The following is a 72089-nucleotide window of genomic DNA, read 5'->3' as shown; positions in this document are numbered from 1 at the left end:
CTGCAGTGAGTGTGCGAGCGCGATAGCAACATAATTACGCGCGAGCGATAAGGATGGGTAACTTGGGGTCATTGGACAAAATTCTACGTGCTCACGGACCAGACTATAGCTACTAACCCCTGTACTACGAAAAACTACTGTCGTTAGCAATATAGCAATATTTACGGGTTGACCGAGTTGGGTACAGGGTCAGTTTTGTGAATGGAATATCATCGCTGAAGACAGTTGCAGTCCAATGCTGGATATAAAGATTTCCTTAGGCCGAGTTGCACCACCATCTTACTTTAACTTTGACAAACGTCAAAAATCTGTCAAACTCCGTACAAAAAGCAAAGATTATTGTTATTATTACAGATGAAATATGGTGGTTTGGTGGTAAAACTCAGCCTTAAAGATCGCAGAAGAAAAATGATCAGTATGATCACATGAGTTTAATGTTAACGTTTGTGTTCTTCTTTACTAAACTTAAAATACAGTGTGAGTCACGTTAAAGTGTACATATGAAAATAGGTAAAACTAGACCTATTTTTATCGACAAAAAAGATTTTTTTTTAATTTTTTATAGAATTTTTTTCTTCCAGTTACTTATTGTAAAGAAATCGTAATAACTTTTAAACTAACAGGTATATCCTGATAAAATAAAAACAGTAATAATGCTAAATAACAGGTGATACTAAAATACATAAAATACTCAGAAAATGCCAACAAATAATAAAAAAAATATACTTTTTGAAAAAAATCTGCTTTTAAATTCGTGTTTTTTGGTTATTTGATAAATTTCTCCAAAAAATGCCCCTATAACAGATGGTTTTTATTACTTTGTATTATTTTCTATCGTATTACCTTTGCAAAACCAAAAATCGCATGTCTCTATCCCTATCACAACGTTTGCAATGATCGTTTGAACTATCCAGAGTCAAATAAATAATGATATCTTAGAGCGTGATACTCGAAACGTGGTGAAACCGCGACCTTGCTCGTATGGAGACGGTTTAATTTGTAGAAAAGAGACACAGTAGGGTCTTTAATAGATCATTCAATCATCAATTTAAAAGTGACCCTCTCTTTGACTGTTTGAAAATCACAAGATAAAGTCGTAAAAAGCTCTAATATTACTCAAATTTTAAAGAAATCAGAAAGAAAGGAAGAAACATTTTAACGATAAACATCACTAGGTAAGTAAGATAAGGACAAAGAAGGTATACGGAACCCTAAAGACAGAAATAGCACATAAATATTACAAGGAAATAAAAAGTGAACTGAGCATTGCCACCCTGTCGCCACAGTGTAGCGATGCCCATCGCAATGGGACTCCACTCAGCATATGCCTTGGCCTCGGTGTAGAAGGCAACGACGCTGGTTTTCAGTGTGACCCATGCCGAGTAATATAGGTAGGTACTCATACCTACTCAATGCCTTCACACTGTGTCCATCACTTCGTAAACCAATTGGCAGCTGGTGTTTGTTCTGGCGACCTATATTTAGCGATAAATAAGCTCGCACAGCTCAGCTCCGTTTATTACATTGGCTAATCTTAATTAGTTCCAATCCTAAACTAATTACGAGAAAGCCAATGTTTGAAGCAAACACCGCGGGAATGGAACCCACAACATGCGGTGTCTTAGTCGCAATCTGATGCATTATTATTGCTAAGACAATATCAGAGTAAATACAAATGAGTAAGTCATCTTCATAGAAACGCACCGAGCGCGTTTTGTATGTGAGCGCGCCAATACGTAAGGGAGAGTCCGCCAATTTGGACCAGTTTTTTTCAATCCCATTTTACACATAGTTTTCTTTTGTTTTTGCTAATGTCCATGGTATATAATAAAAGATACATTATTCAACTTACTATTTCATAAGTATTAATTAACATGATTGTTGTATATTTAGCACAAATCAACAAAGTACGAGTTCAGAGCTTCGGTCCAATTTAGCCAACCGGTTCGATAATTTGTACCACAGGGTTACTAAATTGGATTTCAATAAATTTCAAGCCTATAAAAAAACTATGGCAAAATATTATACGATACATTCTTAACAGATTAGGAAACGAAAAGGAACAATAGTTAATAACATAGACAATCGATATTGTTTTACACGTTATCACGATTTTAAGTACAAGTTTTGTAAATCCAATTATCGTAACGCACACTTGTACCTAATCTACTTTGCCTGTCTTTTGCTTTCATTTATTGTTAGTCAAACATAACTACCCTATTATAACTTCAAAATATGGTTTACTAAAAAAAATTTCAAAATCCTTTGGTAAAGTTCCATACAACTTGATGTGGTACAATTTAGCCGACTAGGTGATAGTGCTTTTAAAAAATCGGTAAAAAATATAGCTTATAAATACCGAAAATTTTTTCAAATAACTGTAATCCACACTAATTTATGCTTCTAAATAATATATTAGAAACAGCCTGTGATTAAATTTAACAAAATTACAAACTAAACATGTATTGTCAAAAGTTACTTGAAAACAATGAAAAAATACTTTTCAAAATAAAACACACATGTTTGTTGTCACGGCAAAAACCACATGGTCGATATTAATTGAATTTAGTTGTGTATCGCTTAGTGTTGCAATTACAGACATTCAATAAATACTTTACGAAATATGAGGGTGGTACAATTTACCCGGCGGTACAATATACCGAACTCTCCCCTATGCGGCGCGCACGCACATACTGACAAAATTCGGCGCAACTCCCCGCTAATCCACGCTAAATATGGCCGGAGGTACCTTTTAATTGTTTATAAAAAAATGTGTTTTTCTTTATGTTTATTTATTGGGCTTTCAAATGACACTAATATTGGTGGAGCACCATGATTGTGTCACGAGAAAATCATTAAAGTTATTGTCTCGAAATATGCGATTTCATTGACGCCGAGTGTAGATGTTTAACAAAACAATGCACATTATTGTATAGATTATTGGATTCATATCTACATAATATCTACATGAGTATTAAATGTTAGAGCTTTAACTGGGTCTAGAACCTTATAAGAGAAATTAAATTACTCTAATTAACGCAAACTTAACTCTAAACAAACAAAAAAAAATAGAACCTGTCTAAATAAGTAAGTACCTACATACTCGTAAGTATGTTCTCGAAGTAATTTTGTCGGCGATTGATGGATGCTGAGAACGTGCAGTGATTAAGCAATAACAAAAAACTATACCAAAGAGGCACGAAAAGAGGTTTTCTTGTTTTTAAATTTGTAAGAAGATCAGTACTTTGTCTATTTTAGAAAAAAAAACCATTCAAACAGCTTGCGCATAATAATATTAGGTATGTAAACACTTCAACGATAAAGTATAAAATATGCAGAAAATCTCATAACCCGCGCCTGAATCTGTGCCATTATCAGGCACGAACAATCGTTTTCATAATGACAGCATTTAATACGTCTAAAGGGAAAGAACATTCAAACTTCAGCGTCTTCAGATTTTGCATATTCTTGAGCCAAGGGAGCAATAAGGTATAACACCATTAAAAACTTCATAATGAGTCCCATGCGAGCGGGAAGGCCTTATAGTTCCCGTAGGAACATCGATATCCCGAATTTACGAGGCCTAAGCTAACCGGTGAAAAGAGGAATTGCCATATTTTTATGGGGAACGTAAAATATTTCATTTAGACTAAGGTCGCATTAAGGTACTTTTGATGTTTGTTTACTGTAGAGGATACCGAGAAGAGTCGATTTCTCTGCGCTTATGACAGTTAGGTACGCCCGTATTCACAAACATTACTATGAGGTCTCACAGTGCGCGTGGACGCACAGGGTGACACACGAACCAATCACAGAGCTCTATTTAACACTGGCGTTCGAATTGCTGCTTCACTAAAGCAAGCGTACAACAACAAACTGTGGAGTGTCGAAAGAGCAACAAATGTTTGTTTACTGTACGTAAAGGATACCGAGGAGAACCGATTTCTCTGCGGCTGTGACAGTTAGTACGCCCGTATTCACAAACATTACTATGAGGTCTCACAGTGCGCGTTAATGCACAGGGTGACACACGAACCAATCACAGAGCTCTATTTAACACTGGCGTTCGAATTGCTGCTTCATTAAAGCAAGCATACAACAACAAACTGTGGGGTGTCGAAAGAGCAACAAATTCGCGAAATTGCTAGCTCGATAAATAGCCTAAGGTTTAGAGAAAGCCTTTGTAACTCTCCTCCTACGTGTCTATATTTGACACAGTTGTGAATATTCATTGAGTATTTTAATTTGGGTAGGATTTGCCTGTTGCTGGGTCACAAATGGCTGGGTGTCCTTTTAAGTATTATTAAGCCAGAATTATGAGAGCCCTACCTTAAAATTACTAATGATACTCTCTAGTATTTAGGGAAATATTTTTTCAAAGTTGAAAAATAAGAATTTTTTCCTTATTAGCACCTACTAAGACTATTAGACCTTTACTACATTTATAGATAGCGTAAAAAGTCTACAGTCAGCAAGATTTTTCAATGTATCAACATGCCTTTACGCCACATATTTTATCCCAGATGTTAATCTTGTAACAAAATAGGTATTTACTACTTTAGAAAATTTAGAATCTCTATCTACTCAGGCTGAGTCATAAATGTATGTACCTACTTTCATTAAGATGTTTTTAGTAAAAGCAAAAAATACATTCTTGCCACAAAAACGCAAATTCTCAGAGCCGCGATACGCATCACAAAGTTTACCAAGGTATTTACTTATTTAGCCAGTGTTTCTTACAAACCAAAGTAGTTTTTGCCATTACCTCCTTTTTATTTTTGCGCGAAAGTTTTCTATATTACACGATCTTGGGTAAAAATGAATATTATTATTACAATGAACAATATAAATAGCGAAAATTCGAGCTAAATATTTTTGGTTATGTAAAAGTTCTTGGTAAGACAATTAGATAGAATTAGTTTTGAAACTTTCGCGTCATAGTAGGTTCTACTAAGTATGACGTGAAAGTTTCAAATTGCTATTGTTTTAACTAGCGGCCGCCCGCGATTTCGTACGCGTGGATCCCGTTTTACCCCCTTAGGAGTGGAGTTTTGTAAAATCCTTTCTTAGCGGATGCCTACGTCATAACATCTACTTACCTGCATGCCAAAGGACAATGTTCGTTCTCCATACATTGTTCGCCGTTAGATCAACAGTGCCGAAATAATACTTTCTAGGTTCTAAATGACACAAATCTTTATGTAAGAACAATTATTCCTGGCGGACCAATTCTATAAACTTATTGATAGCAATATTGTTATCATAACCTCTTACTTACTAGTATTGTATTATATTATTTTATGCACATCGATTTGGGAGATGTTCTGTATTGTAGTTGTCGCAGCCAAATTGTATTATAATATTGGACGGGTTTTGGAAATAGCTCGGCGTTCCACTTTTATGATTTACTTACTTACATTTTGCACGTAAATAAATAACATGAATCCTATGTTTACTTTCCACTCTTGACATTTAACACGTGACTTACCAAACTAACTATCTCCATGGTTACCGTCTTAGTCTATGCATGACTAGGGATTGAACAACTTTTAATTGAATATTATTAACAATTCTCGATAATTATTATCGATTGAAAAATATTCGGTATTTGAATCGAAAGATATATTCAATTTTATCAATATCAAAATATTCAATTTTAATAATAAAATAAATATTATTTACTACCACCTATGAAATGTTCTAAAAATTGCCTGGAGCGCTCCCCCAATCCTGGGTTTTCCCTTTCCAAGCTGAGAGGATATCATTTTGGTTCTATCGATACATTATAAAGGTACTTAATATTTGAAATGTATTACCAATTATTGTTATAAGCATTTTGAGCGAATAAAACTTTCAATTCTATTAGAACTTTAGACATTTCTCTCACTTTAAGCGGCATTGGATTTTTCATCGAATTTTGAAACTGTAACAGATATATTAAAGATGATCCCATATTGTTGTCATTGTCTATATCAGTGTTATGATCACAATTCTTTTTATTTTATTCATGACCTTCGACCAGTTGGACACATTAGATAGCTTCTTGTAGTATCGTGCAATATATTTTTAACTTTTAATTAAAATCTAGTCATACTGTAGCAATTTGGACGATTTATTTTATTTACAAGATCGGTATCTTATTGTCTATGATGACCGCAGTCAACATCACTATTACATGGATTCCTAACAATGAAGTACGGCATTGCCTTGTGCCGATTTTACATAGATTTTATCGACACAAATTATGGAACTTCATAGGATATGGAGCAGGCCACGCCCTAAAATGTCCGGATGTCGTCATAGTATTATGGAATACATATAAAATACTTTTATTATTTCATTTTTTAATCCTCAAGTGTCCGTTACAATCTAATTAATATTTAAGTATTCAAAAAGTAAGAGATTAATTTTGATACTTTACTGCTGTGCCCAGGAATCTGAGGCGGTTTCTGACAATGTCCTTTCAGCCCGATCCGTCCAGTGGTTTGGGCTGTGCGTTGATAGATCACTTTGTCAGTCAGTCAGTCACCTTTGAGTTTTATATTTAGAGTAGCGGCCGCCTGCGATTTCGTACGCGTGGATCCCGTTTTACCCCCTTAGGAGTGGAGTTTTGTAAAATCCTTTCTTAGCGGATGCCTACGTCATAACATCTACTTACCTGCATGCCAAATTTCAGCCCGATCCGTCCAGTGGTTTGGGCTGTGCGTTGATAGATCACTATGTCAGTCAGTCAGTCAGTCAGTTTCTCCTTTTATATAATTATTTAGATTTATTTCTACTAACACAAAGAGGTGTATTGTCCAGTAACCAAGTTAGAGTCCTAACTTTTTATGCCATCTGCATCCATTCATTATGTTCAGTTAACTTATGAAGGTTACTGGTACTACTATCAAAACAAAAGATAAGTACTTCCAAGGGGACTAGAAGGTTAGGTGGAGACACACAGTGCAAAATCCATTTGTGTATTTGTCCCGTGTGGTTAAGACATTGCAGGCTGGAATCAATTTGATATGGAATTCTGTACTTCAGAGGGTACGTTAAGCCGTTAATCCAATTGAGCCTTTGGCAAATCATGAAGGGTCAAACTTACAAATCAAATCAAAATATTTATAAGTACGAATATGTAGATATGCCCTTTTCAGGGCACTTATAAATATTAAATAAAACTTTATTTTTCCTAATTTTTGATAACTTTTCTGACTATCTTTTTATCATTGACGTACTCTAGATTACGGTACAATCATGGGTCCGTGAAATCAATATTAATAAGTCAATTGTTATGCATCAAAAATTCGAGTAAAACCGACGGCGTCTGCTAGTGAAAGATAAAATAAAGGCTGAAGTTGGAGGCATTTAGCAGAAGTTTTCGGCAAACGACCTCTTTTATCCACCTGGACATCTTTATAGAAAAAAATCCATCTCGAATCTAGAGCTATTAGGACGGGGCTTGATAGAAAGCGGTGCTATATTGGGCGGGGCTGAAAATCGGCGTTGTATGGGGATCTTCAGGCAGGCCTGGCTCACTGACTGACTGAAGATTTTCAGTTAAAACTGTAGAGTGTGTCGGTCGCTCGTAGCTGGTATTTTTATGTGGACAAATATGAAACAATAATACGATTGTACCTTTGGCAGTTGACCCATTGCATAACTGGCTGAGTATGATTTTTTATTAGTGAGTCGTTTGTATAGACAGGCCTGGCTCACTCCGCGCGGTAAGTACATCCGATAATTACCTACAGCGAAGCGCCCCGCCGGCGGGTATTATAACAGTCGAGTGTCACGCGCGCGCCCGTCAGGACGCTGGCGTGCGTTGTAGTACCTAATTCTATGATCGAAGTATTATTTAAAAATGGACATAAGAGAGAAATAAATATTATTGTGCGGCGTTCGGGTGTTTAAATTCGAAAAGAAATCTACCGGATTTATCTTTTTTTTCGCTTCCCAAAGATGCTGTAAGGTATGTTGGCCATGAAGGTAATCAATAATTCTTAGGATAGTATAGGAACCTAACCTACCATGACTACTGCTCAGAATGCGTTCGTTCGTTTCAGCCAAAAATGACGTCCACTGCTGGACAAAAGGCCTCTCCCAAGGTTTTCCATAATCAATGCGTACTTACCTACATACGTACCTCATTACAAATAAGTAGATTAATTATTTTTTTACTAGACACTACTAGACAGCAACCCTAACAGCGTAAGAAGAGTTCAGAGGCACGCGATAGAAAGAGACAAAACTTGTAGGTGAATAAAATTGTAGGTACTTAGTGCTGTGCGAGCTGAATTCCACTGTATCGCGTCGTAGCAAGACTCGCATTTATTTAAATCGTCTTGCGGAGTAATCCTTCTGTACCTGTACTATTACTTATTCTGTGCTTCAGGTCTACAGTTTTTCGGGATAGCGTGCATTTGGACTAACGATATTCTGAATAGGTAATGTTCTTTCAGGGTAGAGTGAATAGCAAGGACTATGACTATAATAGTTGCACAATAATCTAATTGAGATTCTCTTATGCCATAAATCTTTGGCGGTATTTTCAATCTGTGGCACGATTCCGATATTGCTAAATAAATAAAAAACCTTTTCTTCCAATCGCATTTTTAAGAACCTTACTGTTACTGAACAATCACCCGCTCTCAGTGAAGCCGCGGCGCGAATCTGGCGCGTTTAGCGAGGCGTTGTCGTGGGTCGCTCCGTCCCGAGAGAGCGCTGGAGTTGCCACTTCCGCGCACGCAGATTGGCCGCTCTTTGAGAACAGATAACAGTGTTCTTTGCCTGAAATCTGAAACAAATGTAACTCAGGCCAGAATCTAAGCCACATGTAAAAATACATTATAGTGTAGAATAATTACGTCCGCCCCGCTGTCAGTAAAGTCGCTTGGCGAGGCGTTGTCGTGGGTCTCTCTCAAGAGAACGCTATGGAATTACCACTTGTGCGCACGCAGGACTGCCGCTCTTTGAGAACAAATAGTGCGCTTAGGCCAGATAATTAAACCACGTGTAAACATACATCTCGTAGAACAATCATATTCCGCTCTCAGTGAAGCCGCGGCGCGAATCTGGCGCGTTTAGCGAGGCGTTGTCGTGGGTCGCTCCCAAGAGAGCGCTGGAATTGCCACTTCCACGCACGCAGGACGGCCGGCGGGCCACGACGCGGTACAAGGAAACGGTTTTTGAGGACAGATAGGAGTGTACTTTGGCGTGAAATCTAGACCTATTGACTTGAATATGAATACTGCAAGATAAAATTCATTTATAATTCATACCTAGACATATTTAGGGAACACAAAGAGCACAGAAAGATCTACGTATGTTTGTATGTTCCATTTAAGTGTTGTGGATCGCCGTGACTTCGCCTAAAAAAAGTTTTGAAAGGATTTTTTTCGTGTGACAATTTTACCAATTAAATAGGCAGTAATAGGCACTCTCTTTGTTCATATTGATTTATTTGGGCTAAGAACATTGTTGTGGGTGAATTTCAACAAGTGCATATTTTTGCCTAATTTTGGTGGAAATTGTTATTTGTGTATTTTTATTCTTTAATTATAGATCAAATTTATTGGAAACTTATACTGTTTCTAACATGATTAAGACATTAAATTTTGTCCAGTAGTTTTTTAGATTTTCCTTACACCAAAATTAAGAGAACACCAAAATTTATATTAAAGCACCAAAATTAGAAAATATGCTGTCAGTCGGTCATATCTTAGTGCCAAGCTCAAGAAATGGTTTTAAATTTACCAGCACCGACTCAAAAAATATTAATCATGGTATATTGTCCTAATAAATAAATAACGACGTACTTATTTTCTACTTTTAAGTGATTGTTGGCGTCGGTTTTAATTTTTTTGTTAAAATTATTTTTTTTCATGCTTTTTAGTTGATTAGTCCTTGTTATTGTCACTGAAGAGGGACAGTACCTATGTTTAATGTGATTAAGACTATAATTTTCCATTTTGTAATGGAAAATTATAGTCTTAATCACAATCCAAGTGTAAATAATCTTCCTAGCAAAATACAGGCTCCCTACTTTAAATATCGGCAACTAAAAAGTATCAATGTATCATGTGTCAATGTATGTATCAACAAATGAGTATTGAGTATCATCTAACTCCTAACTTATGTTGTTTGACCTTTCATCATCAGCTCATCTTAAATACCTGAAATAATACAACTGTATGTACATACCTACCTAAAATATTTAAAGAATTATCCTCCAACTCCTAAGCGTTAAGGAGTTTTACCTTCCATCATCACCTCATCAACATTAGATGATGACTACTTGAATAACTTTAGAAAACGTATTGCATTCCTACAAAATTTGAGGTTTACTCTCGATTTCCCTAGGATCCCATCATCAGATCCTGACTTGGTGACAATGGGACCACCACATAAGTGTACCCTATAGAACAAAAAAAGAATTTTGAAAATCGGTTCACAATTGACGGAGTTAAGTCGGTTAAAAATGCTTTGGTGCACCACCAAAAACACCAAAATTGACTCACCAAAATTAGATTCTCGTTGAAAAAGCTAAATTATATGAAATCTGTTTTAAATATAACAATAACATTTTAACACATGGTATGAAAACAGTTCCTTTACATTATACGAGGAATTCAACTAAAAAGAATAGCTTAGAAATCTTATACAAAAAGACACCAAAATTGCAGAATTGTTGTCCGTTTAAAAAAAAACAACACATTTACGTTTTTGGCGGGAAGACGCAGAGGTCTTGCACCCGTCTGCCGTCACTGCTCGCGGGGGCGGTACTAAACCTAACGAATGATGGGAGTGTTTAAATCCTGTTTGATCTTTAAAGAAACTGACGAGCTATTTCATTATTGACACCAAAATCATAAATTTTTCGCGGACAAAACTTAAGGACGTGACTTAATCACAGTTATTTGGGAAACTTGCTTAATTTGGTAATCTTAGATAATAGATAGATTGTATAATCCAAAAATATACTTTTTCCCTGAGTTCTGTTTTGATCTTCAGCTAAAAAAATACATATTGTAAGAAATTAAGGACGTGGACACTGCACCAAAATTAGAAACGCTTAGTTCAATTATTTTTTGTCGAATTTGTAAAAGAAAATACTCATTAATAATGTTGTCCTCAAAATGGAACCTCTGTATATTTTCGTGTAAAAAAAATCAAAGTTCTATGTCATAAAAAACATATGATTTTCAGCTACGCCGCTCAAAAAATGTGTTTGGGAAATTGACCCTTGTACAAGACATAGTTACTGTAGTATCAACAGACGCATCTTCTTTTTTGCTAGCCCTTTTTCCCGTTATTTGGGGTCGGCGCTCCTTGTCACAGATGAGACACTTCTTGTTCTGAGGCGCCAGGGCAGTCTGTCCTGGGTTGTCGAAATATTAAATATTTGTCTGGGCGCGATATACTTAAAAGCGCTGAGTAAAGTTACAATACAATGTCACTTATCAAACTGTAGTGGTATTAATTTAGTGTTTATTTATTATGATAGTAACTCTGACCCGCTAGTTTAATGGCCCCACACATAAGTTCTAAGTCCGCTGAAAAAGGCGGGCAGGTTTTATTTAGTGTGAAAACATATATTAGCCCGGACTGCCGCCGGCCGGCCGTAATGACCGGCACAGACATGGGATGTTCTGCGCCTGTCCGGATAACGGTCTTTGTAAGTCAGTTTGTTCGTTCGCAAAAAAGTTTTGCCGTTATTTATAATATGTAGAGGCGACAGCACGTCAAGATAAATGCTATGGTATCTTCGTTCGTTCGTTCATTTCAGCCGAATGACGTCCACTGCTGGACAAAGGCCTCCTCCAAGGTTTTCCACAATGAACGGTCCTGCGCTGCCCGCATCCAGGCTTTTCCCGCGACCTTCACCAGATCGTCGGTCCACCTAGTAGAAGGCCTGCCCACGCTACGTCTTCCAGCCCGTGGTCGCCACTCGAGAACTTTTCTGCCCCAACGGCCATCATCTCTACGAGCTATGTCTATGGTATCTTACGTAGTGGTAATAGACGTTAATTTGCACCAAAAATGTATCAAATAGTGCGTGACACCTAGAGTAGCAGCTCGCAGAATTGCTAAAATCAAGTGGCAGTGGGCGGGGCACATAGCACGTAGAGACGATGGCCGTTGGTCGACCTAAAGTGTCCAAAAAAATTGATGAACTACTTTAGGTGTCAAATCAAAGCAAATCAAATCAAATAATCATTTATTGTGTTAGTTATAGGTAATATCCCGAACTATTTGACGCTACTGTACCTTTATGATAATTATGTTAAACCGGTTTACCTACACGGTGCTATCTAGCCCCAAAGTAAGGCAACGACATCAATGGTAATACTTATGCTACTTAATTTAACTAATAGCAGGCCTGGCTCACTCCGCGCGGTACATCCGATAATTACCTACAGCGAAGCGCCCCGCCGGCGGGTATTATATCAGTCGAGTGTCACGCGCGCGCCCGTCAGGACGCTGGCGTGCGTTGTAGTACCTAATTCTATGATCGAAGTATTATTTAAAAATTGACATAAAGAGAAAGAAATATTATTGTGCGGCGTTCGGGTGTTTAAATTCGAAAAGAAATCTACCGGATTTATTTATTTTTCGCTTCCCAAAGAATGATGCTGAAAGATATGTTGACCATGTAGGTAATCAATAATTCTTAGGATAGTATAGGAACCTAACCTACCATGACTATTGCTCAGAATGCGTTCGTTCGTTTCAGCCAAAATAAATGACGTCCACTGCTGGACAAAGGCCTCTCCCAAGGTTTTCCATAATGAATGCGTACTTACCTACATACGTACCTCATTACAAATAAGGAGATTAATTATTTTTTTACTAGACACTACTAGACAGCAACCCTAACAGCGTAAGAAGAGTTCAGAGGCACGCGATAGAAAGAGACAAAACTTGTAGGTGAATAAAATTGTAGGTACGTAGTGCTGTGCGAGCTGAATTCCACTGTATCGCGTCGTAGCAAGACTCGCATTTATTTAAATCGTCTTGCGGAGTAATCCTTCTGTACCTGTACTATTACTTATTCTGTGCTAATAGTTATAATTCAGCCAGGAAAAATGCTGTACTATTCGGAGAGTTCCCCACCAGTGCGCTAAAACCATCGTTAAGTATTTTTTCTACCACAGAACCAACTATAGCAACTAGTTTTGGAACAAATAATCAATTTCATACCAAAATAATACAAGAATAAGACCCACAATAAACAGGTAACAATATTCTTATTTTGTTAAATAGGGAAAATTAATCGCTACAATCGGTAATTCAGTTATTTTCCCCTTTAAAACAATTTAACTGATAAATACTACATTATTTTACTCGGTAATAGGCAACCACAAACTACTTAATCGGCTATCAGTAGTTCAACTACGCAAACCATTTAGCAAAATATTTTACTAAAACATTTAACAAAATAGCAAATATTTCAAAGCCAATTGAATACTGGTCTGGTGACTAAATTAAATGCGTCAGTAATAAATTACTATCGGTGGTCGATTGACCGCAAATTTTTGGACTGAATTCAGCGAAATATAGTGTAAAGTGAATTTGAAATATGCCTCATTACCTCGTGGCCAAACTAAAATGCCAAACTAGAGGAAAGAGAGAGAAAACTTAATTCCTCGTAGCCAAACCGTAGTCATAGTTTAAAAATAACACATTACTGTACGTGTAATAGTCAAATCACGGAGAATTAAGAGACCAACAGTTTAATTTCTTTTTATAAAAATAATAGTCAAATCACGGAGAAATAAAAGACCTCCAGATTAAGCCACATCCTAAATATAGCTTTCTGCATAACCCAGAGGTTGACGGAGAATGCTTTTAGCATTAAGTCTTCCTTTTTTATAATTTTTATTGTGCAATAAAGTTTTTTAATAATAGTAACGTGACACTACAACCACCTTGGAACACTGGATATCTTCCTTTGGAGTTGATTATAAGTGGATTTTCATTGATTTTCAACTCACAAGATGACATGCACTCGGTCGAGCGGCCGGTGGTGCGAAGCTACCATCCGCGGAATTATGCCTGAACACCTTTAAGGCCGAAGCCAGCCGAATCCGGCAAGGATATCCTCACTGTGGAGCCCCGAGAGTCATTAGCATGATCTGAAAATTTGAAGATCTTGAAATATTTTTGACCATGTTGTTTTCTTTTATTGTGTCAAAGCACATACGAGTATTAAAAGCACCTTAATGAAAAAGGGCTACTATAAAGTCGATGATTATTTAAAAGATAAAAATGTTTGGGATGCGTAACTGCCTAGCTCGCATAAATATTTATAACTATGTATTTTGAAAACCTGTAAAACTTTGAAAAAGAGGCTGACAATAGTGTCTGAGTTTCTTGCGCTGCTTCTTCTCAGCACTGGCCCATTTATTGTCCTGAAGCAGTGGTAGGGTTAATACTGGGAAGTGTAAAAGTGCTTTTTTAAAGCCTACTTACAGAAATAAATGAGTTTTACTGAGTTTTACTGAGTTTAACTGTATTGAATCAACTTACCTATAGATACAAGGAAATTAACATAACAACATTAACTGTTACCACGTGATTCTCATTTGGCATAACTATGACAGATGGCGCTATTAATGCTACGAGACAATGCGGCAAAGGTGCCATTAACGGTAATAGCGGACAGACTGGCTTTATGGCCACTATGATGCTTTTTCTGTGGCCGAAAATAGTACCTGGCTATATGAGAGGTTTATTAGGTAGGGAACTACCGCCAGTTCTTATTGCGCCCCGAAAGAGGCCGTAAATGAACTTATTGTTGTTAGAGAGTTGTAAAAAAGGTGACTGACTGGCTGACTGACATAGTGATCTATCAACAAACAAAATCAAAATTAAAATCAAAATGAACAGCCCAAACCATTGGACGGAGCGATTTAAGATTTTTTAAAGATAATTATAGATGCAAAGAGAGAAAAGGACCAACAATTTAATTAAATCGGTGCTAAATGTTCAAAATATAAGTAAGAGAGTAAGTTTAAATATTCCTAAGTAATATAGACCAAGAAATGGTCCATATAACGTAAATACACACTGAACTCCGTACAGGCAGTTTCGCTACGTTCCTTATCCTAATAACACTTAACTTCTTAATCCACTCCGAAGAAATAGAAAATATATATGGAAACAAACATAACAATTTTGTAGATCGCACGCCGGTTTAACACGTCTTGCTAACAAGTTTCAAACTTGAATAAAATTTAACGACTGCCTTTGGGGTTACGGAACATACAGAAGTGGAGAATGGCGAACAATATTTAGAAAAAGTCTTAGGTAAGCACTTTGTTGTTTTACCAACCCAATGTTTGGATATTAAAAGAAGTGCCTACGCACGGGACTATTCCCACCTCTCGTTCCCACCGCCGCGCTGCAACTCCTGTGTAGCCAGAATCTACAGCTTACATACCTATTGAGTGATACCATAATAAGTATGTTTCATCATCTTTAACTCATAGGTATGTTATAATCATTTATCAAACCCAAAAACTTTACACACTTACTTATCAATCGGCATCTTAAATTTCTAATTTATCAACAATTCCATTTCAATACGCTTTTGATTGCATTACTTAATATAACCAATTATTCCTCAACTAAACTGTTTGTTGAAGTTAAAAGACGTGTGTATAAAAGCAACTTTGATATAATTAACATTTATTGCACCACTTAAGGCAGTGTAGATATCCAATATCACCTTAAATAAAGTTTTCGTGACTAAGTTGCGGTAATTAATTCGAATGATGTCTTTATTTTCAAGTTCGTAAAATTGAGCACCACTTCCATTTCAGCTTGAAATGTCTCTTTTATTATTTTGCTCATAGCCTTTTAATGATTATATCTGCTATTAAAATCGAATATCTATACTTATAATAAATCTGTAGAGAGGTCAATTCTGTACATGAAATATATTTTCAAAATAACGTATCAGGGGGTGATTAGTGATCGATACTGATGCCAAAAATGCAATCAGTAAAATTTTTGTCTGTCTGTCTGTCTGTCTGTCTGTCTGTCTGTCTGTCTGTCTGTCTGTCTGTCTGTCTGTATGTTCCTTATAGAAACAAAAACTACTTGACGGATTTTAACGAAACTTAGTACAATTATTATTCGTACTCCTGGGCAGGTTATAGGATACTTAGGAATTCCCACGGGCACGGGAATTAGCGGGAAAATCCTTTTGTATGAAAAATCTAAACTGCTTAAGTTAGACGCTTGAAATTTGGCATGCAGGTACCTTAGTAAACTTAAAGCTTAGTTACAACAGAATATTGCGAAATTCCCACGGGAACGGGAGTTAGCGGGAAAAAACATTTGTATGAAAAATCTAAACCGCTTAAGTTAGACGCTTGAAATTTGGCATGCAGGTACCTACCTTAGTAAACTCAAAGCTTAGTTACAACAGGATATTGCAAAATTCCCACGGGAACGGGAGTTAGCGGGAAAAAACATTTTTATGAAAAAATCTAAACCGCGTAAGATAGATGAAGGGGGTAAAACTGGATCCACGCGTACGAAGTCGCGGGCGGCCGCTAGTCTAGCATAAACAACGACTTTGAACAACAAATTTGGAAGACACAAACTGTAAAAGACATTTTCATTTCTACAGTTTACCAATTTAAAACAATATTCACAATGAACAGCGTATTTTAAATCTGTTTTATATGAGACGCTTCCACGCTGGATTGCTCGTTTGATTAGTTTATTATTTGCCAGGCGCTAAAGCCGTATTTTCGGAGGAAACTTTGCTATGATTACGATATGGCTTCGGCAATATTGTAGAATTCGGGCAGACTTTCATTATTGCACGATCATCGGTCGGTTGCGGTTAAAAGCCTGTAGTAGAACCTAAAGCTGTAGTAGAGCTGTAAACAGGACCAGATTAACTTATTAGCCACTGCCTAGGTCCCACATTGATTAGAGGTCCCACATTGGTTAAGGGTCCCACATTAGTTAGGGGTCTCACATTGGTTAGAGGCGTGAAAATAGGGCCTTTCGATCGAGGGGGGCCCGTCTACACTAAAAAGTTGTAAGGTCATTTGAGATGACAACGAGAGACTCCTTAATTCGTATTCTTTTTTTCTAAAATAGGGCCCCGACTTAGTTGATCCGACTTTCAGTAAAGAGGGTTAACAGTGTTAGGTGCTTTTAATCGATTAGACCCATATTTGGCCCATTAAACTGTCATTATTAGTATGAACAAAGGGCCATAATCACTACGATATTACTCCGACCCTAACTTAATAGCCGGGTATTATTGCTTTAGATATCTTTATACCTACTTATTACAAATACCAATGTTTTAAATTCGCTTTTCAACCTCAAAAAAGACGGAAATAACACACGCTCTATAATTGATAGTTAAACAAACATTTGTTATTTTTAACTGTTCGATTAGTAACCAAATGGCTAAAATTTAAACTCTAACAATCTCTGAAGCGGAATATAAAATATCAAACTATGAAGTTTGAAACACATTAGCTTTCAGTTTAGTTCAAAACTTTTAGGGCAAGCAACTTCGTGATAATATATCGATCACAAATTCAGCGATAGTAAGTGAATTTCAGGGAAATAACTTTCAAAATATTTAACGCTATTATGAAAGACGTTTATCATTATTTATGAGCGATATTTTATTTGTAATTTCATAATATGATAAACTCTCGAAAGTATCATGAATTCTCATTGAGTATGCTGGTTCTTAGCCGAATTAAAAAAGGAGGGATTTCTTCCACCACAGTAGTATTAAAGAACCTAAAAGCCTATAATTTTGCCTGCAATGATTTTGATAATTTGTAGCATATACGTATACCATTTTGGTATAATAAGTACACCATAAAAATCCACAGATTTTAAAATTAACTTCTGAATTCACTATATCAGTTTCACAGCAACCTCACGCCCTAAATCAAAGACTACCAAACCCATAAATTAGTAGCACTTACGTACAGTATACGTTAGCCCATTGTTGGAGTTCGGAACTTTCAAGTTTTATGGAAAATTTAGCAGCGGGGATATAATATAGGTTGCAATATTTGGTATTCGGTACAGAGTTTAAAATAAACTAGCGGCCGCCTGCGACTTCGTACGCGTGCACCCCATTATACCCCCTTAAGGGTTAAATTTTGCAAAATCCCGTCTTAGTGAACACCTACGTTCTAAATGGAACCCCATGCAAAATTTGAGCCTCCTAGAACTTGTAGTTTATGAGATTTCGTGATGAGTGAGTGAGTCAGTCAGTCAGTCAGTCACCTTTCGCTTTTTATAGATATAGATAAGTCAGTAATGAAAGCGAAATAAGAAATAAAGTCAATCTGTCCGACAATCTTTTCAGAAAAATATTGATTTCCTATCTTAAATAAAAATATGGCCTGCTATACAGATTACTACCAAATACAATCTTTCCCTTTTACCATGTACCTACTATAGGCCACAGAAGTTCCAGTTACTCATTTCCGGTTTTTCTCTCGCTCTCATCAAATCTCTCGCTTTTTTGCGATAGAACGAGACGACATGACCGGAAATAAGCAGCTGGAACTGTGCCTGATAGTAACGTATACTGATGAACTCTATTTAATAGCAAAGTGAAACTTTAACGTTTTTTCTATCTTATAATGAACTAGCGGCCACCCGCGACATGGTACGCGTGGATCCGGTTTTAAAATAAATGAAATAAAATAAAAAGTATTTAATTCAGATTACAGATATTCATAAATATTAGTAAAAACTTAGGCTAATGTTAGTATCTTATTTCTAAACCAGACCTCGTCCTGCTGAGCATGTCATTGTGGCCGATCAGTGGACAATCCCCACTATCGGCTGTCTCCTTCAGTACGCTGTGGCAGCTGCCGCGCACTCTGTTTACCTCCTTAGGGGTAGAGTTTCGTAAAATCCTTTCTTAGCGGATGCCTACGTCATAACATCAACCTACATGCCAAATTTCAGCCCGATCCGTCCAGTGGTTTGGGCTGTACGTTGATATATCACTATGTCAGTCACTTTTGAGTTATACAATTTAGATTATTATCAATGTTTTATCAAAATAATTTCCAAGATTGTCAAAGCCAGCACCGAAAATAATTTATCGATATGACATGGGCTTTTTGCCCGGGCACCCGAAACTCTGCCCGTTGACTCAATGGACGGATCGGCACGTTCATTACTCACCGGGATTTGAATGCAGGCCTTTGTGTTTGATGCCACAAAGATTACCTCGACATTTACATGTTGGCCCTTTTGTAGAGCTACATTAGGGATATCCTGAAATTCGTTGAATGAAAAATCCTTTTTGTCAACAGCTGAAGGATTAAGAACGGTACGGGCTAGGGATACAATTTAGCTTCGCAAGGAATCAATGGGCTTCCTCGATGATGAGTAAGGGAAACGACATCACAAAAAGTTAACAATCAAAATACGAATATCACCAAAACTTCTTGACTTTTACACACTACCTTTTGCCTGTAGCTTCACCCGATTAAAATTCAGTTTGTCACAGAAATGCCGAAAGACTTAACTTTGATTTTTGGCCATTTAACTCAATATTGTTATAAATTATAGCCTGGTATATTGATACAGAAAATAATTTTGGTTCAAAATTCATACAGTGGTTTTTCAGTTATTTACTTTGAGCACTATAATAGTTGCTACTTTCCTAAGTAATAGCAAGTTCCAAGAAATAAAAATGAGTTCACTATTGAATCTCCAGGCGCATCTGCTTCCATCAAGCAGAAAACATTCCAGCATTTGCATTAAGCGCTTTCCAATGTGTTTTAAAATGCGCCAAGGAATGGAATATTTCCACTCCGAAGAAGCATCTGTCTTCGCTGCCTTTTTCTTTATGATTGACTACCCTCTGCCCACGGTTTTGTCTGCGTGAAAAGTTTATAATGGCTGGAAATTAAACTTTCTTGAGTCTGGTTACCGGTGGTGGTTGTTCTCTTAGGCTGAATTGCACCAACTTATTTTAACGGTATAACCATTGTTTTTGGATGAAGTTTAACAGATTTTTGACGTTTGTTATAGTCAAAGTAGGTAAAATGGTGCAACCCAGCCATGTTAGTTAAAACAACCTGAAATACGAATAATTAAAAAATAGCAATTTTTATGAGTGACACACTCTTTAAACTTTTTAAGCTGAAGGTAGAATCAATCTCTATATCAGAGGAAAGAAGAAGATCCTACCATTAGAAACTATAGTAAGTAGCTGATACACAGCTTCAGTATGGTAAGAACACAGGCACTACTTATCCTTATAATTTACTAGGCTTCAGAAAAAGGAATTGTGAGACTTGACAGATTCAAGAAATATGTCTTTTTTGTATGGAGCCTGACAGACTTTTGACGTTTGTTAAAGTTAAAGTAAGATGGCGCAACTCAGCCTTAGTGACCTTAGTCTGTATGCCAAAGGCCTTAGTGACATCCTGTATGTAATAAAAATGATTCGCACCATTTCCACCACAAAAATGTCCCAGCATCAAAACTTCATATGAATCTGAACAAATAATATTTCTGCAGGCCATTTTCGGCCGAAACGCTTGGCAGCCGATAGGTTTTCGGGCGACATTCGTGTGAGCGATTGATCAAAGAGTATGTGCGTGAACAAACGCGGCGTGGCGCGCTTCAGTGGACCGTGTTGATGGACGACGATATTTCGTTCGGTGTACAGACGACATCAAGCTTAACTGTGGGGTCTTGTGCAGTTGTAATAGGGTTGAGTTTGCAAACAAAAATGTATTGTTTGATTGTGTCATCTTTACAATGTACGGTCTTGGTATAAGCTTGCCCGTATGCTATAGACACTTACTCAAGGGCACTGTTTCAGATGATAATTAAAAAATCAAAATCAAAAATATTTATTCAGTTTAGACCACAAGTGGCACGTCTTATGAACGTCAATAGAAAATAATAAAAAAAGAAAAGGTAGTCCTTATGGGACAATTTACATGTCTCCTTATCTTTTGGGCCCTACCAGCGCTTCGAGACAAACATATGGCAAGTGCTGAGAAGAAACGCCGGAACAAACTCAGTCACCACTTATTGCCAGGAATTATCTAACGGTAAGAATAGTCAAATGTTACGCCTTCATTATTTTTATTGTGCTGGAACTGTTTTGTTGCTTTTTGCAAAGGATTCATCATCATCATCATCTCTACTGCAATCCATAGCTGGACATCTTTACCTTGTAAGGCATCCAACTTCTGGCAACGATCTTTCGCAAGTCATATCTAGATTTACATTATGATGTGCTAAATACTTTAAAATTATAATAACTCGTTTCTCCCCTACTAATATAACGTTATGAGCTACTTAGAAGCACACCTGAAATGTGGTTTCGTTTAATTAATAAGTAGCTACTCTTAGAATTATTAAAACGTAGCGCGACCACAGCATCTCAATAGGGATGAACTAACATAAACTTTTTAACATAATAAAGACAAAGGAAACGCTTTTTTACAAGCTTTCATTTATGAGACAGGCGGCAAATGAGCAAACGGACCACCCTTGGACGAATGATCACCTGATGGTTTTGTTATGGGACAGGAGGCAAACGATGGTAACTAGTGATTACCGTTGCCCCAGTGACATAACTACTTACATAGACCGTTTTAATCAAATGGTGATTTTAATACCTATGGTTAGTTTACATAGCAAAACCATGAGTTCAATTTTAATGCTCATAAAGCTTAATTTAGTTAATAATGTTGCGCTCACCCAATGCAATGGTTTTCACTGGAAACCGAACTGATTCGCTGGCATGGTAAGAGTTTCCCACTAGTTTCAAGCCACTAAAGTAACAAGTTGTAAGTTGTACGTTATCATGTACAGTCGCGGAATGAAAAGGTTCGTCAGTTTTCAAATTGATTCCCTCAACGAATCGCGAGCACATATTACCTTTTGAGACTATTTTACAGAATAATCTCGAGTTAGAGAAAATAATCTTTAACTGTTCGTCAGTAAAGTTCAAAATTATTCAGATCAAAGTTGTTTGACAATTTAACTTGTCAAGAAGATTATTATGACTGAAAAACTAAAACCTTCTTGTTGGTTCAACCTGCCATTATCTATTAAATAAAAAAAACTACACTTTGTAACATTTCATTGATGGGATAGAAAAATAAACAAGCAAAACCTTATTCGTTAACAAACGTCATATTTATTTAAATGTTAGCAGCACTGTTTCTTGCACGGTTATGTTGGCAGGTTTGACTCTTACAGTACCTAGTGCAAGCGAAAACCGACACTAAGGTGACGAACCTTTTCATTCCGCGACTGTACATACGACAGTACATCAGATTATACATTAGTTGCAAATCCGCCCCTATTACTTCCTACTTCCTACTTACTTTGAGTTTGGATATCTGGATGTAAAGTTTCAACAAAATTCGTTCGGTAGTTTTTGCGTGAAAGAGTAACAAACATCTATCTTTCACGCAAAAACTACCGAACGAATTTTGTTGAAACTTTACAGTATTAATGTTTATAATGCAGACTAACATATAGGCTATAATTTATGACGATATGTGATAAATAAATTTCAATAAATAAATAAGACGTGTCTAAAAAGCGTCATTGGTTAAAATCTACAGCGCTGGACAAACTACTGTTTTTGATGTTCGGAAATATTCATGCGGGGGAAGCCGTGAAACGCCATCTATCAACATGATATCAAACAACAGATTTTACGAACTAAGGGGTAAAACGGGGTCCACGCGTACGAAGTCGCGGGCGGCCGCTAGTAGTAAATAAAAGGCTACCTTCATAACTTACAAACTTACATCAGGCACCATTTTCTACGATCCTGGCTTTTCCCAATAAGTACCCACGTCAGCGACAGGCAACACATTTTTGTTGCTAAACCCTACATGATATGACACAATGTTTTTTTGTCCAAATATCTTCTGAAGTATATTAAGTTCCTAAGCGCCTTTTTCCTGTGATGCGGATTTCGACACGCATACGGATCTGGTCCGCATGCGGGTTGCTCGCATTTGATTATTTCAATGATTTTCTTATTTAACATGGGCTACACACAACCAACAGCGCGATTATTACGCACGCCACAGATTAGAGAGACTTGCCGGGCTAGGACCTGCTGGGCTAAGAAACGCGCCGTGATAAACTTTATCGACGTCTAAACGTATGGGCAAAATTGATAAAATGCAATGATAATCGCTTATCGCAGCGCGGTTTCTAGGCCTACAAATCCGCATCACAGCAAATAATGCCTAAACCTATTCTAGGCAAAAATAAAGATTTATTAATTAAAAATGAGGTAGACCGGCCCTGGTACTTAGTGGTAGTGTGAGAGTGCTCCAACCAAACCTTCAACTGCGTTTCCGGTTGGGGGTTTACCCTGTAACGGTATAAACAAAAAAGTTTTAGTATCTTATTTTCATCTAAATAATGATCAAAATGTGCACTTCAAAAACAACCACAACCACTAAGTAAACTTATCAGTTCTGTCTCTCTTTCTCATTTCAAGAGTGAGTGAAAAAGACAGCTTAATAGAGTCAAAAAGTTATGAAATCTTACAGAGTAGGGTTCCTAGAGTCGCATCGACGGTTCCTTTGTTAATTGCAATGCCACATGTTGTATCCGCGCTTCCGTAGTCAGCCACCTTTTGGCGCGACATCTTAATTAACAATTTAATAATTTGCCACACTCGTACGCCCACCATGTGGGAAATTCAGTCGTATGGAAATATTAACAACCTCATATTAATTAATTTGACATTTGATTATGAATAAATTTCTTAGGAAGCTACATAGGTACTTACTTAATTTACAGATATTAATATGAATTCTATTTTCATAAGTACTTAATTGCAACCAGTGGTCTAAATTGAATAAAATATTTTTGATTTGAATTTTTATTTGCCTTTTTCATATCATTTTAAAAAAATTAATAAAAAACATCTACTTTGTATGTAGAGAATAAGAATAAGAAAAACTTTATTTGACACAAAAGAAAACAAAAAAACAGAACAAAGGGACTTAAAACTATACACGCATATTTTGTGCCAAAAAGGCGCCCGCTCAGCATTAATCGAGCCACGCGTGCCCCGACGCTGGTTTTCAGCGGGTGCCCCTCCAACCAACATTTTAAATACAAAAAAAGAAAACATTATACAAGACATTGACAAGAGGACGCCACTATCTCACCGCACCAATTTTGCCATGTTGAGAAAATACACTCGTATATAGGTTTTTTTTATGTTTTTTTGTGCGGAAGGTTGATTTCAGAAGTAAAGTATTTTGTAACAATTAATTCGCAATGGCGTTTTATGCTATAAAAACATTTGAAAAATATTTGTAGCAGGTGAACAAAAAAGTAATATTTATGCGATAACTTAATTGTGCCATACCAAATTAAAGCATATAAAATATTTACTAGTACTGTTCCTACTCCTACTTACACGAACGGCATTATCATACATAAAGTACTACTAATAAATACACAGGTATCTCTGATTGTACCCTAGCAAAGTAGCAACACACTTAATTACACACAATTCCGGTCACGCACCACCGAAATGCTAACTGATAATTCGATTGGTACCGAACCGATCCGCGGGCCGTGCGAGTGTCAGCGGAACCCGTTCCTGGTTAAATTGAAGGTACTACTAAGGTCGATTCACACTGTGATTCACGGATATGATCCACGTGAATTCACGTCATGATGTGACTTCACGGTCCGTGAAGCCACAGTTCTGGCAACGTGTTCATTCAGTTCAGTATCAATGACACCGGGCCCCCTATTAGCCTATTAGGCTAGTTGCCTAAAAAAATTTTTTTAGTCCGTAATGTTTAATATCAAAAAATATTGGACACGTATATTTTTATTTGTCAATCTAACAAATAATTACATAGTTATGGTGCGTTGAAGTTGCGCACGACGTCACAACGTGCGGCATTTTTAAGCAAGCGTTGACGTCACGGGCCTCTTCTTATGAACTTTGGGGCGCTTTATCTCTTTAAATTTTCATTAGTTTGAAAAAGTGAAAAATACGTGTAGAGTATTTTTTGATAAGTTAACTGACGGACTAAATAAAACTCTTGCTTTTTGACCCAGGCAACATCCCCATTATAAATACAGAATACAGGAGCCGTAGGCATCTACCTAGGGAAGTTCTATAATTAAAATTTTACAATGATGTTTTAGATTAAAAGGGTCTCCTCGATTTAAAGGGGATTAAAAGGATCTAATTTAGACGGGGCCCCCAAAACAATTTGATAAGACCCATCTAAGCCACGCTACGCCCTGGTAACAGTACTTTACGCCCGTATTCACAAATATTACTATGAGGTCTCACAGAGCGCGTGGTCGCACAGGGTCACACACGAACCAATCACAGAGCTCTATTCAACGCTGTGCGTTCGATTTGCTGCTTCACTTAGCAAGCATTATCTGTAAATACGGGCGATAGTGTTATGTCAGTGAATCAACTCACACATTTCAGAGTTCACGGAGCTTCAGTGAACATCCGTGATTTCCAGAAACTGAAACTGAGAGCACTGTGTGTCGTCACTGACACTGCAGCAACTATTTACTAACAAAAGCCATTATTCCATCTCTGAATTTTTTAATGAAAATATTATGTAATGATCTGTCTTTGTTTATACAATAGTAATAATAATGTAATTGTATAATTTTATAATATTAAATTTTGTAATTTTAATGTTTATTTAATTTTATTTTAGTTTGACAAATAATTCTCTATTTTAATGTCATTTTTAAGTTTTTGCAACGCCTTCACTGGGCGTCCCATGTTCAATATTATGTTCTTGTCAACCCTTACCCATGTGACATGCAATAAATAATTTGAATTTGAATTTGAAACTGGATAAGTTCATAGAAAATGTGAAAGAATATTTTACGCTGTGCCGGAACTGTGACTTCACTGACATGTGTGAATAGTCCTTTAAATTGAGGATAGTATTAGAATCGGCTTTGATGACGCGCCGTACGTGACGTCATTCACGGAACCCCTTGGCCCTTGTGTAGTGTTGCCGGTGTTTAGCCGTTAGCCGAAACTTAGAAGATTTTGTATGGTTTTCCTCATATTACGTAAATTTAGATATTCACTATAATGAAAATTCATACTTTCGTTAGAACGTGACAAGGCTGAAGTAGTTGAAGTAACAGAATATGTAATGTAATATCTTCTAAAATGTAATAATTATAAATGCGAAAATAACTCTGTCTGTTGCGCTTTCATGTCTAAACCACTAAACAGATTCTAGTTTTTGATATAAAGATAGATACTTTGAGTCCCGGGAAAGGACATATAAGGATAGTCACTTTTTTGTAACAAACATTTCACGTGGGTGAAGCCCCAGGCAAAAGCTAGTACAAAATGCTAATACAAAATGAGTCTACCAAACACTACCCCAGTCTAATAGCCATTTAGTTAGAACTAAGAACTTTTTTTAAGTCAATACACGAGTAGGTACAACAACAAGTACAAGTGAACTTATCTACACTAATATTATAAAGAGGAAAACTTTGTTTGTTTGTTTGGTTGTAATTAATAGGCTCAAAAACTACTGGATCGTTTTTAAAAATTCTTTCACCATTCGAAAGCTACATTATCCACGAGTAACATAGGCTAAATTTTATTTTGGAAAAAAATAGAGTTCCGTTAAATATGTAGATAATGTAGTCCACGCGCGCGAAGCCGCGGGCGGAAAGCTAGTAAAATATAACTTGGTACATAAAATCAGGAACAACTAAGAAGTCGGGAGAGCTAACAACTCGCGAACTTACATAATATTATTTTAAAACTTGTAGCGCTCCGTTTCTGATATAATCACAGCTTGACCGGACTTGAGTTGAATTAGTTGAACAGTCGATAAATTAGCTTACTATTACTTTATTATTATTATTATTATTTGTTTTTGGGCCTTTATTTGCGCCAACTCGACCAGGTTTGATCTATTGTGGCAGCCCTTGTCTTTAGAGTTCACTGCTTAGTCCCGTTGAGTCTATAAATTTCCAGATTCTTTGGAGCGTGATATCTGCTATCTCATCCGGGTGCATGATGTGTCGCCCGAGATGGATACTTCTTTTGCTCATAAGCGGGAAGCATGAGCAAAGAACATGCATGGCCGTTTCTTCTTCTGTGTGGCAGAATCTGCACAGTTTCCTCGGTTATGTTCATGTTCGATTTATGTTTGTTTAGTTTGCAGTGGCCGGTCTGTATTCTAGTCACTGCACAGGCTTTGTATCTTTTGAACTTTAGCAGTTCCTTAGTTACTTTGTTGCTATATCCCTGAATGAGTGCTTTTGAGTGTTTTTGTCCCGATGTAGACTTCCACCACTCAATAGCCTCTTGTTTGCAGAGGGCGGTTAGTAGCGTGGTGGCTCGTTGTTTTTACTATTACTTTATTAATACACTAGCGGCCGCCATTTAAATATATTTTTTTCAAATATTTATAAAAATACAACCGTATGGTGGTCGATGCCGTATTTCTTACAAAATACTTATTATCAATTTGATAACAAAACATGAGTTTTTAAAATAAGTTTTAAAAACATTTGTAAACACAAACAAATAACGTTTTTTATACGGAACCGTCGCATTTATCTCTGAACGTTATTTCCGCACTGTCATGCTAATCTGTTCGTAAGTCTGTACCTTTTAAACAGGCATTTGTTTGTGGTAGAGCAAAGGATAAATTAGGAGTTTAGTGAAACGTCTACGTTAAATGTATAACAGTTTTGTAGAGATAATTCTGTCCATACCAAAATGGGACTATTTAACAGTACCCGCTACAATTTTCGTAGAAATAGTAAAAATTCATGAATCAATCATCAATGAAATAGGTACTTCATACCATAGAAAAATCTTATTAATAATGTTTTCTTTAGTGCAAAATACATACCTAAATATGGCGTATGTCGCTATGTAATAAATAAAGATCACTGGTGATTTTAAAACCGAGATTAGTTTTAAACATTTCCAAGTGCATTTTAGAGGTAAGTAAATAAATACAATTGTTGAGATGCAACTAGTCAATAGTAAACGTCGTGTTCAAGACCAAAATGTTAATTTAGAACCAAAGTTTTAGTTTAGAAGATGTATCATTGGAATTATAAAACCAAGTCTTTTCAACAAATGCCTAATTTCATAAGCCACTAAAACCTCGGCAATACTGAACGTTATTATGTTGATTCCAGTACAAATGTTGCGCCAGATTTTTTATCCGGATCCGTATAATCTCCGGATTCTCTGGCTATGACGGCCATTTGTCACTGTCGCCGGATATTATGTAGGGATCCATTCACACAGATTGGACGAGGCAGTTGTAAACTTGTTGGAAATGTTAAGTGCAGTGTAACTTTACACTCTATATCGCCACTGGTTTAGTGGTTATAGTGGTAGAGTCTCTCAATACGAAGCCCTGAAGATTGCCCAATGGGACCCAAAAATATGAATTGTTTATTTGGGACGTGTTTGGGCCTTAAGGCTTACATGCTTATAAAGAACTAGCGGCCGCCCGCGACTTCGTACGCGTGGATCTTGTTTTACTCCCTTAGGGGTTGAATTTTGCAAAATCCCGTCATAATGAGCACCTAATAAATTTGATACCTACTATACCTACCTTGACCTAGCACAAGTAATTTCTGAGATTTCGTTATGAGTGAGTCAGTCAATCAGTGTCCTTTCGCTTTTATAGATATAGGTTTTAATTTTAATACTTGACTGTACCGTTGTTTATTGGGCCTAAATAGGTTTACATACGATAACGGACTAAAAAATGTACTTCCGTTTTTAACGTGATGGTTGTTTAAGGCTAGACACAGACTGTAAACGGTCCATATACAATTGCTATTGGTGGTCTCAATAAATAAGCGTAGAACTTCCATCCACAAGGTGGACAGATATCCTCATAAATGTAGGAATGCGCTGGATGCAGGCCGCCACCAACCGACCCAATCTGGAAATAATTTGGGGTGGCCTATTTTCAGCAGTAGACGTCCTGTGGCTGAAATGATGATAAAGAGACAATATGACACCTTGAACTAACTATAGAATTACAATACCACATTGTAGGTCTACAATATACATGTATTTCTCGATATCATCTATCGTGATTAACGGCGCTAAGATCCATTGCAATTAATAATGGTATGCTGATTGCTATTGAAACAGATATTACGGCGACGCGTGCAATACAATTGTTAGTGGTTAGAGATTAACATGCAATACAATTATACAGGGTGGAATTTTGTAAGGCCACCTGGAGGGAAAGTAGTCTTAATATTGTAGATAGAAAATTTTTCTCAAAGAAAACATTCCTTTATTTATGAAAAGAAATAGAACTGCATTCAAAGATTTCCAAAAATTTGCTTGCCACACCCGGGAACCGAACCAACTAAAATCTGTTAAAAATTACACCCTGTATTTTTAGTGCATCGATCATTTTTTTTTTTTTTTTTTTTTTTTTTTTTCTGCAACGAGGATTAAGTATAAGGATTAAGTATTAGGGTTAAGTATAAGGATGAAATCTCTCTAACAAACTTGATAAATCAAATATAAGGAAAACCATGAAATCTTAAATTATTTTAATTATGTACAGAAAATTGTATGGTATGGTAGAGAATTTTTGAAAAATTTTCGAAAATCTATGAATGCAGTTCTCTTTCTTTTAAAAAATAAAGGAATGTTCTCTTTCAGTAAAATTTTCTATCTACAGTAATAAGGGTACTTTCCCTCCAGGTGGCATTACAAAATTCCACCCTGTATATACGGAGTTGTGATTCCAAGCCCTGTATTAATTATTTTTCTATAATAATTTATGTATTATGTATATTGTTAACTCGATTTGTATGTTGTGTGCACTTGTTATTGGAGCTGCAACAAGTTATACTGTATAACCTGCTTTAAACGCTTTGTATGTTATGGTTGTATCCCTGTTTTGTGCACCAAATAAAATAAATAAATAAAAATATAAATATTCACTATAATAAGCGCTTATTAACGCTTATTATTAATGAACTAGATCTTTTTCCCTATCTTTTTCCGCATGAAATTCAATTCGTCACAGGTCTTTTTGTGACAGTGTGTCAAAATATAACTATTTACTACATTTATAAATATTAAATAGGTATAGCTCTACCTACTACTTTTATAAATATTTGTATACCTAAACCTACATGTCGGCCGTTTGGTATAGTGGTTAGAAAACCGACCCCTATGCCGAAAGGTCGCGGGTTCAATTCCCGCTCAATACGTGTACAAATATTTGTGTGCATGAATATATTTGCTTGTATTAGTGTTTTCTATGTATAATATGTATGTATTTACAAAAAAAGTATTAAGTATAGGCTTACGTTCTATTTATCCGTTGTCCAATACCCATAGTACAAGCTTTGCTTAGTTTGGGACTAGAGCCGCTTGTTTTTTTATAATTGTCTACCCCGAGGCTTAAACCGAAGCGTTCACCGCATTGCACCTGGATGCACTAAGTGTAGCGCTCCTGTATTTGACGATCAAATGTTCTGAAATGGCGCGATTTATATCGAGATACAAAGTACCGCTTTGTTGTGTTTCTTGAAGAGGTAGAGATTCATGTTTGCTGATTTTACTGAGTGAGTACCTGGTTATTTTAATGATTTTGACCCAGACCGTGGGCAGGCCTCCCTCTAGGTGGACCGACGATCTGGTGAAGTTCGCGGGATGTGCCTGGATGCGAGCGGCGCAGGACCGGTCTTTGTGGAAATCCTTGGGGGAGGCCTTTGTCCAGCAGTGGACGTCTTTCGGCTGAAACTAACGAACGAACGAACGACCCAGACTATAAAAATATTTTTTTCAAGAAAACACGTCTCGAAACTTATAATGTGACTCGGGATAAGCGCCCAGTAAAACATTAATTATGTCAAAACATAGAATACACACACAGTCATCATTATGTAGTAAGTATAGATATCTACCTAGTAACTATAATAATGTCACAAGGCTTGTTTTATTCTGATTAAACAATGTTATAAAAGTTTCACTAAAATCTTTTTCAGTAGCTTTTGCGTGAAAGAGTAACAAACATTCATCCACCCATCCCTAGTAGGAAGGATAGTACTAGTAGGATTCACCATCATCATCATCATCATCATCATCATCATCATCATCATCATCATCATTTCAGCCACAGGACGTCCACTGCTCAACATAGGCCTCCCCCAATGATTTCCATAATGACCGGTTGGTAGCAGCCTGCATCCAGCCCCTTCTTGCTACCTTTATGAGGTCGTCGGTCCACCTTGTGAGTGGACGTCCTACACTGCGCTTTCCAGTACGTGGCCTCCACTCCCGAGCCTTGCTGCACCAATTGGCCGTCAGTTCTGTGTACTATGTTCTCTGCTCTAGTAAGATTAATTTTCTTTATGTTTTGTACCATGTGCTCAACGTGCTAAAATATGCAAAAAGTAATTGCGCTTTAGCATTTATTTCTCTCGTCACTCGCTTCAGTCTCCCCGTTGTTCTCTAACAAGAGTGTGCACTGTGCATAAAAGAAATTTTACAATTTTAAAAGCAGCTTGAAGCGGATTTACCTAATTGTATGCGGTTGTATCCAGCCCAGTAACGCGCTGCAAAAATATAATTTCATTGTAATTTAAACCTTGTGTTGTTGCATTGAAATAAATTACGTAGTGTCACTGTTGGCTTGAATAGTCTGGAAAAATTCGTAATAATACTGCTTTTCATAAACTTTCAGAATTTTAGATATAGTCATTTGACTCATGTATTATAAAATTTTTAACTAGTAAAAATTCCTTAGAAGAAAATATTAAAAGTGACTTTAGATGAAGTAGGTAATTGCTTGTTTCTGAAATATATTGTGGTAACGACGGACAACTACGGAACCCTACACTGCGCGTGGCACGACACGTAGGTAGCAAAATTTTTACCTTATTTGTAACAGTCGTATTAAAAATGTTTTTAAAGCCAAACAGTTATATGAAATAAATATCACATATTTTAGTTAATGTTGACATGAGTCAGCTAACCTATTCTTGCAACATAATGAATCGAGCAATATTTTAATTTCAATTCCAAAAAGTACATTCATCGGTCACATCATCACATGTGTGGTCATATCACTATTTTCCTGTCACAATCACTCCATATAAGCCGTCGATAGCGAAATTGCTGGTTAGTCAGTGTATCAGTGCGGACGACCATGATGTTCCGACTTCTATTCGTGAACCTTCTGCTAGCGACCGTCGTGTACGGTAACCTGTGTAAATTGTTCGGTGACCATTCTGAAGATAAACATGTAACCATTGCTGGAAGAGCTCTACACCGATGTATGTATATGTGGGTATACCAAAGTGGGTATACCAATAAAAACTATCCAACGGATATAAATGTAAAGGTGTCGCGACCGTTGACTCAGTAATAAACCAGCTTGAGTTCGTATCGGTTGTTTTACTTGCTGCTCGTAAACATATCACTGGCGACGATCTACCCACGACGCGTTTCTAAAATGGCGTACATCGGAAATATTTCTGTGTTTGATTATAAAAGTCAAGATTGGCAGATTTTCTACAGCCGATTGGTTCAATTTATAGAATTGAACGATATCAACGAAACGAAACAGAGAGCGGTTTTACTCACTCATTTGTCCGATGAATCGTACCGATTGACAAAAAACTTATTTCACCCGCAAAAGTTGGAAGAGACATCGTTTAAGGACTTGGTCAAGAAACTAAACGATCATTTTACTCCAAAGAGATCAACATTTGCGGACAGAGCGAAGTTTTACGAAGCCACCAGGTCAGAGATGGAAAGCGCTGAAGAATGGGGCGCGCGACTCAGGGGACTTGCTGTGCATTGTGAATTCGGTACAGAGTTGGACGTGGTACTGAGAGATAGATTCGTACTCGGTTTGAATGCGGGCCCCGAACGAGACAGGCTGTTTGAACAGGACTCCAGCACCCTGACGTTTGCCAAGGCTCTGGAGATTGCTCAGCAGGCAGCGTGTGCGCGGGCGGCGCGGGCCGCCAGCGGTGGCCTCCACGGCGTCGTGAAGCAGGAACCGGTGTATCGAGTCAGTGAAAATCACAGATCAACCAAGGCGACTCAGCAGGAGACGTCTCATGAAAAATCTGATCATGTGTATTGCTCAGTGTGTGGTTTAAAAAATCATGTGTCATCAAAGTGCCGTTTTAAAGGTTATCGGTGTAATAATTGTGGCCAAAAAGGGCATTTAAGGAAGGTTTGCCGTGCTGAAAAGAGTGAGAAGTTAAGGTTAAATAACATAGAAAGCGATTGTAAGGAATGTGAAGTCTTTAACCTTAGGTATGTAAATTATGAACCTATAAAACTTGATATACTCGTAAATAATTTAAAATTATGCATGGAACTTGATTCAGGATCTGGTACTAGTGTTATCTCTGAAAAATTATATTTGAAATATTTTCCGCAGGTTAAATTGCATAAAAGTGACCTAACAATGTGTTTGTACAACAGCCACAAAATCACGCCCCTTGGATACTTTATAGCTCAAGTGTCGTTTAAAAATAAAATCAATGATCTAAAATTTTATATTGTGAAAAATGGCGGACCACCGCTATTGGGCCGTGATTTCATGGCGTTGTTCAATATAGGTTTCACTACTTGTAATCATTATACATATAAAAATGACGGCGGCGCTGAGAACGACGTACAGCAATTATTAAACCAGTTCCCAGGTCTTTGGAAAGATGCATTAGGGTGTTTTAATAAATTCAAGGTAGAATTACATGTAAAGGAAAATTCTGTTCCAAAATTTTTCAAACCGCGTTCTATACCTTTCGCCCTAAAAGACAAAGTAGATGAGGAACTAACTAGGCTTGTCAAATTAGGTGTATTAGTGCCTGTTCGTTTTTCAGAATATGCCACACCAATAGTACCGGTCCTAAAGGAAAACGGCAAGGTGAAAATAGCTGGTGATTATTCTTGTACTTTAAATAAAGATTTAAAAATTGATAAATACCCCTTACCACGTATTGAAGAAGTTTTTGCCAAAATTGGGGGTGGACAACATTACTCAAAAATCGATTTAAGTAATGCTTACAATCAATTTTTATTAAGCGATTCGTCTCAAGAGCTAACAACTATTAATACACCGAAAGGCCTTTTTAAATATACTCGGTTAGTGTACGGTCTCGCTAATGCACCAGCTATTTTTCAGCGCGCAATGGAAACCTTGCTGTCCGGCATAGATGGAGTTTCGTGTTGGTTAGACGATGTCTGTTGTACCGGGCCAGATAGGAAAACCCACATGTCACGTCTAAAAGAAGTATTAGAACGACTGCATGAAGCCGGGTTAAGACTGCAAAAAGAAAAGTGCGCGTTTTTTCAAGACAGTGTCACATACTTGGGTTACGTTATAGATAAAAGCGGCCTTAAAACATGCCCGAGTAAAGTCGAAGCCATAATAAAATCTCCAGCGCCCACTAATGTTTTAGGCATAAAACGATTTCTCGGCGTGGTAAACTATTATCGCAACTTTATTCCGAATGCGTCATCAGTGTTAGAACCGTTGCATGAGTTACTCCGTAGCGGTGTGGCGTGGGAGTGGGGGCCGCGCCAGGCGGCGGCGTTCGAGCGCGTGAAGCGAGAGCTGGGCTCCGCGCGCGTGCTGGCGCACTTCGAGCCGCGCGCGCCGCTCACGCTGGCCGTGGACGCGGGCCCGGCCGGGCTCGGCGCCGTGCTGGCGCACCAGCTGCCGGACGGCACGGAGAGGCCCATCGCATTCGCGTCTAGGTCGTTGGGGGCTAGCGAAAAAAACTATAGCCAAATCCAAAAAGAAGCTACGGCCATAATATTTGGTGTGAAACATTTTCACCAGTATTTGTATGGTAGGCAGGATCCATTCATATTAAAAACGGACCACAGACCGTTGCTTTCAATTTTTGGTAATAAAAACGGAATATCTGTTACGTCTGCTTCTCGGTTGCAGCGTTACGCACTCATACTTTCTGCTTATAACTATACAGTGAAATATATATCTAGCGAAAACAATTTAATTGCTGATTATTTCTCTCGCGCACCGTTACCTATTCCAAATAATGTTGAACAGGAAGAGGAAGGCGTGAACGGTTATTGTTATTTGAAATTTTTAGATGCAAACGTAAAACCGGTTTCTTTTGTAGATATTAGGGAAGCCATACATAACGACAAAATTGTTCAAACGGTATTTAGGTATATGAGGCACGGTTGGCCTAGGAAAATTACATGTAAAAATATATTGCCATATTTTCAATGTAAATCAGATTTAGAAGAGATCGATGGCTGTCTTTTTCGAGGGCACAGAGTTGTAATACCTACAGTATTTCGAAAACGTATGTTAGAGGAACTGCACTCGGCTCATTTCGGAGTCGTTAAAACTAAAAGCACAGCGCGAAGTAGAATGTGGTGGCCCGGCATCGACGGCGACATCGAGCAGTGGGTGGGCGCATGCGCGCGCTGCGCCGCCGTGCGCAGCGACCCGCCGCGCGCGCCGCCCGCGGCCTGGCCGCGCGCCGCCGGGCCCTGGCGCCGGTTACACATCGATTACATGTCCGTAGGGCGAAACGTATACCTAATCGTAATAGACGCATTTAGTAAATGGCTAGAATGTATCCACATGAATAATTGTGGCACGTCTTCCAGCGCGCTAATTCGTAATTTGAAATATTTGTTTTCCCGTTACGGAATACCACATTTAATAGTATCAGATAACGATCCCAAAATATGTTCAACTGAATTTCAGGCGTTTTGTAGTAATAATGGCATAAAATATTTGACATCTCCTATCTATCACCCTTGTAGCAATGGCCAAGCGGAAAATTCCGTAAAAACTTGCAAAAAAATGTTAAAATGCATTTTAGATAATAATAATTTAACTCAATTAGCGGTACAAGAAAAATTATGGGGGTTTCTTTTTGATTATCGCAATACTGTGCATTGCTCAACCGGTTTCACGCCTGCAAAGCTTATGATGGGCAGGGACTTAAAATCAAGATTAGACCTAATTTTTTCTGAAAATAATTATGAAAGATCAGAGTTACAAAACAATGATTTGCCAAATAATAGATGTTTTAATATTGGTGACACCGTCTGGGCAAAGTGGTATGTTGCACGTAAATCAAAATGGTCCCCAGGAACTATTACTAAAGTGTTGGGTAACAGAATGTTTGAGATTAAGTTTAAGCAATATAATGTCACACATAAACGCCATCTTGACCAAATAATGAAATTTAAGGGAAATAATATTGTAGAACCGGACAATAACTATGAGGAACAAAATGATTATCATTTTGACCAACAGTCATCGCCTTCAACTCACGACGAGATGACGTCGTCGGGGCCGGCGGCGGACGAGCCTCCCGCGGTCGCGAGCCCGGGCGGCCCGGCCGCCGCCTCCGCGCCCGGCGGCGCCCCGGTCGCGCCTGCTGCGCCCGCACAAACGTTTGCTACCGTCGTGGGGGAAGGTGGTGAATGTGAGGATGATGATGAATTTGTCGAAGCACAAGATATTGATACGTTCAATGATGCTGATTGTAATGAGTTAGAGCGGCCTATCCCTTCTGCTAGTTCAAATAGTAGTAACTCCGTACCGCAGACGCATAATGCTCCAAACAGTGATGAAAATATAGAAGTTGATAGGCCTCTCGAACAGCGGTCGAGAAGACCACGAAAAATTGTAGATTATAAGAAGTACTTTTAGATTAATATTGTGTAAATTAGATACAGTACTAATTGTTATTTTATTTGTCACCAGGGTCTCTAATTAATGTTGGAGGGATGATGTATATGTGGGTATACCAAAGTGGGTATACCAATAAAAACTATCCAACGGATATAAATGTAAAGGTGTCGCGACCGTTGACTCAGTAATAAACCAGCTTGAGTTCGTATCGGTTGTTTTACTTGCTGCTCGTAAACATATCATTATGCCATCCTTCTGGGGATCGCAAACAGCAACAACAGTACAAATATTACATCCAGCCGTACGTTTATTACTCACAACAATACCCGTACTACCCACAGCAGTACCCGTACTACCAGCAGTCGTACCCAAATTACCAGCAGACGTACCCAAAATACCAGCAGTCGTACCCAAATTACCAGCAGGCGTACCCAAATTACCAGCAGGCGTACCCAAACTACCAGCAGGCGTACCCAAATTACCATCATTACCCGAACGAACAGCAGTTGAATGAGTATTACCGGAAGCTGTTGCAGCAAAATCAGATTCATCAGCAGCAGTCTTCGAATGGACAGCAAAACCAAATCTCCACCACCACGGAAATCCCAACCACCTCGGAGATCAATCATTAGAATAATCATCGTGTCTCAAAATCTACATAATATTCTCCATGGTGATTCAGCATCATCACGTGGCCACTGAAACTCCTGTGAAGTTTAATCACCCACCAAACTCAATTATAACAAAATTGAAGGCATCCTCATGAGAATAAGTGAGATGAAAACAATGTAAAATGGTATCAGAGGAAAATACAAACCAATCTTAATGAAGCGGAGAATTTATAGGCCTTACAACTTTCTCTACCAGCTAACATCTTTCTACCAGGATAAAAGTTGAAGAAGTCCTAAGCTGGGCTGTCTTAGAGTGGGTCAGGTGATCATAATACCAGGATTGAAGAAACCACTGGTGGTGGCCAGCCATCGAGCAATGTCATTCTTCATTTTTGATAATAATAATTAATATTTTGTTCATTTTTTAGAGGCTATTTTTGTAATGTAGTTTTTTTGTCTTATTTCATTAAAATATTTTAGTTATTTTTAATAAATATTCAGCATAAAATTACTCTCTTATTTTACCTTAAATCTTAAATCAAATAAAACAACACACTACACAGGTAGTAGGTACACATTATCGGTAATTAGTTTCACTATGGTTTGCCTAGGAACGCATACATAATATTGAACATTATATGTATTATTTTTATACTTAGGTAATTTATAAATGCGAAAGTGTAGTTGTTATCTTTATATGTCTGTTTTCATTATTAACCTTGTGACATTATTATTGCTGAACCGCTTTAGATGGGTAAAGAGATAGTTTTAGTCTTCGGAAAGGATATTTTATGTTAAAGCTTTTATCCCAGAAGTCATACTTTAGAGCAGTCTTTCCCAAAGTGGGCGATAACGCCCCCTTGTGGGCGCTGCAGGCTTAAAGGGGGGTGGTAAGAGACCCAGACAAAAAGTCGGGACGTTGTGTAGAGGCTTGGGAGGCGTCATCTACTAGGAGGACTCTTAGACATCGACTGAGCTCGACTCTTGACTACAAAAATGGGGGGCGCTAAAAAATAATTTATTCTCAAAGTGGGCAGTAGACTAAATAAGTTTGGGAGCCACTGTTTAGAGGGTAAAGCACACAATCTTTTGTAGTATCTTTGTACATGCTAACTCTTTTTCAGTCCTAAGAAAAGATATACCAAGATCCTTGATTAACGTTCACTTAAAAATGCATAAGGGTCCACCAGCAAAATCACCTCCTAGTCCAAAAAAAGCATAACACCATTCATACCTACCACTTTTGTCTGCACAAAATCCGAGCTCGGAGCGTTCGTTAAAAAATATAAAATTAATGTTAAAAAAAACTCCCTTTGTTATGGGTTTGCATAGTGATGTTACTTATTAAGGCATTGCTGAAATATCTATGGTATAACCTATACCACTTTCTGATTTAAAGTCACTGATAGCTTGATTGGAATTTATCTGTCGGACGAATTGCAACTCTTGGTATCCCAGCTCTCAGATACATCTGTGTTACTAAATAAAAAGTTACTTTCTAGGCAACTAGTACACTCGTAGAACAAACTTTTCCAACTATCAATTTTTCATGTAACTCACGAGAACGTAGGACACGGCGAAAATCATATCCTCGAAGAAAACATCGGTCCAAGGCCATGGAGATCCTCGAGCTAGATGCCATAGACTTGCTATCACTAGGCGGTGTGATGTGAATACAAACTTACATGTTAAAAGGAATGATGTGTTCCACTTGGCACCGGATAGCCCTTTTACGAAATCCATGATAAAAAACTATTCTGGGTTTTGTCTCAAAATTAAATTAGGTTTCTCTACATTTATCTAAGTCGGTTCTGTGGTTTAGGCGTAAACATCCAATCTTTCTTCATAAACTTTTATAATAATTTAGGAAAGGATAGTATGTTTCAACAAACTTACCCTAATAACTTCGAAAACCGCCTAATTAATAGATACAAGCCTGGCGAACTGTTAATATAATATATACTGGCGATCACAATAGATCGCCACCGGTCGTGGTGATACTAGCGTGACAATAAAATCTGTGCTAGGCCTCCATTTAACTAGATAGCGCCTCAAGAAGTATCAAGGAGATTGTTTAAAATAAACAAGTGAAAACCTAAAGCTCATAGCGGATCAAACCGTTCACTTTCTCCCGATTCCAGTCATAAGTTTGATGGATTCACACACCATACATCCCGCTTGCGATGAATCACTACCGCCCATAAATATGGCATGTGGCAATTCATCAAGGAATCTATCCCTTATATTATATGCATCGGTTTTGCCCCACAACATTTTCTGATTGAAGAATATACGTAGTAAAACCGACTCCAAAAAATATCACTAAAAAGTAGAAACTTGGCAGGTTGGCAAGTCGGTGAAAAGTTTGTATTTACTTGTAATAATTTATCAGTCCCAATATTGACATTATCACAAACTTAAAAATAAAAATAATTTTGAACAGACTGGTTGGTATTATTATTATTATTTATACTTATGTGTATCACGATGAGTCTTCTAATGCCATCGGTTTTTTAATGATATTCACGGGCCTGAACCAAGTGAATACCAATTCAATATAACTTAAATATAAAAATGTATTATATTTCACCACCAGCTCTCTAACACTGTCTTACCAGATTACAATCCAGCCATATCATGCACATAAAAACCATTCTTATTCCATAGCTTTTAAGGTGGTATGTTGCTCATCCTTTGAATCCACATTAGCAGGACTAAGTCTAATCCTGAGTTAACCCGCACTTCGTTAAGTGGCCGAGATAACGGCGTGTTTGCGAGTTGGGGTCGTGTGGACCGCGCGCTAATAACACAGGCCTCCATATAGCATAGTAAGAGAGATAGCAGAACATCTTCATAGTTCTTTATTATTTTGGACACAAAGAAGCAACTTGTGTCAGCGTTATACTTATTATACATAGTAACACCCAGATCCGTCACAGAAATTAAAATTCATCATTTCATTTTCTGCCCAGCCAGGAATCGAACCCGGGTCCTCTCGGCATAGTAGTCCGTTACGAACCACTACACCAAACGACCGACAACCGGTGACTTTTTTTTTATCCACAACGAGGAACCTCTTGAAGACTATAACATAATGATAGAACATACAAGTCTGAAGCACATCTAATGACGTTTGAAGTAAAAAAAACACCCTCCCGTGGTATTCCATACCTCAGGCACTTTCTCAGTTAAGTGCTAGACTTTAAGTACCTACTATACACGAACTTGTAAATATTTTTGTAAACCATCTAATCATTGGCACCATCAGGTAGTTTTCTTTCTTACATGCGTGCAATGTGCATGTGTCCAAAGTCGTAACGTAGTTTAAATATTTCCTATACTATGTAATATCTGGTTGCGGTCCCTTAGACTAACTAAGACAGTCTTGGGCTGTCGTGTCTCGATAATAACTCGAGCATTGACGGGTTAACCGAAGCCACCGCCTTGAGATGACTTTCGTATTGTTTAGGCTGGTGTTCCCTGAGATGTATGATATACTGGTATATCAAATCTATTGCCAGTTCAGGATTAACAAAAATCTAAGGCTGAGTGGCACCACCTAACTTTAACGGTAACTAAGACCGACCGAACAGATAACCGGTGCGTTTTGTATGGAGTTTGACAGATTTTTTACATTTGTCAAAGTTAGAGTAAGATGGTGCAACTCAGCCTAAATCATTAGCTATTTTTCTGATTAAAAGTTTTCATCTAAATCGGATCAGTGGTTATTGATTCCCTATACATAACTTTTACTCCTCTTTTTACCCCGTAAAGGATGATTTCTGGGATAAAGGCTTTAACATAAAATATCCTTTCCCAAGACTCAAACTATCTCTTTACCCATCTAAAGCAGTTCAGCAGTTTAAGACAGACAGATAAAGATAACAACTACACTTTCGCATTTATAATATTAAGTATAAAAATAAATATAAATAAATAAATATAAATAAATAAACCTTTATTGTCACCATAACAAAAAAATACAACTTTAACACAGCTTAACAATTAAAAATAAGGTGACAAGGGCATCCGGCTCAGCGTAAGCTGTACGGCACTAGGTCCATGCAGCGCTGGTTTTCAGCCGGTGCCAGTTTCCTGCACAGTAATACAGCGTACATAGGTAGGTGCAGTGATATAAAAAAGAGGAACAAGATTAAAATAAAAAACCACACATTTTTCATCACCAGTCACTTAGCCTCTCCCACACCGTCACACCGTCAAACAAAATCAAAAACAAAGGAAGAATAATAAATACAATGTTCAATATCATGTATGCCTTAATTCTCTAAGGCCTTCTTAGGAAAACCATAGTGAGACTAATTACCGACAATGTGTGTACCTACTACCTGTGTAGTGTGTTGTTTTATTTGGTTAAAGGTAAAATAAGAGAGTAATTGTATGCTAAATATTTATTAAAAATAACTAAAATATGTTAGTGAAATAAGATTAAAAAAAACTACATTACAAAAATAGCCTCTAAAAAATGAACAAAATATTATTATTATCAAAAATGAAGAATGACATTGCTCGATGGCTGGCCACCACCAATGGTTTCTTCGATCCTGGTATTACGAGTATGTCACCTGACCCACTCTAAAACAGCCCAGCTTAGAACTTCTTAAACTTTTATCCTGGTAGATAAAAATGTTAACCGGTAGAGCAAGTTGTAAGGTTTATAAATTCTCCGCTCCAGTATGATTGGTTTAAGTATTTTCCTCTGATACCATTTTACATAGTTTTCATCTCACCTATTCTCATGAAGATGCCTTCAATTTTCTTGTAATTGAGTGTGGTGGGCGATCAATAGTCTTCACAGGAGTTTCAGTGGCCAACGTGATGATGCCGAATCACCATGGAGAATGTTATGTAGATGTTGAAACACGATGATTATTCTAATGATAGTGCTTGATCTCCGAGGCGCCTTTATACCCATTACTGTTTTGGTTTTGCTGTCCATACGAAGACTGCTGCTGATGAATCTGATTTTGCTGCAACAGCTGCTGGTAATACTCATTCAGCTGCTGTTCGTTCGGGTACTGCTGGTAATTTGGGTACGCCTGCTGGTAATTTGGGTACGCCTGCTGGTAGTACGGGTACTGCTGTGGGTAGTACGGGTATTGTTGTGGGTAATTAACGTACGGCTGGGTGTAATATTGGTTCTGTTGTTGCTGTTTGCGATTCTCAGAAGGATGGCATAATCGGTGTAGAGCTCTTCCAACAAAGGTTATATGGTCATCTTCAGAATGGTCACCGAACAAATTACACAGGTTACCGTACACGACGGTCGCTAGCAGAAGGTTCACGAATAGAAGTCGGAACATCATGGTCGTTCGCACTGATACACTGACTAACCAGCAATTTCGCCAACGACGACTTATATGGAGTGATTGTTACAGGAAAATAGTGATGTGACCGACTAATGTGATCGAATTGTAATTAAAATATTACTCGATTCATTATGTTGCAAGAATAGGTAGCTGACTCAGGTCAACATTTACTAAAATATAACGTGGTGTTTATTTATAATATTAGTAGGATTGAGTAACTTACCACCAATGTGTCTTGTTCTGTAGGAGAGGCTAAGAATAATGTTTGATCTGATTTCAATATTTTTCTAAATTAATTTATATTTTCAATTTTATCAATCGATTGATAATAGCAATATTATCAAATTGTGGGTTTACCCATCACTATTTTATGTGGCAACTTTTTATCTGAGGGGTTATCATCAGTTTTTTTATAAATATTAAAATATTTCACGTCGTAAAATTATCTGCACCAGTCACTTCGCTGATACACGTGTAAATCTGAAAGCTTAAAATTAAATAATAAATAAATATTTATTTTAATTACATTGGGATCATATTGGTTTAGGTTATAAGACCTCTGGACAAAATACGTTATTTTGTTTTTTATTTAATGCATTTCAGTGGATGGTTTTAAAACAATTCATAACAATTCATTCATATAGCTGTATATTTGTCATAGTCAAAGGTCGATATGCAGTCTCTTCGCGGAATGACTGGTCTATCCTAGGTTTGACCAAGGCCTTCAGGCAAACCCCGAAGTAAATTCTTATTTCGGCCTTTGACTAAGTCAAACCTAGAAGTGCCTAAACGGTTCAGTCAAACGTCGAAACTAAAATAATCTGTTTCGGGCTTTGCCTAGTCAATCCTAGAAACGACTGACAGACTCGGTCAGAAGCAGCCATGTGTGAGTTGGACTCGCTCACAAAGGGTTCCGTGCGACTCTTTTGTTGTATGGGAGCCCCCTTAAATATTTATTTTATTATAATTTTATGATTTATTTTTAAAATGCAACTAAAATTATGTGAATATTTCAAGGGTTCACCTGTTTACGTTTTAATTAATATCAAGTAAAAAACTGCAACAGGTCAGGTTTGCTGTATGGGAGCCCCCCTTAAATATTTAAGTATTTTATTGAAATATTTATTTTTTAAGTGAATGATTCATGAGATACGAGCCTGGTGACAGACAACATTTAGCGAAGTCATAATAATAGGGTCTAAATTTTTTATCCTTTAAGGTAACAGAACTCTAAAAATTAGTAATTAATCAAGATCGATCTAGAAACACTGACAACCAACCTCAGTACTGTATAAGTTTAGTTACTTGTACCTTCACCTAAAGAGATAGCTGCGCGTGCGCGTGAAAACCGACCGTCGTAACGCCTATGCAAGATCAGAATTAAGTATAGTTTAGTTTAAAGTCTTAATTGAGGTTTGACTAGTCAAACCCCGATTTCATTAAATTGAGTTTCGACCTTTGCCTGACCAAATTAGTTACTCCTAGGTTTGACTAACATTATTTAGTCAAAGGCCGAAATGTTTGGGCTTTGACTAAGACTTCTAGTCAGACCTGAGGATTGACTAGTCAAACCTAGGAGTGCCGGAACATCGAGGTTTGACTATAACATATTAATTTTAAAACAAAGTTTTTAGATAATCGCCCTAGAGCAAGTTTTTCTATATTTTACGGTCTGTGTTGAATTTTGAACTCGTTTATTTTCGATTTTGAACAAATTTTAGTAGATAAAAAAAACTGAATTTCTAGGATGTTGGGTAAATATACATTATTTTTTGTAACAATATCTCAACTTATTACATTCAAGTTATATTTGAAAGAAAGAAAGAAAGAAAAAACATTTATTTGGTACTAAGAAATAAAAACAATAAGTACCTACCTACAAATGATGTGCAAGCGTGATGTAAAAACGATAAGCATGATGGGATGACATATGTATTTAGGTTATTTAAACAAAATAGGTTTTTCCAAGATACTTACTCGTATCTAAAAAGCCGTTACATATTACGTAAAAAATATGACATAAATAAATAATAGCTTTATTTTTAAGAAGTAGTCCAGACATAACATTTTCAGCGGCTTCTGCACTAACAGGGCGATAACTTGTAACCCTGGACAATCCCAGAGTTGTATAGTCGACACCAAATCTAAATATATAAAAGGAGAAACTGACTGACTGACTGACATATCAACGCACAGCCTAAACGGCTAAACGTAGCTTAGGTACCGTAGAGGTGCACTAAGAAAGGAATTCCCGAAATTCCCACGGGAACGGGCCCCTAAGGGTGTAAAACGGGATCCACGCGTACGAAGTCGCGGGCGGCCGCTAGTCAATAATATAGCAATAGACAGATTTATGTTCATTTTCATATCAACATCTTTTTATTTCTATTATTATTAATTTGTGTTAGATTACATTTAATTAGTTGTTTATTGTGTGTACAATTTGGTGCCAAATAAAAAAATGTTCTTTCTCTCTTTCATACATACCTACATACACTTACCATCAGGTGATCGGTCTGCTCGTTTGCCTCCTCAAACATAAAAAAAAGTTAAGTTTATCTTTTGATAACTTACATCCAGGCAAACTAATTTTTGGCTTGACTGTACATATTATCAGAAGTTGGCTACATAATAAATAACATTCCTCACTTTGAATCAGTGATTGGAAACAAAATGCGTCGGCCGGTAGTCTTCGTTTTTTTACTCGCGGCAGTCGCGGTGAGCACAGTTCGCGCTTGTTTGTGTACAGGTCATAAAGAATCTGACCATTTGACGTATACAGGAAGGTTTTTACATCGATTATTCTGCCAGTCTGAGTATCAAAACCTTCCAGCACAGCGAAACCAACAGATTGTATTCCCACCTCCGCAAAACTTTCCTGAACAGCCTGTATATATACACGTACCACATCCAGGTTTGTATAACGGGCCGTATCCACAATCATTTCCACCACAACATCCCTACTTTGTTCCTATGTTCCCACCACAGCAGCCTCTACCACCACCATTTATGCCTCAATATATTCCGAGGCCACCGCCCATCCCGCCATATGGGCATCATAAGCAGCCTATACCAGTAAATCCTCAGTCTCGACCACCTTTCTACCGCCCAAGTTACACAACATCTACACAAGCGCCAAGTAATCTAGAAGACGATATATACTGCGATAGAGCGGCCATCTTCGAAGACTTGGCCAGCTTCTGCTGCAACCGGACCTCAGCATACACGCTTCTTGAAGGTAGTGACATGAAGTACATCGTCCGGATACCTCTGCCACGGTACAAGGATCCCTCTATAAAGGTGGAGACGCGTTACCGAGTGGTGATGATCACCGCGTCGACTAAAACTGGTTTTACGCACCGGGAGTTATTGGTCGCGCCGACTTTTGTCAAAAGTAGCGATTACAAATGGCGGCTGTCAAACGAGTCACTGTTCATAGAGTTTCAAATCAAGGATAATGGTGCGTCCCTGTACAGTGTAGCTGTAGTAATGTAGTGCGTTTATTGTGTTTCTTGTAATGTACATTATTATGTGCCCCGTTCACCATCTCTGAGTAACATGCAAGTAGGCTACTCGTTGCTCTGAGTTGCACCACCTAAACGGTAACTGACGATAATCGGTGCTTTTTGTATGGAGTTTGACAGATTTTTGACGTTTGTCAAAGTTAAAGTAAGATGATGCAACTCATGCAACCCAGCCTAAAAGTGGCACTGTCAAGACTTAAAATACTTCTTACTTTTACTTGCCAAATAGTGTTAAGGAAATAACTACTCAGAACTTTACTCGGAGATCGTGAAAGAGGCTCTAAGAACTATATGTCTACCTATGTACTTATTAAAGTGCCTTGATAAATAAATCAATACATTACATTGTTTTATCATTTTACCCGATTGTAATCAACGTAAACTTTCCCTATAATAGCTATACATTTGACTAAACATGATTATCACGTAATAATGTTTTAGGATATAATTGCATTAACTCTGATGCAGCCAGATAAATTACATTAATCCCAAAGTAAAATCAACCAAAGTTTTTTTTCGAATTTTAATATTTTTTCGCAAACAATAAACACTTTGTCTGAACACGAGTAAATTGCAGTGTCCAGAAGAAATAACAAGAAGCGGTCTACATTTAAGGAAATAGTCCTGGAGCTATACTTTTTTTTATTATATTTTTTAAAATTTGAATACCTAATTGCGCTGTAGGTAGTTGCATTTGAGTAGTAGAATCAATCCTTTTAGTTTGATCGTCTACCAATAGGTCACTTTGTATATTCCCCGTAAAGGATTTCAATTTAAGTTCCAGTTTAACTGTATAATCTATTAACCTACATTTCTTTTTTCGTCTTTATGCCAAATATTGGGAAAGGCATTGAAAACTAAATAATTAGTAAAAATAACAAAAAGCTTTAAAAAAGTAACTTGCAAGATTGTAAAGTAAATAAAAGCTTGTAAAAAAAAGCTCTATGTGCTAAAGTGGCGCCGCTCTGGTGACAAATAAATAACTGGGTATTTTTGTTGCCTGTCTCCTGTACTAAAGTTAGTAATAATATCTGCAGGGGGCCGAATAGTCAGCATTGTTCAGCGCACAATGGGACAGGCCCGGCAGGCCCGGCAGGCCCGCTAGGTTGCCTTGAGAACAATCTGAATCTATAAAGAAAAGAATCGCTTCGTTGTCTTTAGGGTGACTACGATTCGGCGGAAACTGAGTCTGTCCTATTCCCGCTTTTGCACTTGTGCTATTTTAGGGAGTAAAATCTTCATAATTATTAAACCTCTATTAACATTCTAACTGACCTATAAATAGGTACGCTGCGTCAGATAGAGCTTTTTTAAAGGACGCGAAAGTTTGGATTTCTGTATGTTTGTTACTCTTTCACGCAAAAACTACTGAACGGATTTTAATGAAACTTTACAGTATTATTGTTTATAACCCAGAATAACATTTAGGCTATTAATTATGACGATATGTGACAACAAACATCTTGACATCCATACTTTCGCATTTATAATATTAGTAGGATGTAAATTAATATGATATAAATTATCGTGTACATCATGTTACTCGTGTTAAATGCCTAAATTTTAAGGTAATCGTTACATTCGAGTAAGCGCTCTACAACTAACGTCACTGATATACCAATATATGTGGTCACCCTATTTGCGTATAGTAGATCTATAAATAATATTGTAAAGAAGTTGTGTTATTTTCCTAAAATGTTCTGGTTCTTCCAAATCTCTTTTTTTCCTGAGCTAGGTATTTGTTAGGCCTACATACTTCCCGAGATTTTTCCGATAATATCATACCTATATTATATTATGGACATTATTGTGTTTTACACTATACATAGGAGGAAAACAAACAACTATAATTAAAATGAAAGCAATGATTTATCGAACTTTGTAATTATAATAGTTTTAGAACAATACAGAGTACACTAAAATACCGTGCTAAAACTGAACTCTTCGGGACGAAGCACACTTAGCCAACCCGGATCCGGATCCCGGTAGCTAAAAAGAACTTTTATGCCTTGAGTCACATTTCAACCTCGACGTGGGGTCTAACGTTTAAAATCCTCCGAGTAATACAGTGTGAGTCACGTTAAAGTGTACATATGAAAATAGATGAAACTAGAACTATTTTTATCGACAAAAAAGAGGACAAAAATTTTTTGACATTTTTTTTTAATTTTTTATCGAATTTTTTTTCATCCAATTACTTATTGTAAAGAAAACGTAATAACTTTTAAACTAAGCGGTATATCCTGATAAAATAAAAACAGTAATAATGCTAAATAACAGGCAATACTAAAAAAAAACATAAAATACACAAAAAAGGCCAACAAATAATAAAAAATGATACTTTTTGAAAAAAATCTGCTTAAAAATTCGTGTTTTTTTGGTTATTTGATATTTTTTTCCAAAAAATGTCCCTATAACCGGTGGTTTTTATTACTTTGTATTATTCTCTATCGTATTACCTTCGTAAAACCAAAAATCGCATGTCTCTATCCCTATCACAACGTTTGCAATGATTGTTTGAACTAAGCCTCTCCGGGCGCGCCATTCAACGCTTCGTTAAGAACGAAACTGAAAATGGCTCTAGATTTGTAATTTTGATAAAGACAAGTTAGATTTCAAATAAAAACAAAAGATTTCGTAGTAAAATAAGCATTTTAGTTAAAATTAAAATTGTCTCTACCTGTAGCGGAGAATAATGTTGTGGCAGGCCTTTGTTCAAACGATCATAGCAAATGTTGTGATAGGGATAGAGACATGCAATTTTTGGTTTTACAAAGATAATATGACAGAAAATAATACAAAGTAATAAAAACTACCTGTTATAAGGGCATTTTTTTGAGAAATTTATCAAATAACCAAAAAAATACGAATTTTTAAGGAGATTTTTTTCAAAAAGTCTCATTTTTTATTATTTGTTGGCATTTTCTGGGTCTTTTATGTATTTTTTCAGTATTGCCTGTTATTTAGCATTATTACTGTTTTTATTTTATCAGGATATACAGCTTAGTTTAAAAGTTATTACGTTTTCTTTACAATAAGTAATTGGAAGAAAAAAAATTCTATAAAAAATTAAAAAAAAATCTCAAAAAATTTTTGACCTCTTTTTTGTCGATAAAAATAGGTCTAGTTTTATCTATTTTCATATGTACACTTTAACGTGACTCACACTGTATATTCGGCCACTTATTTAAGCTCCATTTGCTATGGTGCACCAGATTGGGCTGACAGAGCTACTATAGGAGCCGCTCGACGGAAACTACTCCAAAGTCAACGCCTTGCATTGATTTTTCTTTGCATAGCTTACAGAACTGTGAGCACGGAAGCTCTGCCAGTCCTGGCTGGCGTACTGCCGGTCGACTTAGAGGTACAAAAGCGTGCGGCTATGTACTTCGCATCAAGGGAAAATATAACCTCCGATTTCTTAAATAGCCGCGATCGTTCTAAAATAAGTCGATTATTTGATTCCCGAGAAGTCGTTGAAGAAGATTTACTTAATGAATGGCAAAAAAGATGGGATACGTCAGTCAAAGGACGTCACTTATATAAATTCTTCCCGAATGTACGCGAACGTTTAACTAGGCGATGGTTAGAAATCGACCATTACTCGTCGCAGTTCCTCACGGGACATGGCAACTTTAAACATAAACTTCACGAATTCAAACTAGTTCCGTCTCCTTTTTGCGAGTGTTCCACTGATGATGTCAGTCATGAGCAGTCTGCCCATCATATCTTGTGGGAGTGTGATCTTTGGAAACATGAACGTGATATAATGCTTAATTCAATACAAAATACATCTGTTTCCGCAATTTATTACACCGATCTTGTCGCGACAAGGAAAAATTTCCGTGCTTTTAAGCGATTTTGGGAAAAATATTATTGGCAGGTAGTTGCTAATTGCTCATAAGATAGGCCCCCTTAAATTAATTTATTGTCCGTGGTGCATAATCTTTTCATAAAGGTTTTAAGCCTTTGTTTGTCACCTGTCATCCGCTTTGCAATGGAGGGAATTCGAACCTTAAAAATTACTAATGATAACAACTATTTACAAAATAAAAAATACTAAAACTTATTAATCTTTCCTATAGAAATAAAAATTATTCTAATGAAAAACTTACGGGATCAGAAGCTGGTATCGAATGTGCTGTAACGCTGAAGTCAATTATTCTCATCGTTTTTTCTTTTTATGGGTATGAAGACCACCTGGGCAGAATATCCCACTGTGTGTATGTTTTCCATATTTTTCAGGAACGCCATGGTCATTTTTCAAACTGCTGCTGCGTTCTGAACGTGACATTATCGTGACGGTACTTCCGATGGCATAAAACTAGTATGACGTAAAGTAAGAAAATGTAAACTGAACGGCACATGATGACCTTCTTTCCTTGCACACTGCTAAAATGAGACTGGAGAGACTTGTAATTGATTTTAAAATAAATCTGAATGAAGTAGCTATAGTGTAAAATACCGAACACGTGCGTTGCTGATGCACTACTAGAATGACCGTTGCATTTTCTACGACACAAATGTATGGTTATCTCGTGTATAACTTTCCAATTAGACTAGTTGCCCGCGTGGCTATGTCTGCTTTCCTTTTTCAATTAATATGATTTATTTACCTAGTATTTATTTGTCTAATACCCGTAGCACAAGCTTTGCTTAGTTTGGGACTAGAAGCGCAGTGTAAAATGTCCAAGGATATTTATTATTATTTATTTATTAATAGGTACAGTTATTGTTGTGGCGGAGATTTGGGCTGACACTGTAGGTTTGTTGTCGACTTGACAAGATATGTACTTAAGCCTATTTGGAACTTTTCTGTCAGATAAACTGCAACTTTTGGTTTTATAGATCTCTGACAAATATATCGGGCAGAAAGGTAAAGTTACGGTCAAGTCTACAATTATTATCTATCAGGTAGCTATCAAAAACTTTATCAGGAACCTATGAAACTGGCCCTCAGCTGTATTAAATTGAGTTAAAAACAAAAAGAGGTCCAACCTAAGCTTGTATTTACAGAAAACTTATTATGAGTGCATTTCCTTAATGGGATACGAATAAATGAATGAAAGCCTGGACATAATGAATGTTTATTTATTAATTTGATACAAAACACAAAATACCCAGCTATAATGAAGTTCCTTCACAATAATCATTAAACTGTTATAATCTATATTTGTACCTTCAAAAAGTTTACATTTAAAGCCACACCATCGTATACCCATTTCACATGTTGAGGGTCCACAAACGTCGGTGCTATGACCAGCTCTTGGTAGCTTCCGTCATTACCAGACGCTGTGATGGACACCACCCGGTGCTTCATTCTCACCTGGATATCTTCCTTCTGAAACCCTTTGAGAGGCACATTGATGCGATAGCTGTCTCTACCAGTGGTTTCCCTTGTGGTATTATGGCAGTAATATTGAAGATCCTCATAGATATCGTTAAGGTCACAGTGTATCTGGTCGAAGGGATCAGGTTGAGGGGTAGTTGTCTTCACAGTAGTTGTGGTTGGCACCGTTGTCGAGCTGGTGGTAGCAGGTGTCGGTGTGGTGTGCCACGGATGAATGAACCCGTGAACTTGGTGGTACTCCCAGGTGTGAGGGAAGTTGTGATTATGATGGGGATGGTGGAAAGGATGATGATTGGGTGGAAAATTGTGCGGACCAGGAAAGCTTGGTGGGTGATGGAAACCATGATGGTGATGGAACTCAGGGGTGTGATGGAACCCAGGGGTGTGATGGAACCCAGGATTATGATGGAACTCAGGATTATGACGGAACCCATGGTTGTGATGGAAAGGGTGACCGTGGTGGCCGGAATGGCCATGATGACCCCAGTGACAGTACACTGGTAGAAGACACAGCAAGAACAGGAAAACTTGTTGAGGCATGGTGACTCGACTTGCTCACACTCGGTCGTATAACTGAGCAGGAACGTATAGACTTTGCCGTTTTATACGACAGCGATAACCGCTGCATTGTTTATGCTAAAAATACAGTCAATAATAAGACAACATTCACACATAAGCGGAGCTTACAGCGGAAATCAAAGCTGAAAGCATTGTCGATGCAAATATCTAGCTAGGCCCTTTAGAAATTGGAAAACAGATGACAAATTGTCTTATGACGTAAGTTTTAGCTTATTTCATGCCTTGCTGTGGTTGGAATCTGACACCATTGAGTGGTGATGAAAAAAATCTTAATCTGTCACATACAGTTTAGGTTTGATTTCTTTCCGCTTCCGCTAGTTTAGCTTCGCGCTCTAGATCAATAAATTGTATGATAATACTAAAATATCGTAGGAATCATCTTAAAAAATAATAAGTAAATAAAAGGCAATTTAGGAACTATTTCGCCTGAAACACAGTTTTAAAGCCCTCTAAAAAGCCTAGCCTAGCTTAGACTGAAAACACAATCAATACAGGGTGCTTATTGTCGGCCGTTTGGTGTAGTGGTTCAAAACGGACTACTATGCCGAGAAGTCCCGGGTTCGATTTCCGGGCAGAAATTGAAATGATGAATTTTAATTTTTGTGACGGGTCTGGGTGTTACTATGTATAATATGTATTTATTAACAAAAAAAAATAAGTATGTTTATATCCGCTGTCTAGTACCCATAGTACAAGCTTTGCTTTGTTTGGGACTAGAAGCGCAGTGTAAAAATGCCCAATGATATTATTAAGTACCTTACCTTACTACTTCGCATTATTTTAAATTAAAAAAAAAAACAAATTAGGCTTATACTGCTTGTACGCAGTAATTTATTACTATCTTTTGTAGGTAGGTATACTTAATATGTAGTTCATATGGAATTTACGTTTAGATAAAGAGGTTAAAAACAACCTATTTTAGTAAAATTATATCTTCGGGTTTACCGATGAGCGCATACCTAATTCTACAATAACAAAATAAATATTTCTCGCTTCATCATTGATTTATTAATATTTACATAACATTAATTAATTAAATAATGATAGAAAATAATAATTTTTCAAATCGATTGAAATGCCAGCAACTGCTTTAATAATTGTTTCCTTGTGTCAGATAGCAACTAAAAAATCAGTAACCGGTGGAACTGTTAAAATCTTCAAATCAAATAATATCTAAAAGTTCAATTTTAGAGATAGTGCCAGTTTAAGCAACTTCAAGATTTTTTGCAATTGAAAAAACACTGTCCGTATTTAAAAAAAAAATCAGTAATTTTTAATGTCATCCTTTATTGTGTATTGAATTGATAAGAAAATGAATACAGTATTATTATGTTATGCCTAACCGAGCTCGCTCGTATCTCCTGGCCGTATAAAGCCAACGGTCCTATCACGCGTGCTCATTCGTCTGAGATTCACCAGTATTGCATCACGCGCGGAATCGGCCAATCGCCTGAAATGTATCGCTTCATACCACTAGCCTTCTTGGCAGTCTGCACGGGGAGCTTTCTCCAACCGTCGTGCCCACAGCACCGCTCAATAAACACAGACCACGAAACACTATTCGACGACCTGGCCCAAAGAGTTTTGGAGCTAGACAAGAAGGTTAACCAGTTCAACGAGATGCACTCCAGTACTGCTACAAAGGAGATCGTCGAACCAGCCCGCTACGTCATCGAAGTACCGTTAGAAGGTTACGAAGACAGTGACGTCATCATCAAAATCCGGAAGAGTGTCCTTCAGATCAACGCGAAGAAAGGAGTCAAGGAATACACACAAATGAGACTGCTTCCGACCTTCGCGAACGTGGATAAGTCTACCTACACCCTCGATGAAGGTGTATTGCAAGTCGTCTTCCCCATCAACAATGGGCCCTCCACGTGCAATACTTACTCTAGTGATTCTATAAAAATCGTCCCCAAATTCGAACTGTTCACTGGCCAATTAGGACCCCGTATGGGATGGGACGACGAGTAAAAATAGAATAATTGTGAATATTGTATACTTATCATAATTTTGATATTTCAAACTTAACGTAACACAACTTAAGCTTAATCATACGTTAATTAAGTTTGCTGATTATATTTTTATGGGTAAACTCGCTGTATCTTTTATTTTTATTAATAACAACTTTAAATACTGATAACAGAAGCACACAGAAGCTTTGGCTGGTAAGACTGACACCCGGGTTGGGATCTCAGTTGTTTTTTTTATCGAAATTTTCTTCTCCTAATTTGATAGCATTACAAATGTTTACAGCTAACGGATGAGTGCACCTCTCGTTCATTAAAAATAAATAAATGTTTTTTTTATGCAAAACAAGGCAGGTATTTGACCACAATCGCACCAATGTGGAAATAAATGAAAACTACTATTGTGTGTTTATTTACGATAAATACTTATTACCTCTTCTCTGGATTGGATAGGTAATTGATAGTCTGAATATAAATAATAACTTTGGACATTTTACACTGCACCATCTATTCCCAAACTAATTAAAAATCTTGTCCTATGGGTACTAACTAGTCAGCGGCTATAATCATAATTTTATATCGTTGTCGCTTATACCAAATGACGTCCATTGTTGTACAAGGCCTCCCTCAAAAAATTTAAACGATCATAGGAACGCACGATCTCTGTCCCCATCCAGTTGTTTCACGCGACCTTCACCTGATCGTTGGTCCACCTAGTGGGGCCTGCCCACACTAAGTATGTCTTGCGGCCCATGGTCGTCACTCGAGAACGGCTACCCCAACGGCTACGTTCTGCCCACTGCTATTTAAGTTTGGCAATTCTGCGGGCTACGGTTACTTTGTATATTGTCCCGAAGCAGTGGTAGGGTTAATACTGGGACGTGTAAAAGTGCTTTTTAAAAGCCTATTTGCATTGCACTTTGCACTTCCTTGTCACCACACAAGATAAGAAAAGAATTAATTAATTTTCTAAAACATTTGAGCAAAGTAAATAAATATGCTTGTGTCAACTACTATGGCGACAACAACAAACCTTGGCCATCCCTGACTGTTAAGTCCATCCTACAGAATACAGATAGTGTAAGGTTATCAAGGTCTCTGTTATCTGTACTGTGTGTACCATTCCCTAACCACTTCTTGACCTGGCTACACGCGTCGAAACTCTTGAAATGTATCTGATATTACTATTCGTCTTGGGTCTGGCTGCGTCCAGCTATCAGCACCACCACCGCGACCACACCCAACACCGAGTTGAATACCTTGCGAACATCTTCGAAGAATTGGCCAATGACGTCATAGCACTCGACAGGCAGAGCATCCAACTCTGCGAGGCGCACTCGATCGGTTCCATCAAAGAACTCTTCGAAGAAAAAAGGTTCAGCCTCAAAATATCCCTCCAAGGGTTTAATGACAGTGACGTCACCGTCCAAGTCAGACATAGAGTGATGTATGTCAACGCGGTGAATAAGGATCCTGTGAAACATTTCTCAGCAATCAAAGAGCTGCCAGCATTTGTCAACGTTGCTGAAGGAAAGTTCGATCTTCAAGATGGAGTTTTAGAAGTGGTGTTCCCCACTAGGAACGTTTTGAATAACTCTTGCGATCCTCACTTGAATGTTGATGTTGTAACATTGACCAAGTTTGAACAGTTTTCTGGTCAGACAGGACCAAGGTAGAGAGTGAGGACTAACTTTCTAAAACACCGTCACGTTTCTTATAATATTCTGTGTGAATAAAGCTTTTTCAACTGTATAATGTGTAATAAGAACTGTTGCTTTAAGTACGTTATTTTGTGGTTTACTATAAATAAACAAGAGGTTAATAATAAATCAATGCTTGGAAGGAAAACAGAAAACATAAATACAAATATACCTAAGTATGTAAATATTTACTCACTTTTATAGGTAGATTTGGTGGTTTGTATTTATTTAGTCTTTGTTGTACAACTACTCATTTGACGTAACTCAATGCTTCTTTAAACAGTTTTATTTTTTGTAACCATAATTTGGTTTAGAGGTTTTTCCTGGCCTTGAACTCAAGTACAGTACAGTACGAGGCGAAGAAGATCGGCAAGACTTGGAGCGAGATCAAACACATAGCTCAAGACCGAACGCGATGGAGGACTGTTGTGGACGCCCTCTGCCCCATCTAGGGGACATTATTTTTTATTTCAAATTTTCATCTAGTTTTAGAAGCATTTTAACATTATGTAAGGTCGCAAAAAAACTTGGATAGAATAGAATAGAATAAAATAATTGTTTATTTGCATAAAACATGGTATAGGTACTACTTACATGGTAAACATGGATAGGGTGACATACCTACATAAATAAATATTATTAAGAGAACTCTTGTCTTGTTTTGAGCATACAGCTTTAGGACAAATAAAGAGTGTTTCCCAAATTCGATGTCGCTCTCATTAATCAACATTAAGGTTAAATATTGAGGATTGCCCAGGATATTGAGGATTTCACAAATCCTTTTATATTGACTGAAGAGCCCCAGTAATCTTTTTTTCACTATATTTCCATACTACTAACAAATTATCGATTTTATGTTGACACTGACTAATCAATGGCAAAGAGCACGTTATCTAAACCTGCTTCTAAAAAATAACGGACATTTGTTTTGAAGGCCAATTTTATCTTTGGCTGGATTGCGCCATCTTACAACGACTAACGTAAAAAGTCAAATTCCATACAAAAACACCAGTTAAAAGACATTTTGTATTTAACCTACACCGCACTTACAGCTTTCTGCAAGATCCAAAGATTGACTGGCGGAGAATTTTTTTAGCATTAAGTCCACCTTTTGTAAGATATATTTTGTGCAATAAAGTGTTTCAACAAAATTAAATCAATTGATTAAAAGGTAATTGCTTAAAAGAGAGCTCACATTGGTTGGTATCTGTCTGTTACTCAGAGAGTAAGTAGTTAAGTAAACAAAGAACCTAATTGAGACTTTAATTTAACCTTGCTTTGATGATCTGATGCTCAGAAAGAATATCCTTTCTAAGCATCAGATCATCAAAGCAAGGTTTTCCAATTAATAAGAAACAATACCAAAAACATTCGCAAGAAAATACCCAGTATGATAAGGAGCAGGTCAGCGGTCATCGTTATCAATGTTATTATCATCTATAGCCCACGGCCAGTCGTTCACAAACCGTAGACAATCTTGCACGATGTACCGGATAATACTGCTCCTAGTGGCCATCCAGGCCTTAGCAGTCCAGAGCGGGTGCCATCACGACCGCTGCAGACACAGGCACCACGACTACAAAAACGGTCGCCACGAGTTTGATGGGGAGTTCCACGAATTATCCTGGGCCGTGGTCCGTGCTGACAGAAAAGCCCAAAGAGTTTGTGACGAAAATACCAACCATTCCACCGAAACCTTCTATAGTAATCACTACGAGATATCCGTCTCGCTTCCAGACTTCAGTGAGGAGGAGATTACAGTGAAAATCAAACACCGAGTCATCTTCATTCAAGCGTTCAAAAGCAATCAAAAGGTGTTTTCGGAATTGAAGATCGTTCCTGAATTTGCGAAAGGCAGCAATGCTAGCTGGAGGTTTGATGAGAAGGTGCTGAACATCTACGTGCCTTATGAGATCACCCTTGGCACAGAAGTAGTCAGGGTGTGCAACAACACCATAGACGAGTCGGTGATCACACTACCAAAGGCAGACATCGACATGCGTTTCGGTGACGATGAGACGACCGTTACTCCGTTAAATGAAGATAATTTGTAGTGTGTAATACTTACAAGGTGTGGTGTTACTTTTAAATAATATGAAAAAAATACACTAATGTTGTTTGTCTTATTTTGATATGAAGTAAGGTGTCTATAATGATATTACTTGCCGTTTACTTGCCTATGTAATTAGAAGTTTCGAAAAAGATTGCGTATAAAAACATTAAATAATAATTACTTGCTTGTTTAAAAACTTTATTATGTATGGGAGTGCGCACACTACGCGCCGATTCGATTTGGCCGATTCTTCATACAAATTAAAATCGGGCACAACTATCGGCCAACTAAAAATCAACGGTGTGCGCCTACTCTTAACACCTATGTCGTGCCTATGTAATTATAAAGTGTCGCCTGTCATATGGGCACCCAGGCGATTTCATCCAGATAATCAAAGTTGTCAAAGTGGAATAGACCAAACTTTCATGCGCCTTTTCTAATATTTTTTATTACTGACATCTCTGAAAGGATGCCTGAATTAAAACGTAACAGACTGAAAAAAGTGGCTCCATCTATAGAAACTCGCATAAACTATTACGTTTATTACGTAAAGTATTCTGTAGTTCCCTTGAACATAAATAGATGGGCTTATGACAATAAATTATTATTTCTACTTTTATAAAGTTATCTTTACGGAGTCATATTTTTTTAAATAAGTAGGTATTACAATATTTGCCGTAGATAAAAAGAAAAAAAGGAATTTTCCTCTTTGCATTCCGAGAATAGAGTAGAATAGAATAAAATAGAAAGTATTTATTTGTCTCAAAACAGGTTGGTAGGTATAATCTTGGCGACCAAAGTTTTAGTGGTAGAAACTGGACGATTCCAAACGATTAGTTAAGGGACTAATAACAATCATTCATGTTTGATTCATTTGACAATCTCCTGTTTGTTCTGTATGCTAATTACCACTAATCAAACTAGGTTCACTACGACTTGCTTCAAATAAATTTTAAACTATTCATAGTATTTATCTTTTACTTGCTCTAGCGTGTGAGAAACTAAGTACCATTGATAAAATAAAAAGCAAATAAAATAAGATATTGGCCATTTTTGGTCGTTTTTTTTTCCCTCATCTGCAATCATACATAACCATAGAGCAGATTTATTCCTTGTTTTAACATGGCCAAGGAGCTCTCCAGCAGGACACCTCTCTTTCACCATCTGTCATCAATACTTTGTACGTATAGGTACTAATGGCGTTTCAGTCGTTTAGTGTAGCGATTTCAATTTAAGCATAGTTTTCTTTATTTGATCCTGAAGTTAGAATATCAATAGTAAAAGTCGTGTTTTAATGTAGGCCGAAAAGTCACCGTACGAATTTTAGAATTGTCGATAGCCATTCTTTCATTTTCATTCATTTCACTCATTTCAGTGAATAAAAGGGGTTACCTACATACACCATATCGAATTACAAAAATGATCGAAAATCAAAATATCGAACACGTTTCATCGAACGATCAGAATATCGAACGATCAAAATATCGAATGCTCAAAATATCGAACGTTCAGAATATCGAATTTACAAATGATCGAACGATCAAAATATCGAATGATATTTTGAGCATTCGATATTTTGATTGTTCGATATTTTTATCGTTCGATGAAACGTGTTCGATATTTTGATTTTCGATCATTTGTAATTCGATATGGTGTAGGCCCGAAAAAAAGACTCAACGCCTGAAAGTCGTTAAGGTTAGGTCCTATATGTATGATAATAGCGACCTAAATTCACTCTCGTGTTAGAATTGTATCGAATTCGACAGCAGAAGCAAATGGTAGGGTAGACAAACACAGCAGCCGCAGACCGCTATCAGCGCGCCCAGGCCGACACAGCAAACACTATGCGTCTATTGCTGAGGTTATCAGTGGCTGCAATGGATTAACCGTTATTAACTAGCGTAACTATAACAACTGATAAACTTAACAAAAAGAACTGTCGATTGTAACGTAACAAAACACATTGTACTTAAAGTATTATACAAAGTTGCTTTCTTTTGTCTGTTCCTATGTATGCTTAGATCGGTCTTTTTAATAAATAGAGTGATTCAAGAGGAAGCTAGTTTTATATAAAGAACACTAGCTTTGCCCGCGACTCCATTCATCTACTGAACAAGTTGCCATAGCAGCCATAGTTTGATGAGTCGTCGTCGTCTCTACTAAATGAGCATTTTAGTGCCAGAGTTTTCTTTCAATGTTATCCATCACTACTTCATACGCGTGAAAATAGTAACTAAACCCTTATGTACTTAATATTAAACACTTACAACATGTACGTAAGCATAAACATGACTAAACTATAGTAGCATCCTTGGATAGAATCATACGGGAAATTAATCATTTTCGAGCATTCAATATGAATTACCTATGTTGAATACATTACTTCCTGTATGGAAGTAAAATATAATAAACTATGCTATAAATCTAAATATATTTATCTCAAAGGTGACTGAGTGACTGACTGATTGACTGACTGACATAGTGATCTATCAACGTACAGCCCAAACCACTGGACGGATCGGGCTGAAATTTGGCATGCAGGTAGATGTTATGACGTAGGCATCCGCTATGAAAGAATTTTACAAAACTCCACCCCTAAGGGGGTAAAACGGGATCCACGCGGGCGGTCGCTAGTTCAGTATAAGCACGCTAACCTGATATTTCTTATTATAGTGTCTAGTTTGCTCTCCAAAATTAGTATCTAAATTGAAAAAGAGGCTGACAAAGGTGACAGAGTTTCCTCCGTCACTTGCTCTTAGCATCAGCCCATAGTTATGTTGTCCCGAAGTGGTGGTAGGGCAATAGGACAACGCCTCCTCCTCCACTGCACAGGCTACCACCGCCGTCGGACGCGATTGGCCTCGTGGTCCCGGCTAATCCTGTCGGCCCCCCATTAAGTGGGGGCGTGTTGGGTCCCGTCGTGTAGGGCGGGACGTCCGCGGCGCCTTGGTCGTTTCTAGTGCCCAAGGCGCCGACCACTATGCGGCAGAGGGAACACCCCAGGTTTTTAGTGGGTTAGAGCCCCACATAACCTGCCGTCCCCCGGAGGTATGGATAGGCCATTTTCCTGGAAAAAAAGGGCAATAGGACAAGCTATATTTGGGCGTGTACCTATAAGCGCCTTGGAAATTGCCTAAGAACTGAATAAATGATTTGATGTAATAGGATTTGATTAGTACCTACATACATAGAGTCATGGACTTATTATCATCCAATTAGATTTTCTAGTTCCCATTTTTTCTTTATATTTCCGGACATCGAATTAACGAGATAATAGAGGAAAGAAACATTTTATCTTTTATAACTGAAATTCCCCAAGTTATCGCTATTTATTAAACACTGCTTATATTTAGCAAACTGAGTATATCTCATAGCTGATAACCTTTTGAAATGGCTCGCGTAAGTAAATGAGGATAATTTATTTAAAAGATGGACTATGCTATTATTCTGTACGTCACCAGAAATAATACGTGGTGTAAGTATGTAGGTACGAGTAAGTGCCTTTTTCCTGTATGCGGATTTCAGCACGCGTGCGTGTTCGTTCATTCGTTCGTTTCAGCCAAATGACGTCCACTGCTGGACAAAGGCCTCCTCCAAGGTTTTCCACAATGCACGGTCCTGCGCTGCCCGCATCCAGGCTCTTCCCGCGACCTTACGAGATCGTCGGTCCACCTAGTAGGAGGCCTGCCCACGCTACGTCTTCCAGCCCGTGGTCGCCACTCGAGAACTTTTCTGCCCCAACGGCCATCGTCTCTACGAGCTATGTGCCCCGCCCACTGCCACTTGCGTGTAGTCCGCGTAACGTAAATACCTAATAGGAAAAACATTTGTATGAAACCACAGATCACAGAAACTAAAGGGAGATGTTCCAAGGGGCCGGGGCCGGTGTCGCAGCAATATGCCCAAAAACAGAACACATTGCTGCAGACGTCATAATGTAAACAGTTTACATTGCTTGCGTAGTACCTACTAAAGAATAGTCGAACGTGGAGTACTGATACCGCAGTGGATAATGAGCACATATTGATTACTTTGTTTTATGTCAATTTCTAATGCGACACTCAGTTTCGAACTCCGCGCATTAGTTCTCGCATTAGCATTAGCGCTCTCTCTTCTCTATGTATGAAACAATGAAATGCGGGCAGCTCGCAAGCGGGCCAAATCCGCACGCGTGTCGAAATCCGCACGCGGATGAAAATCCGCACGCGTGTCGAAATCCGCACGAGTGCCGAAATCCGCATCACAAGAAATAGTCACTAATGATCAGTTTGGTAAAACATTTATTAAGTGAAGTCCTCGTGCCAATAAGTATCTTATCCGATATCTTGTCTTCCTAAAAACGAAAGCTAAACGTTTTATAATAATTATTTACTCGTTCACTATCGGTCTTACTTAACACTACAAACATTATAAAACCCTATATATGTCATTGTATGTAAACCTCTAACAATAAAATAATTTCTTCAAATATTTAGGTTATAGATACAGATGACACCAATGATCACATATTACCTGCTTATGAACTACCAAAGATTAGTTATAACGTATTGTGTTTATCCTATAAAAATAGTAGGTAATTGTTTGTCAGTCTGTCCTTTTGCACCCCTGATAAAGCGACATTAATTAAATACACTCGGGACTTCACAGTATGCTATCACAAAGGTAATAGTTGTGATTGTAAAATAACGATAACTTTAAGACAATAAAATAATTACATCTTAATCAGTCTTAATACTTAGATGCTATATTTCCACATAAATAAATGTTGTCGACTACCTGCTACCTATTTTCTACATTAACTAAAATAGTACCTATCCATCAATATCGATTTTTGTCTTTACTAGTTATTAATTTAATTGCAATTAAGTATAATTAAATTAATAAAACTTTTATCTTTTATTTGTTGACCTTTAGTTAGCCCAACAACTTGTAACTAGTTAAAATTTACTTTTGTGTACCTATGTGTGTAAAATGTGAAGTTTATTCTTTCAATTTATGAAAACGGTGACTAGCAAATTGTACTTTTGTCAATAAACGATATTTTAGCTATCACAGTCATGTAAACAGAAGGGGACGGTTAATAAAACTGCAATATTTTACAAATAAATAACTTTAATAACAAAACTAATGAATGTATCACTTTCGGTAGTGCACAGGCACAAATTCGTATTGGTTCTTCAAGTCTACAGCGTAAGTTGTGGCTTCAACAGGTACGTTGGAGATCTCATTGGTCTGAATGTCGTGTTCTTTATCGAAGTCACTCCTCAGTCCAACATCAGCATCTTGGACGTCATCAGTGTGGTCTTCTGTCTTCTCGATTGCTTCGGTAACAGTAGATTCTTCAGTCACTGGTTCTACCTCTCCACGAGGGACGATAGTGGTAGGGAGGGTGGCTGTCTGTTTCAGAGGGAAAGTGATAGTTAGGACTTCATTTTCGTAAGTCCAAACACCAGCAACGTCCACACTCTCCGGCATAGACCGCACTTCCAAATAGTTCTTCCCGATACCGTCTTCAGTGTTATGGGTCGCTTGCACCATCAGGACCCCTTCGCGCGCCTTCACAATTATCTCCTTCTCCTCAAAGCCGGTTAAAGGTATCGTGACTTTGTATTGGTTGTCGACGATTCCAGCCGTAGACTGAGCTCCAGGGAATCGGGTGTGCAGCTGCCTCATGAGGTCGTCTAGTTGCCTGAGCTCAGCTTCCATATCTATCCAAAATCGGTTGGTGTCGAACATGTCTTGGCCGAAAGCGGGATGGAAGTCGTCCATGTGGAACTCGTCGAAGCCATGATGATGTCCATGGTGGTGGCGGAAGTGAGGAGCGGCAGCGGCCAGGCCGAGGCACATTAGCACTAGCAGAAACATCTTGAACGGTATTCCTTTGTGGACTGACGCGGGCTGTGACCGCCCCGCTTATATATTGCCCGGGTTATAGGGCATCGGTTATCAGTGACTTCTAGACTTGTTTGGTTGGACTGTTCTCGGAAATTCTCGTGGCTGGGAAAATATGATTCAATAAAATGTGCTGCTTAGATCTAAAATACTGACGTTAGAAGACATATTAAGTAAGTGCGATTTAATAATGAGGCGATAACCGATAGCTGAATCATAATTATGTGTAGCTATTGTGACATAACAGTATAGCGAAGTTTTCCTCTATTTACACGTTGCCTACTTATCTAAATTCATATAAAAAATTAAAAACAACTCCTTCCTTTAAATTCATTTACAAATACATACAAGTTGAGGCTTGTTGACAACGAATAGCAGTCATAACATAAATTACAGCAATCTATCGGGCGAAGCCCCGAGCCGTCTGCCCCGCAAACCTAGCATCTGCCTCATTCAAGCTGCATGTTATATGAATATTGATTGATTAATTTGTTTATGTACTAAAGGTTTACTACGCAGTGTACTTATCATATTCAAATTACTATATTTCTAACTTTAATACCATCTACCTACCCGCTGTTTATTGAAAATTAATAGCACAAAATACTTAGATACCTGTCTTTAAAATGCAACAACTAGCTGTGTCCGCAGCTTCGCCCGCGTGAAATTTACTTTCGTCACATATCGTCATAAATTATAGCCTATATGTTATTCTGGGTTATAAACAATAATACTGTAAAGTTTCATCAAAATCCGTTCAGTAGTTTTTGCGTGAAAGAGTAACAAACATCCAGACATCCATACAATCTTTCGCATTTATAATATTAGTAAGATTTATCGTTATTCTTATGTATAAACATTACTATTGTAAAGATTCATCAAAATCCGTTCATTCGTTTTTGCGTGAAAGGGTTACAAACATACATCCTCACAAACTTTCACATTTACAATATTAGTATAGGATTGTCTTGTCCAACTGTACCTACACAACAGCTGTTTCCCCTAATGAATCACATTACCAGTAATTGGTGATTAGTAATTATTATTACCTACTTATTGTTATTCTTAATTTGTTATTGTTAAACTTACAAACGGCTTTAAAAGCATATCACGGCTATGTAGCTTCCAATATTAGATACGGAATTTTGTTGTGGGGTAACTCTATATCGATACAAAAAGCATTTATTGCTCAAAAGCAGTGTATTCGAGCAATCACAAATGTACCTCCCCTAACAACATGCAAGCCTTTATTTAAGGAACTAAATTTACTATCCCTTCCCTCTATGTACATTTTCGAAGCATGCATTTTTGTTAAAAAAAATCAGGATTTATTTATAAAAAAGAGAGATGTATGTAATTTTAGAACAAGATACCCTAATAAGTTAATTCTGCCACATATTAAAACAGATATTTGTAAGAGAAACAGTCATTCAATGGTAGCTAGAATATATAACAAACTACCATCCAATATTGTTGCATTACCTACAAATAAATTTAAAGGTCAATTGTTTAAATGGCTAGTTGATAAATGTTATTATTCAGTGTCTGAGTACTTGGAAGACAAAAACTAATATTATAATGAGTTGGAATGTGAATTCTTATGTATTTTATTGTATTTAATTTGAATTGTATTGTATTGACTTATATTATAATTTGACATTTTAATATTAATTCGATACCATAAAATATTTGTATGCCAGTAATGGTAAATGTGTTTGTACTTTTTTCCATATTAATTGTCATCATTTTTACCCACATTTTTACAAATAAAGTGATTTGATTTGATTTGATTTGATTTGATTTGTTTCATGTAAACAAAGGAGCGTCATTGATACTTTGACGATTCTTGAAATTCGTGCTTTGTTTAAACAAGGGCTTACTTATCAGCTTTTGTTTTTAATTTTTCCCTTAATTACCCTTACTTAACTGCAGTAAAAAGGGTGAAGATTTTTGAGTGTATAATTTTAATAATTATACACTCAAAAATCTTCACCCTTGAGTAAGTGACTGACGTAAGAGCAGTTCATAAAAACATTTCTTAAATTAGGTAATTATTGTTTATATTCTTTGGGGATTTAAGTAGTTCTTAATCTGGAATCCGGAAGATTTTTTTTTATTATCTTTATTTATTTGGAGGACACGACAGCCCTCCTGAAGATTTAAACACTGTGGAAAAGACTACTAAGTAAATATTTGATTTATTTGTTTACCCTTTGAGATTAAGATGTCGAATAATTGTTAAATACATATTAAACCTACCTATTTTATAGTAAATAATTATCTTTTGGCCTTTAACATTGTGTCGATGCCGATTACATAGGTATTTTTTTTTATTCATACATATAATTAAAAATATAATACAGCTGAGAGAGTCCGGAAGCTGTAGGTAACCCTTGAACCATGTTTCGTTATACAGATAAATGACAAAGAGTTGTTGTCTTACTTTCGGGTAATAACTACGCAGTTTATTAACCCAAAACATTAATTATTTGGTTCTTATAGATTAGGTTTACCTACCTATTATGTTGGTTTTGTACTGGGCGGACTACCAACGACCATTTTCGTGATTAGCATGCTTTATTTGTAAATATGTAATAAATATAATAACGGGCTGGAAGACGTAGCGTGGGCAGGCCTCCTACTAGGTGGACCGACGATCTGGTAAAGGTCGCGGGAAGAGCCTGGATGCGGGCAGCGCAGGACCGTTCATTGTGGAAAACCTTGGGGGAGGCCTTTGTCCAGCAGTGGACGTCATTTGGCTGAAACGACGAATATAATTATGTTTATTAAAAAACTTTACATCTAAGTAAAGATAAGATTTCTTGGCCTCAATAATAGTTTTACCTGTTTAATTTTTATCCACAACGGGGAAGGCCATAAGGCCCTTAAGGGCTAATACCTTTCTTTTTTTTACTGTTTTTTGACGTTCATAAGTGCCACTAGAGGTCAAAATTGAATAAAATATTAAAAAAAAAAACGCCGAAGATGGATGCGAACTTCACCCGGAATCCTCAGCAACAGAAAACTGGTTATCTTCTTTCTTACCGGTTATCTTCTAACTTCCGAAAGAAAATGATGCTGTTAATATTGTTGTTATGGCGACAGGCTTAGGTAAGATGGTGGAGTTAGCCAGACGGACTTGGACCAAGCCCTCCACCACCAGCAAAACCGAACAGGAAAAATCTGTTCCCACTAGAGGTGGGCGCCGATATAGAAATAGCCGGCGGCGGCGCGCCGACTTTTTGGCTTCGGCGGCGGCGGCGTCGGCGGCGTGACCTTGACCTTTGACCTTGACTCATTATTTCTTTAAAAAAATCTGTTTACAGTCATCTAGACTATAATCAGGTAATCGCATCTTGTTCAGGGCCGCGCATGAGCGCAGGCACGTCGACCCTTTGGGATCTTTTGTGCGCCCCCTACCTTTATTCCCCTCTCATCCGTAAAAGCCTATCCATAAAGCGAATCAAGTGCTTGGGTGAGAGCGACTATTTCTGGTGCCGGATATGCCGACCCCAAGAGACCAATTCTAGTTCTCGCTGGCGCATCGTATTCGCACAGTAGTTATTTCATGGACTCTGCATGTTCTCCACATGCTCGACAGCTGTCGTCAAGCCCATCTTGTGGAGCATGTGGTTCGTAGTGTAGTGTCCTGTTAACGCACCCGTGATCACACGGGCTTGCCTTATATTTCCATTGAATATGAGTTTTTCCCATGATCTTGATTTTCCCTTTAGGAATAATTTGGAGTGACTCATACCGTTACTTACTCATTCAGCTCTATGCCTCCTAGTTATTATGCCTCATGGCCATGTGTGCGGTGCTTATAGATAAGGGCACTATCGGCTCTGGACCAATAGGTGTCGCCTCTGACCCTTGTCTCGCCAGACTGTCGGCCTTCGATTCCCGTATGTCCAGGTATCCACATTAGGGTCACCCTGTTATGCCTTCCAAGTTTCTTTAGTACCAATATTGCCCTCAGAACGAGTCTAGATCCAACCCTCACTGAGGCAATGGCTTTGAGTGCTGCCTGACTGTCACGTAAGATGTAAATGTCGCGCTTTTTAAAAAAAAAAAAAAAAAAAAAAAAAAAAAAACATACGGGTCGAATTGAGAACCTCCTCCTTTTTTGAAGTCGGTTGAAAATTAGGGATTGTTGGTGAAAACGGGCATACTTATTATTAAAGATTAGAGGGCTTTAAAAACCTTAAACACTAGCTAGACAAACTAAACAAAGAAAGAAGGCACTTTAACTTATCCTCTTATCACTTTGTTACAGATTCATAGAAGCTATCCCTGAGTAAGGTAAGCAATAGAATTAAGCGCAGAAGATCCACTTTGCAACGATTTATAGCTTTAGAATATGATCACTTAACCTCATCATCTCCAATCTTGGCCTCCCCCAATGCTTTCCATGTTATTGCCCGGTTGGTAGCGGCCAGTGTCCAGCGCCTTCCTGCTATCCTTATGATGTCGTCGGTCTACCTTGTGGGTGGACGTCCCACACTGCGGTTTACGAGGCCTCCACTCCAGAACCTTGCTGCCCCATCGGCCGTCAATTCTGGTATAATGTGCCCTGCCCATTCCAGCTCAGCGAGCGATGTCAGCGTTCGTTTACGGATCTCCTCATTTCTGATACACAAAATCTAATGGAATATTATTTGTTTATAATCTATCTATCTACTTCTACTATATACCTATATATCTATCTATATTAATAAAAATGAATTGATGTTCGTTAGTCTGATTAAAACTCGAGAACGGCTGGGCCGATTGAGCTGATTTTGGTTTTAAAATGTTTGTCGTAATCCAGGGTAGGTCTAAACGGTGAGCAAATACGTGTGCGATAATTCCACGCGGGCGAAGCCGCGGCCCGGGCGGAAAGCTAGTCGATAATAATAGGGTTTCACATGCAAAGCTATTTATAGATGGGGCCACTGTATGCCAATTAAAATTTATGTCAGCTTTTCGAAACTGAACTGCTCTGCTGTATATCCACATGACATCTAATAACGGACCTACTGAACCCGATTATGCTGCTAACTCAAAGCAAACGCCTTATGAATGTTCGATTTTCAATTTACAATCCATCATTCGAGTCGACAGCGTTATATTGGAAGTTCTAATAAGTTTTGCATTAGGTAGGGTAGGTTGCTAAAGATGGTCATTTACATTGAAGATCTTTGATCGAAGGATATTGAAAAAATCTCATATTAAAAAACGCATACTGCATACAATAGGACACTACATTACTTTGTATTTTAGTTTGTTACTTGGAAAGTCTTTGGTCAGTGTCGGAACTGTCGGACGACACATCATTAACATCACATTAAAGATGCTATACTGCGCCATCTATCGATAGCAAGCTGTACTTCATGATAAAACTACAGCTCTTTTAAGAGCGCGCAAAATAGCACTGTATCTCGTAATTCAGTTCTAAAACCACCTTACAGATGGCGCTAAATAGTTTAATTTTTTTAAGGTCTCTAGGATTTTTTTATCAAAAGAATAGTGCAGTATTTATTTGTATTGACTTCAAAAATGATTTTTTTGTGTAATTTATACAATGGCTAGTATACATTATAAATTTTACTATTACCTGTGCTATTACTTACTATTTAACATACAAATGCACACCCAGTTGCATAGAGTTATTAATATCTCTATGCCCAGTTGCATACAGAAAGTGTTACATGATTGTAATAAGATCTTAAAATTTTAATGTAATGGTAAAAATAAAGTTTTAGAATGGTTTGAAATTGAAAATGTTATTATAGTTTGCATTTACAATTTTAATAGGTGAATAAATAAAAAAACGAAATAGGTACCTAAGTAATGAATGACTAAAACGTCATTTTATTCAAACAACATAAAAAAATAACAACACTTGTAGGTACACTCTCACAACCAAAATTCAAATGCAGTGTAACTGAGATCAGAATAAAGTCCAAAAACTAGCCAATTATCCTTCTTGCTGCCCTTCAATTTGTTTCTTCACTGGTCCAGTTTGGATGATAGGGACAACTCGTTCATTACTTGCCTTCGGAGGTACTCTCAATGGCGCCGAAATGGTCAGAACACCATCAGAAGACAATTTCGAAGTTAAAACATCTGCCTCCACCCCATCTGGCAAAGCATACTTCCTTGTGAAACTCCTCGAAACAAATCCGTGCTCGTCTTGCCTTTCTTCGTGCTTTGCTTCCACAACCAAGAAACGATCCACAGTTTTCACTGATATCTCTTCAGGAGAAAAGTGCTGAACGTCTACATTGACTTGGAATTTCTCTTTGTCTTCCTTTATTGTTGACGCCATGTCCTTGGAAGCAGCTGCAACATCTCTCCAGTGGCACTGAGGAATGGTTAAGATGGCCAGTTGGTCCCCCTGCGGAGTCAGGCCCAAGTTGAAGAGGTGTTCCGGGAGACGGATCGGTCGAGGACGAGGGCGCTCGTATTCCACAAAAAACGGGTACATGGACATCTTGAATTGGTTTACTGGTTAAATGACGAAAATTACTTCAATTTGCTGCACTTGTGACTTGGATTTCTTCCAAAATCGACAATAATCGCTGAGAAAACTGACAACAAACTCGATCTCGCTTCACTTGTTTACAAGGAATGAATGACGTTAGCTGTCAAAACGCCGGCTATTTAAAGCAAGTCGGCCTACAGCGCCATCTGGCAGTGTCTGGAACGCTCTAGAACCTGCGCCTAGAAAAGACGAGACGGCGATGATGCAAACTAAAAGCAATAATCAGGTCTCGTAAACATTTTTCATAATACATGTAATAAAAATATTTTAAACGATATTATATTGTGAAATGAAACACCGTGCATTAGACGCTATTAATATAACCGTTGATTTATGCAGTATTACTTTTTAAAGTAATATCGCTTTTTACTGATTTTATGGTCGATGACTTCTTATCCGTGGGTGATAAAAGGACACCAAAGTGTCGAGTGTGAGTCCAATTTAACCCTTCATTTGGCAAGACACAAATTGTTTGATTTTTTCAATAAAATCTATTTAGACCTAATTGTTACTATCAAATAAAGTTAAGAAAAATAATAAAAAAAATATTTGGTTGGTATTTTCGCGAAAAACGATTGTTGCTTATTTACCACATTGCCAAATAGGGGTACTTAAATAAAACATTGAGATATATTATAGAATTAATTTTTTTATATGAAAATCTTAAAAAAATCAATCGTATTTCACATTTTATGCATTAAACTTTTTTTTGGCTATTTTCGCAATGACCTTTTTCTCCAACATTTGATAGATGACGTATGTCATCATACTTCACGATCAATATGCCGAGCCAAGGTTGGCTTTTTATTTTCTCTTTAGCTTCTGAAACTGGTATGTTACCGTTATCTGCTATAGTTGTTGACTTTATCTCCTAAAATGCTGTGCCCGACAGGGTCCGTAATTGCATCAAAAGTAATTACTATACCATCTCTATAACATTATTCATGTAATACATGATTGATTTATTGTGTATTGACACTTTTGTATTAACAAAAAGCTAAACCTATTTTGTTAGATGTTTGGCACTGTTGCTTCTAGGCAACATTGAGGTTCGGAAGCATGTCATGTATTAGAAAACACAATTTCTACGCCAAATATTGCTTTATATGATTAGTTTGATTTATTATGAATTAAATTTAGACAAAACAAAAATAATTAGAGATGATAAAATAGTACAAAATCATAAAACTTCCGTCTTTGTTATTCTCATTGCGCGTCATCTTGGCGTCTGACAGAAATATGGATATGAAATCACTCAAAACTCAGTCGACGACCGATTTACTAGTGTTTTGCTGAACTAAGCTTTGTAACAAAATCGAATGATTTGCACAAAACTTATTATTTGGTGCTGTAGAAATATTCAAAGTGGTTGTTGCTTAAAAGCATCACTGCCAAATGAAGGGTTAATCACCTGACTGATCAAGTCCAAATGATCAAAGTGGAATAGACCGATTTTATAATTAATAATTGTCGTATTTCGCCAATAATATCCTTGTTTCCAACCTTAAACACATTTCACAAAATCTTGTATATTTTTTTTTTAGTTTTTGATATTTAAGTTCAAGAATACCTACCTATTTCATAGAAAATTATTACCCATTAGGTCAATTCAGCCCAGGATGCTGCCCATGTCAAGTCGATCTGATAAAACATTAAGACATACATACGAAATATGATTTTTTTATTATGAAAAAACTTTCAAGTTCAACATCCTGTGATCCTGTCAATTTGAATGTAGGTAAATTAAATTATTTAAATACCTACATAATTTTATTTAGCTTACAAAAAAATATAAAATGTTTACAATATCTGACTATATTTTTTTGGTAGCATTTAATCAATAACTATTCCCTACACGCATC

The 72089-nt window shown here is 37.4% G+C and overlaps 6 protein-coding genes across 6 annotated transcripts; 3 read left to right on the top strand and 3 right to left on the bottom strand.

The window, feature by feature from the left end:
- Positions 1-32333: 32333 nt before the first annotated feature.
- Positions 32334-37327, top strand: LOC114353742 (uncharacterized protein K02A2.6-like). The gene is made up of 2 exons (XM_028305836.1): positions 32334-36689; positions 36968-37327. The coding sequence occupies exons 1-2, from the start codon at positions 32505-32507 to the stop codon at positions 37325-37327; spliced, it is 4545 nt and encodes a 1514-aa protein (XP_028161637.1). The 5' UTR covers positions 32334-32504.
- Positions 37328-51232: 13905 nt separating this feature from the next.
- Positions 51233-52101, bottom strand: LOC114353753 (polyadenylate-binding protein 1-B-like). Its single transcript, XM_028305851.1, has one exon. It carries the CDS (start codon positions 52045-52047, stop codon positions 51325-51327), a length of 723 nt encoding a protein of 240 aa, XP_028161652.1. The 5' UTR covers positions 52048-52101; the 3' UTR covers positions 51233-51324.
- Positions 52102-55026: 2925 nt separating this feature from the next.
- On the top strand, positions 55027-56093 carry LOC114353759 (uncharacterized). Its single transcript, XM_028305864.1, has one exon. It carries the CDS (start codon positions 55226-55228, stop codon positions 55730-55732), a length of 507 nt encoding a protein of 168 aa, XP_028161665.1. The 5' UTR covers positions 55027-55225; the 3' UTR covers positions 55733-56093.
- Positions 56094-57191: 1098 nt separating this feature from the next.
- On the top strand, positions 57192-57864 carry LOC114353772 (uncharacterized). The gene has a single exon (XM_028305880.1). The coding sequence runs from the start codon at positions 57241-57243 to the stop codon at positions 57808-57810; it is 570 nt and encodes a 189-aa protein (XP_028161681.1). The 5' UTR covers positions 57192-57240; the 3' UTR covers positions 57811-57864.
- A 5039-nt stretch (positions 57865-62903) lies between these two features.
- LOC114353763 (uncharacterized) lies at positions 62904-63714 on the bottom strand. The gene has a single exon (XM_028305868.1). It carries the CDS (start codon positions 63672-63674, stop codon positions 62946-62948), a length of 729 nt encoding a protein of 242 aa, XP_028161669.1. The 5' UTR covers positions 63675-63714; the 3' UTR covers positions 62904-62945.
- A 5809-nt stretch (positions 63715-69523) lies between these two features.
- On the bottom strand, positions 69524-70332 carry LOC114353764 (protein lethal(2)essential for life-like). Its single transcript, XM_028305869.1, has one exon. The coding sequence runs from the start codon at positions 70174-70176 to the stop codon at positions 69661-69663; it is 516 nt and encodes a 171-aa protein (XP_028161670.1). The 5' UTR covers positions 70177-70332; the 3' UTR covers positions 69524-69660.
- Between the last annotated feature and the right edge of the window lie 1757 nt (positions 70333-72089).

Source organism: Ostrinia furnacalis, unplaced genomic scaffold, assembly GCF_004193835.3.
Source record: "Ostrinia furnacalis isolate ACB-3 unplaced genomic scaffold, ASM419383v2 OfSCF1803, whole genome shotgun sequence".
NCBI lineage: Eukaryota > Metazoa > Arthropoda > Insecta > Lepidoptera > Crambidae > Ostrinia > Ostrinia furnacalis.
Note: the sequence above shows the minus strand (reverse complement) of the source record. Positions and strands in the feature narration are given on the sequence as shown.

What these genes read in the sequence shown, in the direction of transcription:
- LOC114353742 (XM_028305836.1), top strand. Translation starts at nt 32,505, where the DNA reads ATGGCGTACATCGGAAATATTTCTGTGTTTGATTATAAAAGTCAAGAT. An exon ending in CGAGAAGACCACGAAAAATT is followed by an intron (nt 36,690 to 36,967) that starts GTAGATTATAAG and finishes GATCGCAAACAG; the next exon opens with CAACAACAGTACAAATATTA.
- LOC114353753 (XM_028305851.1), bottom strand. Translation starts at nt 52,047, where the DNA reads ATGCCTCAACAAGTTTTCCTGTTCTTGCTGTGTCTTCTACCAGTGTAC.
- LOC114353759 (XM_028305864.1), top strand. Translation starts at nt 55,226, where the DNA reads ATGTATCTGATATTACTATTCGTCTTGGGTCTGGCTGCGTCCAGCTAT.
- LOC114353772 (XM_028305880.1), top strand. Translation starts at nt 57,241, where the DNA reads ATGTACCGGATAATACTGCTCCTAGTGGCCATCCAGGCCTTAGCAGTC.
- LOC114353763 (XM_028305868.1), bottom strand. Translation starts at nt 63,674, where the DNA reads ATGTTTCTGCTAGTGCTAATGTGCCTCGGCCTGGCCGCTGCCGCTCCT.
- LOC114353764 (XM_028305869.1), bottom strand. Translation starts at nt 70,176, where the DNA reads ATGTCCATGTACCCGTTTTTTGTGGAATACGAGCGCCCTCGTCCTCGA.